The following is a 53,583-nucleotide window of genomic DNA, read 5'->3' on the forward strand; positions in this document are numbered from 1 at the left end:
AAATGGGAATAATACTAGAAACCTCATTGGACTGTCATGAAGTTCATATAAAATTAACATGCTTCACTGGGGCCAATAATTTGTTAACTTTTTTTGAGACATGGCCTGAAACTTCTGGGCTCAAATGATCCACTGTTTCAGTCTACCATGTAGTTGGGACTACTAGCATGGGCCACTTACTGGGCACCTGGCCCAATAAGTTTTTGATGATAGAGCATATTATGTACTCTATTTACTGTCAATGCTCCCCCCACCCCATAACTGGGGATTGAACCCATGGGAGCTTTACCACTAAGCTACATCCCCAGCCCTTTATATTTTTTGAGACAGTAGCCCGGGCTGGCTTAGAATTGTGATCTTCTGCCTCAGCCTCAGGAGTCAATGGGATTATAGTTATGGGCCAGCACATATGGCATCAATGCATTTTTTGAGATATAACTCACATATCTTAAGATTCACCATGTTAAACTGTACAAGTCACTAATTTTTAATATATTCACAAAGAATGTGCAACCATCACCACAGTCTGATTCCAGAGCATTTTCATCACCTCAATGGGTTTTCTTAATTGTCTGGTATAATTATTTAGAATGTAAGATTAAAGCCAATAAACACCTCCACCCAAGTACATTATATTGTAGTTTTCATCATCACTTATCCAGTGAATGCATTTACTGACACATAGCTTCCTATATTAGGTAAATTGCAGTACCTAAAATTTATGTGATATAAAACACCATCCAGGCTGGGTGGTGCATACCTGTAATCCCAGTGGCTTGGGAGGCTGAGGCAGGAGGATCACAAGTTCAAAGCCAGCCTCAGCAACTTTGCAAGGCTCTAGATAATTTAGGGAGACTCTGTCTCAAAATAAAAAAAATATATATATAAAGGGCTGGGGATGTGACTCAGTGGTAAAATGCCTTTGGGTTCAATCCCCAGTACAAAAAACAAAAACAAAAACAAAAAAGATATAAAATACTTATTAATCTTATATTTATTTGGGTATTCAATGTAGATAGCCTAAATTCTTATTCACCTCTTCTCACATTTTTTTCCTAGTTAGAAACGACCAACTGTTTATAAGACAATTCATATAGAAACGTAAGGAGAGATCCAAAAATCACTTCTTTTTAACACACTAAGGAAAAGGGCTTAAGGAAGTCTCAAAAATCTTTTAATTTAAAAATATCGATTTATCTATAATTCTTCCATTAGAGATGTGGGTTTTCTTGGCTCTGTTTTTAAAAAGACACACACCGTCTGGACAATCTCAAGACACCTAGCTTCTATGTGATGCTAAATTCACTGTGAACAGAGTCTGGCGTCACAAAGGACCGCCTCCGTGGCCCTTGAAACTGCTGCCTGGGAACAAGCTATTCGCTGCTGAGCCCTTCATAAAATCTTCGCATGAGGGCGCCTTCGCAGACGCAGGCCACGGACGGCGCGGCGACGTGAGCATGGCCAGCTCAGCACGAGGCGTCCTCCCTGCCAAGAGCCCCGTCATGGGCGGGGGAGGACCCGGAGCCGTTTTCATCTCATTAAAATATAGAAATGGTTAAAATAAACAAGCATATATACATATAACATGATATATATGTATGTATATGTATATGTATATATATGTATATGTGTTTGCAAGGCAATTTCTTTCTGGTCACACACCCCACGTAAGGTTCCCAGGCTCTGGGAACTCTTTCGGCACAACCCACGGGAAACGGAAATGACTTCTCCCACGCCAGCGCGCATGTCACATTGCATTGCCCGCCTCGCAGGGGTCCTCTTTTGGGGCTGCCCTCAGCGTTGCCTGTACGAATATCTAACATTGCTGCAAGGAATAGGTCCCGAATCTTTGCATCGTGTTTTAAAAATAAACCTTCTGTAGGCCAAATGCAATTACAGTCAAGAGACGTCTAGGCAGTGAGGCCACTCCTGTAACTGTTATCCTTTTTTTCTAAGTCGGGGCCCTAGTCGGCCTTCCCGCCTTCGCTTTCCTGCCCCGCCCCGCCCCGCCCTAGGGGACCTGCGTACTGTCAGGCGGCCGCCAGAGCAACTTCCTTCCTCTCCGGGCAAGATGGCGGGGGGAGAGGCTGGAGTGACTCTGGGGCAGCCGCACCTTTCTCGGCAGGATCTCGCCACCTTGGTGAGGTTTCGCTTAGGGAAGATGGAGAATGAGCTCGGGTGTGGGGATAACTGATCCTCCCGGCAGGCGTTGAAACAAGGCAGTGCCGGAGTGTCGGGAGCGTGAGTTTAGGAGGCAACCCCGAAGCCGGGCTCCCTAACCCGCGATCCCGCCTGCACTCTGTGGGTCCATGTGAGCTGGGAGTGGGCTGTGCGATCGTGGGACCTCGAGTTCCTTAAAGATTTGGCTAAGTCTTGGTATTGGATGTCACTAGGGTTCTCACCTGTGATGGTCTGGGTGTCTATATTGCCCTCACTACGCTGAGGACAAGCGAAGGCCCTAAGATTGGGGGCCTCCGGCCTTCAGACCCCCTGTAGTGAGGTTAGGAGGCTTGTGTTGTGAAATAATGAAGGGCTCTTAGGGCTTCCCAACTATTAGAATACAATATCACTTATACAAGAAAGGCGCTTTAAAGAAAAGAGTTCCAAAGATGGTAGTGAACTGTACTGTACGTAGGGAATGTAAAGTCAAAGGAACGATTCTGATTTGTCTTAGGTACTATGTTTTAAAATAAATGTATTTCATTGCAGGATGTTACCAAGTTGACGCCACTATCACATGAAGTTATCAGCAGACAAGCCACAATTAATATAGGTAAGATAAAAATGACTTCAAGTAATTTTGATATCTCCTTTTAATGTAATTATTTGAATAGTATGAGGATTTAAATATTTAAGAATAGATATTGAGGGCTGGGGTTGTGGCTCAGGGGTAGAGCGCTCACCTAGCACGTGGGAGGCCCTGGGTTTGATCCTCAGCACCACATAAAAATAAATAAATAAAGGTATCTTGTCCAACAACCACTAAACAATTAAAAAAAAAAAAAAGATTGAGCTGGGTGCAGTGGTACGCCTGTAATTCCAGCTACTTGAGAAGCTGAAGCAGGAGGATTGCTTAAACTCAGGAGTTTGAGGCCAGCCTGGGCAACTTAGTGAGACCTTGTCTCCAAAAGGGGAGGGAGGGAAGCCCCATTTGAGCATTTGTTAGATTTTGGTGTGGATGGTGGGGGTAAAGAATGCTGCTCATGTAAAGCTGGGATTGGTGGCACAGGCCAGTAATCCCAGGGACTCTACTTGTGAGGCTGAGGCAAGAGTTTGGCAAGTTTGAGGCCAGCCTGGACAATTCAGTGAGACTCTGTCTCAAAATTTTAAAATAATTTGGAATTTAGCTCAGTGATAGGATACCCCTGGGTTCACTCCCTGGTCCCAGTACTGGAAAAAATAAAATACAAAGAGAAAAGAAATGCCCATGTTGGGTGTACAGACTACTTGAGAAGAAAAAATATAGACATATGAAAGTTTAATAGCATGAGGCAATATGTAATCATATGTGGCAGAAATTAAAGAGATGAAAATACAGCTCTTCTTGCCACACAGGGTTATTGAAAGGACAGAATTTATGAAATATTTAGTTGATACATAAGCTATTATTAAGTAGACTATTTTTCCCCCTTAATTGGCACCTAGAACTTTAGAGGAGAAGTTACACTGACAATGTAAATTTTGGATATTTTGAGAGTCTGTACAAATAGCACAGTAAAACCTAAGACTCTACCATGAGGCTATGAAAAAGTTATAAAGAATGTACTGTCCTTAACAGCATTAATTAAACTTAGGTTGTTTTCTTATTTTCATGAATTCCTTTTTGTGATGTCTGGACTTGTTATACTTATTTACTTCATCAGTATGCTGGACTGTTTCTTCACAAAATATTAAGTATTTTTAATTAAGTATTGTTTTTTTATTTTTTTCAGTACTGGGATTGAACTCATGGTTCACACATGCTAGGCAAGCATTCTACCACTGAGCTAAGATTATTAGTTACATGGAAAGTTTTCAGTTCTATATCAGAACAAGTGTTTAGTAGGTAAGGATATGTAGTAAGAAAAATTGAAGTCGTTGGTTTTGCATTGACATTAATAGTGAATTGTGGGTTTGAGTTTTCTCCTCTTAACACTATTTGAAAGAAATACTTGGTATAATTGAATTCATTTGAGATAATTTTTGTTCTTTGTCTCTAGGTACAATTGGTCATGTAGCTCATGGGAAGTCCACAGTTGTAAAAGCCATTTCTGGAGTTCACACTGTCAGGTTCAAAAATGAACTAGAAAGAAACATTACAATCAAGCTTGGATATGCTAATGCTAAGGTGAGCTATATATTATGAAATTAGAAACTATTTGTTTTTAATTATTGTGCAGATAACAACTTGAAATCATTTTCTTTTTCCTCTCTTGAAACTTGTAGATTTATAAACTGGATGACCCAAGTTGTCCTCGGCCAGAATGTTATAGGTCATGTGGAAGTGGCACACCAGATGAATTTCCTACAGATATTCCAGGGACCAAAGGGAACTTCAAATTAGTCAGGTGACCACTTTTGTGTTAAAAAGTTTACACCTTTTATTCTGCTGTTGTGCTTTCTTTCTTTCTTTTTTTAAGAAAACATTTGACTTATTAAATAATGAACCTAACTGCTGAATGGTTTTCTTTTTCTTTTCTTTTTTTCTGGGGAGGAGGTACCGGGGATTGAACTCTAACCCTAACCTTAGCATTTCTGGCCAGGCACACAGTGGCACATGCCTATAATCCCAACTACTTGGGAGACGGAGGCAGGAGGATCACAAGTTTGATTCCAGCCTGGACAACTTACTAAGATCTTGTCCCAAATAATTTTTTTTTAAGTGGTACTAGGGATGGAACCTAGGGCCTCATTTGTGCTAGGCAAGCACTGTACCACTGAGCTACATCCCCAACCTTAAAATATAAAATTTTTTAAAAAGGGCTGGGTATTCACAAGGCACTAATTTAAAAACAGAAAATGAAAACAACTAAGTAAATAGCAGAAAGATCAGTAGAGGGAAGGTAATGGGGAGGGAGGGGAAGAAAGGGAGAAGTACTAGAGACTGAATTGGAACAAATTGTATTCCATGCTTTTATAATTATGTCAAGTGAATCCTAATGTTATACATAATTAAAAAGAACCAATATTTTAAAAGGGGCTAGGGGTGTAGCCCAGTTGTACAGTGCTTGCCTAGTATGCATGAAGCCCTGGATTCAATTGCTGATACTACCAAAAAAATAAATAAAATAAAAAAAATAATAATAATTAAAGGTTCTGTAAACTAAAAATATTACATAAGCAGAATGGAAGAAAAACAATTCTGGGCTTTCTAAATTTCTTTTAAACATTTTCTTTTTAAGATAGAGGAACAAAGCCATTCTTAGTACTACTCTACCACACATGTACTTATTCCTCATCTATTTTCTGAATGTTATTGCATATTCTAATTATCAGAGGACACTGATGTCTGTTTGGTAATGACTATGGGGGATGCAGATACCCCGCAAGGAGATTTTAGATCACGGCAGGGCTAAGATTAGGGAGAGGTGGATGAAGCCACTCTGGGCCCAAGATTTAGAAGTGGAGGGTAGGCTAAAAATCTCGGAAATCAGTGTAAATGCTTTAATGTGGTGTTTTGTTTTGTTTTTGTTTTTAGACCTAGGGGCACTTTACCGCTGAGCTATATTCCTAACCCTTTTATTTTGAGGCTAAACTGCTGAAGCTGTCCTCAAACTCGAGATCTTTCTCCCTCAAGCTTCTGAATAGCTGGGATTACAGGCATGTACCACCATGCCCAGCTCAAATTGTTCAGATAATAGTCTTTATTCTATTAACACCATTTTTATACATCATTCGGTTTTGGCTTTCAAATCAGTGAGTGACATTCCCAGTGTATACTTTATACCAGTATTCTATATCATATTCACTTTGGGTTTGGGATTTTTTGTCACTTCAGTTATTTCTGCATGTAGCTAATTTTATTTGCTTTGTAATGATCTGCAGTGATTTTATTCTCAGCAAGTAATCTTATTTCCAAGGTCTAGAAACACCAAGTTTTCTAACCATTTTTATAGCAATAAGAATTCTCTTTATTATTGTCATATATGTAAGAAAAAAAAAAAGAATTCTCTCCTAGGTCAGGTGTGGTGACACATAGCTTAAGAGGCTGAGGTAGGAGGATTACAGGTTTGCAGCCAGCCTCAGCAACTTAGTGATACCGTATCTTAAAACAAAACAAAACAAAAAAGAGCTGGGGGTGTAGTTCAGTGGTAGAGCACTCCAGGTTTAATTGCCAGTACCATCAAAAACAACAGCAAAAAATATTTCCTAAGTGATTTAACTTTAAAGAAATCTACAATTTGTATTTGTAAGTATTCATTGATCTGAAAACTGTCATTTCTCAATTGTTAGACATGTTTCCTTTGTTGACTGTCCTGGCCATGATATTTTGATGGCTACTATGCTGAATGGTGCAGCAGTGATGGATGCAGCTCTTCTTTTGATAGGTAAATACATCAGAATTTGTTTGCACTAGTCAATGTGGAACAAATCCAAGGTGGAATATTTAAAGAGGAACTAAAGCCTCTAAGGGCCATAGCCATTGCCTAAGGGTAATATGAATGAGAACTAACATCGTCCAGGATGACATTTCTACCTAGAAAGCTATTACAAAAGACTAATCAAAATAGACCTGGGGCTAATAGTTTCTGTGAATTCTTATCATAGTATCCAAAAGAATAAAGGTCAATAGTGTGTTTTCCCCATCTAGGTCACATAAGGTGGTTTATTATTTTAGCTTAAAATTTATGTTAGAAGTATATTGATACTTGGCAACAATATTCAGGACTTTTGCCTTGAGTAAGGCTAGAATATTCTAACGTTTCCTTTATTGGATGCCAGTGCTGCTTTTTTTCCCCGGTAGGTGGTGATAAAGTAATCACATAACAAAATTTATCATTTTAGCCATTTAAAGTATAAAATTAAATGGCATTAAGTACTTTTACAGTGTTGTATAATGTAGTGATTGTAGCAGTACTATTATCTAGTTCCAGAACATTTTCTCCACAAATGGAAACTCCATGCTCATTAAGCAGTCACTTCCCAATCCCCTTTCTCCCCAGCCCCTAGCAACCAATAATATGCATTCTATCTCTGAATTTGCCTGGTCTGGATGTTTCTAACTATACTTACACATCTTTTTTATTCTTCATCAACTAGCTGGTAATGAATCTTGTCCCCAGCCTCAGACTTCTGAACACCTAGCTGCTATAGAAATCATGAAACTGAAGCATATTTTGATTCTACAGAATAAAATTGATTTGGTAAAAGAAAGCCAGGCTAAAGAACAGTATGAACAAATCCTTGCATTTGTACAAGGTAAGAAGCCATAATATCTAATAAAACCAAGAATCATTTTGAGACATTTAATCCAGCCACTAGATATTAATTTTGAATAAAGGACACTTACCTAAAACAAGGTAAATTTCAGGGTCTGAAGCCTTAATTTCTGTACTAGTATTTGTTAGCAACTTGATGTAACTAGCAATGTATGTGTTTTTGAATTTGATATGCTAAAATATATTTTTGTTGGCTGAAAGTTAGAAATGAAGTTATATTCTAGAATCTTTCATCAGATTTTTAGAAAAAGTCCTCAAGGCTGAGGGTATAGTTCAGTGGTAGAGCGTGCATAAGGCCATGGATTTAATCCCTGGCATGGGCGGGGGCTTAGTGATAGTAGAATGAATAAAGTGTCCCTTTCTCTAGCAGCATAATGTTTTTTATTTCAAGGAAGACATGATGCATCTCATTGTTCACATTCGATTCTCTCTTAGAATCTTGGTTTTCTTATTAGAAAGATTAGCTTCCTACCAACCCCTGTTACCATGAAAAAGAAGTCATTTTGATTAAAATCTGATTATGTTTGGTCTATTTCTTTGACCAGTTTTTTAGACGTATAATTAATAAGGAGCAAATATTATATATGCCAGCAGTCTTTGATTAGCAGAGTCTGTAATTTTATCTTAACATTTATTAGGAAGTTAATAACATGTTATTAGAAATCTTTTCAACAAGTACTCTTTCCCAGGAGTGTTAGTAAAGGAAATAGTATTCCTTTTCAGTAGTTAAAACAATGGTGAAATATTTTAACATCTTTCCAAACAGAATTATTGCTTTCTACTTATTGCTGGCATTTGTGTGGGTTTGTTAGGCTTCTATTTTAATAATCTTGTTTTATGTAATAGATGCATAGAACAAGTTTATTAAAACTGAAGAATTTTGATCTTTCTTAATTTTGCCATGTAGGTACAGTAGCAGAAGGAGCTCCCATTATTCCAATTTCTGCTCAGCTGAAATACAATATTGAAGTCGTTTGTGAGTACATAGTAAAGAAAATACCAGTACCACCAAGAGACTTTACTTCAGAACCCCGACTTATTGGTAAGTGATAGGAGTCATCTTTAACTGTGTGTATATGTGTGTTTGTCTCTCTCTCTCACTGAGGATTCTACTCAGGGCCTGGAGCATGCTAGGTAAACCCTCTACTATTGAGCAACATCCTCAGCCCTTACTTTATTTTGAGACAGTCTCACTAAGTTTCCAAGGCTGGCTGCAAATTTGTGATCCTCCTGCCTCAGCCTGCCAAGTAGCTGAGACAACAGGCATGTTCCACTATGTCCAACCAATCTTTATCTCTTATTTTGGTCTTTTCCATTAGTGATTCACCTTTATAAGTGTTTATTAATATTTCCTCTTTGTACAGAGGGATAAAAGTTTTTTGAAATTGATTAATTCTGAGATAGTGTTGGCAATGTTAGATTGAATTACTGTATGAGGAACAGAATCCTGAGTGCTATAGAAACTGTTAACCTTTTTTTATTTATTTTTAAATATTTATTTTTCAGTTGTAGTTGGACACAATACCTACCTACCTTTCTTTCTTTCTTTCTTCATTCATTCATTCATTCATTCATGTAGTGCTGAGGATCAAACCCAGGGCCTTACCTATGCTAGGCGCATGCTCTACTGCTGAGCCACAACCCCAGCCCCCACAATAATTTATTTTTATGTGGTGCTGAGGATCGAACCCAGGGCCTCGCACGTGCTAGGTGAGCACTCTACTGCTGAGACACAACCCAACCACGCTGTTAACCTTTTTGATACTCAGTTTATGGTATGTTATGTGACCAACATGGAATTATAATGTTTTTATATTTTCCATACAAATGATGTCACTGTACCATTAACGAAAAACTAATCTTGGTGTAATTTGATCATCTAAGTTTGTGGTTCCTACGAAGAAATATAGGAGCTGTTTCAAAATAGACATTTGAGCCTCTTTAGGTCTTCATTTTGGGTTCCTGTGTTGTTTGGCAGGAAAAGTGCTCGAGTGACCGTATAGGTCATGTAGTCCTAGAGTTGTTTTGTAGTTTTGCAGAAGTCACATAATACAGAAATTCCTTATATAAAATGACATAGAATTTGCATATAATCCACCCACATTGTCCTCTATATTTTTTGTAGTGCTGGGATCAAACCTAGGGCTTCATATATGTTAGGCAAGCATTGTACCACTGAGCTGTAACCCTAACCCCTCCTGGATACTTAAAAGCATATCTAGGTTACTTGTAGTATCTAATATATTATAAATGAGGTATAAATAGTATTGTTCAGGGAATAATGACACCCTCCCCCCCCAAAAAAAAAACTGTATGTATTCATTACAGACTCTTGATATTTTTTTTTTTTTAAATCTGCCAAGCATGGTGGCATATACCTGAAATCCCAGCAACTCAGGAGGCTGAGGCAGGAGGATCAAAAGTTCAAGGTTTACTTTGGAAAAAATAAAAAGGGCTTGGGATATAATTCAGTGGTAAAAGCCCTAGGTTCAATCCCCAATACTCTCCCCACCCCAGTAAATAAATAAAAACAAAACATTTTTTGAACTGTAGATGGTTGAAATTCACAGACATGGAACTCTCAGATATGAAGAGCCAACTTATACCTCTTTTTTCTTTTCCCCCCCGATCTTTAATTTTTAAAAAATTTATTTTGATCTAAGAGAAATTAAAAGACTGGCCTTAGCTTCTATCTTCCTTTGTGAGAACAAATCATAATGATGGGCTGTTATACAAAATTCACATTGCTAGTCATAAAAATTATAGCATGAGGGTATATTAAAATTACACTTAGAAATTTCCTAGAAATGAAGACTAGTGTATCTACCTCTTATATAACACAAAATACAGATGATGATGCCCCCACAAAATAGCATCCAATACTTAGGTACTTCAGCAGAAGTACCCTTTTTCATTCAGTTATTAAAACATGAGCAACACACCTGAAAATTAGCCAGCTGAGTTTCACCTGGAATAGAAGATAGAGGAATTCAGAGCTAATAAGTATTCTCAGTGCAAGTAGACACAAGTTAAAAGTATGCATTTAGTCCAATACATTACTGGAGATATCCTTAGATTTTTTTTTTTTTTAACATTGAGTCAGGGTCTTGCTGAGTTGCTGAGGCTGGCCTTGAATTCAATATCCTCCTGCCTCAGCCTCCCAAGTTGCTGGAATTATAGGCATGTGCCGCCATGACCAGCCTCCAATATTCTTATTTATTTATTTAGTACCAGGGATTGAATCCAGGGGAGCCTAACCACTGCACCACATCCCCAGCCCCTGTTTTGTTATTTGAGACAGGACCACGCTAAGTTGTTGAGGCGGGCTTTGAACTTGGGATCCTCCTGCCTCATCCTCTGGAGCTGTTGGGACTACAGGCGTGCACCAACAAACTTTTTTTTTTTAATAGCTTAAATGGTATTCTATTTTTGAAAAGTTAACATGGAAAAGAATATTTCTTATAAAGTTTAAATTAATAGAAATAGCTTTAATTTGTTTTCTTTTAGTTATTAGGTCATTTGATGTCAACAAGCCTGGTTGTGAAGTTGATGACCTTAAGGGAGGTGTTGCTGGTGGAAGTATTCTGAAAGGAGTATTAAAGGTAAGGTAGGCTTGAGTTGTTATTGTTTTTGTTTCACCCTGTCTTAAGAAAAAGGATGAATAATCCAAGTTGAATAAAATGGTTTATGGTGTTCGTTATTTGATATAAATTTGTTTGCTTTTATGTCTTTGTAATGTGTCTTAACCTAAATTTATAGGCTTCTTGTAAGTATGAAGCACATTTTATGTGGTGATGGGTTTGTGTGGTAGGTAGTAACATGAGTGGTTCTGATTTTGAAGGTCTCTTTCACATTTATTTTTCCTTTTATTAAAATGGTGATCTTTGAAATAGAGGAAGGTTTGCCATTTTGGTTTCATGGTCTTACTGTTAGAACTTTAGATAGATAAATGATAATTGTGTTAATTCATAGTAATTTTCATTACTGATTATATATTTACAGGTGGGCCAGGAGATAGAAGTCAGACCTGGTATTGTTTCCAAAGACAGTGAAGGAAAACTCATGTGTAAACCAATCTTTTCCAAAATTGTATCACTTTTTGCCGAACATAATGATCTTCAGTATGCTGCTCCAGGGGGTCTTATTGGTAAGGATTTCAACCTCTCATCCCTTTTCTTTTAATTTGTAGATATTCATGATACTTTTCATGGGAAATGGATTACTCATAAAGCTATATTGTAGTGGTTTTTTGTTTGTTTTTTTATTGAACCTAGGGGCATTTTATCACTCACTGTCTATATCCCTGGCCTGTTGATTTTTTAATTTTTTGAGCACAGGACCTTGTTGTACTGCCCATGTTAACCTTGAACTGCTGGATTCAAGTAGTCCTCCTGCCTTAGCCTCATGAGTAGCTGGAACTGTAGGCACATGCCACAACAGTACCTAGCTTATACTTTTTTTGTAGGGGCATGATGAGAGAGAGTGGTTGGGTTTTATTTTTTTGTTTTTGGTGGTTTTATGTCTGTGTGCACACCTATGTGGGTTTGAGTTCAGCACTTTGCATTTGCTAGGTAAGTGCTCTCCCACTGAACTATATGCCCAGCCCTCTTCATATTTTATTTTGAGACAGGGTCTCACTAAGTTGTTGAGGCTGGCCTTGAACTTATGATCCTCCTGCCTTAGTCTCCTGAATAGCTGGAATTATAAACATGCCCATGCCCAACTTGAGAGTGGTTACTTTTTGTGTGTGTTTTGCAAATGGAAAGTTACTCAAAGATGTCAGTCAAATAATGTTTACACTGGGCTGGGGTTGTGGCTCAGTGGTAGAGTGCTCACCTGGCACATGTGAGGCTCTGGATTCTATTCTCAAAACCACATAAAAATAAATAAATAAAATAATAAAGGTATTTTGTCCAGCTACCAAAAAATAATAACAATATTTACATTGATGTGGGAATAAAAGAAGATAACCTCTAAGTGGGTGTGACTGCGTGCACCTGTAGTCCTAGGTACTTAGGTGACTGAAGTTGAATGATCACTTGAGCAAGGGGTTCAAGGCCAGGGTGGGCAATGTAGTGAGACCATGTCTTTTTTTTTTTTTTTTTTTTAAATAACTTTCCCTGTGTAGGAAATTACTCAAAGTTGTGGGGGTTTTGGAGTTTTTTTTTTTTTTTTTTTTTTAGTGGGGGGATAATGGGGATTGATCTCAGGGGAGCTTTACCACTGAACTACATTCTGTCCTTTTTTTTTTAATATTTTTTAGTTGTTAAATACAGTATCTTTATTTATTTTTATGTATTTCTGAAGATAGAACCCAGGGCCTCAAATGTGCTAAGCGAGCACTCTACCGCTGATCCACAACTACAGCCCCTTGTTTTTTGAGATAGGGTCTCACTTCTCACTAAGTTTGCTAGGTTGATGAGGCTGGCAAAGGTCTGATAGCTCAATGGTAGAGTGTCCCTGGGTTCCCTCCCCAGTGCCAGGGGAAAAAGTGAAGATTCAGCAAATATTAGGGCTATTATCATATCTTTGGATTAAAGAAGAAAACGTTGGGTGAAAAAGCAGTTTATTTTTCACCAAACAAATTGGTGCTCTGGTTTTTTACTATATAGTTCATTTTTCTATTATATCCTGTAATTGAGATTATTGCATAAAGTTTTACCTTTTGTGGAGAAGGAAATTCTGGAAACTTTTTTCAGATATGGTCTCACTGAGTTGCTTAGGACCTTGCCGAATTGCTGAGGCTGGCTTTGAACTTGAAATTCTCCTGCTTCAGCCTCCCAAGATGCTGGGATTATAGGCATGTGCCGCGGCGCCCAGCTTGGAAACATTTTTTTATAATGTAATTTATGGTACCAGGTGTGGTGGCATATGCCTGTAATCTCAGATATTAGGGAGGCTGAAGCAAGAGGATCACAAGTTCAACCAGTCTCAGCAATTTAGTGAGACCTTGTCTCAAAATAGAAGACTGAAAATGTACCTCAGTGGTAAAGTGCCCCTGTGTTTCAGTCCCTGGTTTAAAAGAGAAAAGAATGTAATTTATGGAACTCTTCAAACTTAACAATAGAAAGTAGAATATTGTAATGATAATCTTTATGTAGCAGCCATTCAGTTTATAGCCTCACTAAATTGCTGGAGCTGTCTTTGAACCTTCGATCCTCCTATCTCAGCCTCCTGAGCCTCTGTGATTACAGGCTTGGGCCACCGCACCTAACTAAGCTAGCTTTTTGATCAACCTTCCAGGAAATGGCATGCGAATATTCTGCAAATTACTGATTTTTTTCTTTTTTTTTTTTTCCCTAATCCTGGGGATTGAACCAAAGGGTATGTTCTACCTCTGAGGTATATCCCCATATATATCTTTTGATTTTTTATTTTGAGGCAGGGTCTCACTAAGTAGCTGAGGCTGGCCTTAAACTCAATATCTTTCTGCCTCAGTCTCCTGAGTTAACTGGAATTTCAGGCGTGTCACTGTGCCTGGCTCAATTTATATCTTTTCAAATTTCAGTAAGGATATTCAAACTCAATTTGTATCAGGTTATTATCTCTATTTGCCTTTTGTTTAGAATTTAACAAAGAGAATTTTTCTGTTCTCAGTTCCCCAAAGGACCTGTGGGTCAATTCTCTTTCCTCAGATGAAACAGGTATTTTGTTATTCCTATGTAGCTGTTATATGGGCATTAAAATACAAGTGTGTATTAATATGTGTAGAAGTACACCATGCTTAGCTGGGCGCGGTGATACGTGCCGGTAATCCCAGTGGCTTGTGAGGCTGAGACAGGAGGATTGCAAGTTCAAAGCCAACCTCAGCAACGGGGAGGTGCAAAGCAACTTAATCAGACCCTGTCTCTAAATAAAATACAAAATAGGGCTGGTAATGTGGCTCAGTAGTCAAGTGCCCCTGAATTCAGTCCCTGTTACCCCCCCCAAAAAAGAAATATACTACGCTTGTTTGACTAAGTTTTGGGCAAATAATTTACTTTATAAGTGTTTCAGGGTTATGTCCATATTTTTTTACATTAGGAGTTGGAACGAAAATCGACCCCACTTTGTGCCGTGCTGACAGAATGGTGGGGCAGGTACTTGGTGCTGTTGGAGCTTTACCTGAGATTTTCACAGAATTGGAAATTTCCTATTTCCTGCTTAGACGACTTCTAGGTGTACGCACTGAAGGAGACAAGAAAGCAGCAAAGGCAAGTGCTCTTTGTAATTTCTTTTTCCAAAAAAGTGGCCATGATGTTAAACCCAGTTTTTAGTTAACATAGAAATAAGGTAAATTATTTTGATTTCTTGAAAATCAAGAACAACTATATGGCAATCAGCCTAAGGTTAAAAAAAAGAGAGAGAAAGTAGGGAAAAGAATTTGTGTCATGTATGACATAGACATTATATTCCTAATATCCTTGTGTTTCAGTAAGAATTTGTAGAAAAAGGAAAAGAAAGGTTGAGGGGAGATCTCATGAAAATCGAAAGGAGATTAGTAGAATACAGGAAAGAGATGGGGGAGGGAGAAGAAGGGGCAGGAAAGGGGAGGTACTGGGGAAACAACCATGTGTGGTAGGTGGTAGCAAATTTTAAAGAGGCTCAGAGAGTTCAGTTGCTGGCTTAGATACATGAGTTGAATTGGATCTCCAGAATCATCTGATTAACTCTTCTTCTGGAATAATTTTTTATTGGTGCATTATAGTTGTACATAATAATTGGGTTTGTTACATACTCATACATGCACATGATATTAACTCTTACATAGCCATTTTCCTGCCTTGCCCCACTTAGGAAATTTTGTATCTCATCTCTACTATAGGTTGTTTATCCTTAATTTAAAAATCTGAGGTCCAAAGTCCAAAACTTTTTTAGGCACCAACATGATACCATAAGTGGAAGATGCCACAAGTGGAAAATTCCACACCTAACCTTATGTGATAAGTCATAGTCAGAACATAGGTGCACTAAAAATATTGTATAAAATTTCTTTTAAGCTGTGTGTATAAGGTTTATATAAAACAATTGAATTTTGTATTTAGACTTGTGTCCCATCCCCAAGATAAGCTTATTATGTGTAGGCAAATATTTTAGACTCCAAAAACATCCAGAACGCTTGTATTTCTAGGCATTCCCAGTAAAGGGTACACAATTTCATTCTGTATAGAAGTTCTTCAGAATTTTAGGAGGTTTTATGCTGTAGCTACTAGCTTATTTTTTTAAAGTAGATTTTGTGTGAAATCAGCATGTGCTAAATCAACTAGTTTGTTATCTTTAGAGTATATTTTAGTTCACATTTCATTATAATGAAATTTCTGTAGAATTTTTTTTTCTTTTATAATTGTCTTGCCCCACATGTTTTCCTGGTACACTGTAGTCATACATAATTGTGGGGTTATAATTATCTTAATTCCAAAAATATTTGGTAAGTCCCCACTCATTCTTGGAAAGCACGTTTTTGATTTTGGGATTTGTTCTTCCCTAATTTGTTTCCATAGGTCCAAAAACTGTCTAAGAATGAAGTGCTCATGGTGAACATAGGATCACTGTCAACAGGAGGGAGAGTTAGTGCTGTCAAGGCTGATTTGGGCAAAATTGTTTTGACTAATCCTGTGTGCACAGAAGTAGGAGAAAAGATTGCCCTTAGTCGAAGAGTTGAGAAACACTGGCGGTAAGTTTATTAGCCTTTGCCAATGTAAGGATCAGTTTCCTTAAGTTCATGGTGGTGTAAACACAGATGCACATTCTTTGAACACAATAGTTAGTGTAGCTTTAGCTCTCAACTATTTGTTTTGATGACTTTGAAAACTATTTGTAGCCTCCATTTGTAGTCCCATATTTTAGTCCAGATACTACAGTTGGCTTCCCTATGCAAACACCAGTGAATTTAGAGTCAATAATTCCATTGTTGTTTTTTATTATTATTGTTATTGTTATTATTTATTTTTGGTGCCAGAGAATGGACCCAGGGACTTGTGCATATTAAGCCTGCCTTCTACTGAGTTTTACCCCTAGTCTGTGGCTATTTATTTATTTATTGGTACCAGGGATTGAACCCAGGAGCACTTTACCACTGAGCCACATCCCCAGCCCTTTTCTATATTTTTATTTAGAGATAGGGTCTCTTTGAGTTTCTTAGGATCTCACTAATTGCTGAAGCTGGCTTTAAACGCGTGATCTGTGATCCTCTTGCCTCAGCCTCCTGAGCCACTGGAATTTCAGGCATATACCACTGTGCATGGCCTGTCTTTGCCTTTTTAAAAACTAAACAGGGAAATCACAAGAATTATACAGAAAATTCCTGTATACTCCTTTCTCAGACACAAGCACATACACATTTACATATATATACATGTGTATGTATATATATGTGTGTGTGTGTGTGTGTGTGTATGTGTATATAATAGTTGTCAATTAATTTTCTTTTTTTATTTATTTATATGCGGTGCTGAGAATCAAACCCAGTGTCTCACATGGTAGGCAAGTGCTCTATCACTGAGCCACAATTCCAGCCACAGTATATGTATAACTTTTTAGAGCTGTGGGAAGCTTGGTGGTAGAGTACTTGCCTAACATGTGAAAGGCACTGGGTTTGATCCCTGGTACCAAAAACAAAACAAAACAAAGCTGGGCATGGCTGTGCACATCTGTAATCCTAGCAGCTCCAGAGGCTGCGGCAGGAGGATCACGTATTCAAAGCCAGCCTCAGCAAAGATGAGGTGCTAAGCAACTCAGTGAGACCCTGTCTCTAAATAAAAATAGGGCTGGGGATGTGGTTCAGTGGTTGAGTGCCCCTGATTTCAATCCCTGGTACCCAAACAAACACCACCAAACAACAACAAAAATACAAGAATGTACATATTGGGGAAGTACGTTGTGTATGTCATTCTCCTTGATCTATTATATTAAACTTCATTTCTATTTCCAAAAAACAAAGATATTCTCTTTCATAACCACTTTAAGAAATTTAATATTGACAAAATACTAAAATCTATACCCCATATTCCAGTTTTATCACTTGTTCCAATAATAACCTTTATAGACCTCCAGTCTAGAATCTTGGGTTACATTTAGGTTTTGTGTGTCTTTGATCTCTGATCTGGAACTTCTTCAGCCTTTCTTTATCTCTCTCTCTTTTTAAAACCAGGCCACTTAACCGCTGAGACACATCCCCAGCCCTTTTTATATTTCATTTAGAGACAGGGTCTCACTAAGTTGCCTAGGGCCTCACTGAGTTGCTGAGGCTGGCTTTGAGCTCATGATCCTCCTGTCCTTAATCTCCCAAGCTTCTGGGATTACAGGTGTGGACCAACACGCTCAGCTCTGTCCCCATAATTTTGTTGTTCATATTTTTTTTAGTTGTCAATGGACCTTTTATTTATTTATATGTGTATTGAGAATTGAACCCAGTGCCTTATACATGCTAGGCAAGCGTTCTACCACTGAGCCACAACCTCAGCTCTCCCCATAATTATTCTAATCACCCTTGACTCTTTTCTATCCTCACCACCTACCTCCTCTGTGTGTGTGCAGGAGGGCAGGGGGTTACTGGGGATTGAATCCAGGTCCTTGCACATACTAGGAACACACTGTGCCACTGAGCTATATCCTCAGCCCATCTACCTCCTTTAATTAAGGCTTGATAGTAGGCCCTTGATGGTCTCTTATTACTTACTGTTCAGAAGTTTGACGAGTTAAAGTTTTTGTTGTATTTTAAGAAAATAATTCTGCTTTGTCATATTTTGTGTTTATTTGATTTTATTCTTTTGTGTGGTTATACTAATCAAACAAAAAACCTACATAAAATAAAAAGGGCTGCAGTTGTAGCTAAGTGATAGAGTGCTTGCCTGGCAAGCCCAAAGCCCTGGGTTTAATCCCTAGTACCACAAAAAAACTCAACATGGAACTGTGTTATTATCACTTGTTGAATGTTTCATTTCATAAACTTGAACATATTTTTATTTAAAGAGTATATTTGGGACTTTCTACTAATATTACAAGAGGATTCTATCCAAATAAAATTGGCAAGTATATTAAAATCCCAATAAGAAAAAAGAGAGCATCTGAATGATCCTTTATTTATTTTGATACTGGGGATTGAACCCAGAAGTGCTTTAACACTGAGCTACATCCCAGTCCTTTTTTTGAGACAGGGTCTCAAAGTCATCAAGGCTGGCTTTGAACTTGGATCCTCCTGCTTCAGCTTATAAGTCACTGGTATTACAAGCATGTGTCAGCACTCCAGGCTGATCCTTTTATTTTTAAGAATTGTGGGTTTATCCATGTTTAGGTGGACTTTGTTCAAGAAGCTGCAATTGAGGTGACAACCAGCCTGGTCATTGACTAGGACAGACATTGAAAGAGGATGTAGAAGTCCCTTTGCTATCAAGAGTAATCAGTTTACCAGTGTCTCCAAAGGTTGAGGCAGGAGGATCACAAATTTAAGGCTAACCTTAGCAACTTAGTGAGGCCCTAATCAACTGAATGAGACCCTGTCTCAAAATGAAAATAAAAAGGGCTGGAGATGTAGCTCAGTGGTTGGTAAAACACCTCTGGGTTTAATTCCCAGTACTGCCCCCCCCCAAAAAAACAAAACAAAACAAAACAAATCTGCTTATAGACTGAGTTCCTCTGGTTCTCTTAAATTTCCTTTACCATGTAGGGTCACACTAAATGCATTATGATCTGTTGAGGTGCTGAGTGATAGAAAAGCATTTTTCAAAGGGAACAGCATAGAATGAGGTTGTAAAAAATAATCAGACTGATGTGATTTATGTATTGGCTTGATTCCTTCAGTGGAATAAAGAGCTCTTAGTTGGATCTGAAGGGTTAGGTATATTTTGATAGAGTAAAGACAAGTATATTCATGGTAGCAATTTTTGTTTGCTTTTCCTATCATGCTAGCCAGATCTTACCTGATTCTAAGAAATTAGTGTGCCCTTTCTTTATGGAGGAGCAGGTTGTGGGAACAAATTTGAATTTAGAAGATAGGCAGGTCCAACCAGTTCTATCATATAATTGTGTGGTGATGCTAATGAAATGGATGTTAATATTCATGGTTTTTTTCTATTTTCATTTTTCAGTTTAATTGGTTGGGGTCAAATAAGAAGAGGAGTGACAATCAAGCCAACCGTAGATGATGACTAAAGAATCCCAGTTAAATAATGCATTTGGATGGAGCTGGAATTTCTCTTAACAACCTAGGGGTATATTTTCAGAGCAATACTATGGAATTAATTTCACAGCTCATTACCTTAGTAGGTAGCTGTAAGGTTATTCTCATTTTTTGATGATGAAAATTTAACCTCTAGCACTAATATAGTATCTACAATAAATGTAAAAATTGGTGTGATGTTGGATTGAATCTACATTTTAACAGAAGTTAAACATTCCTAAGTAATGTATAATTTATACATCCATGCAGGTTTAAAATGAAACTGTTTGCCACACATCCAGCCTTTGCTGTAACATGCATGCCATGGAATCTGTTTGAAATAAAATTTTTCCTTTTCTTTTTTATGATTCTTTTCTGTAGCACCAGGCTGAAGGACTGTTACACCAGTAAAAACTCAAAGACACCGACTCCCTTTGGCCCCATATTTTATGTTTTATCTTTGAAATTTTGAGAGAAAATGAAATCAATAAGTTCAGATAAAATTGCCTTTTTGAGCACACGTGCTCATTCCCATGACAAACGTTTCCTCTTATTATTTTCCTGGCCTGAAACATAGGAAACCAGAATCAGAAGTTCTCACCCTCTCACCATGGTGCCCTGATATTATTTCTGTGTTGGTTTATGCCTAAAACCTAACAGTCACTCATTGGAAATAATGTTAGGCCAAATGATTCTAGATAACTAACAAAGATCTTTCCAGTCTTTACATTTGGAGGGGGTTTGTTGGTTGATAGGTTGCACTGCTGGGGATCTAACCTAGGGTCTCATGAGGCAAGTGCTCTACCTCTGAGCTGTACCCCCTGCCCTGTTTGTTTCTTAACTACTTAATTGGTATGATTATGAAATAGATTCTAATCTTAGTAATCTTTGGACTTTGCAAGAGATTAAAAGGTAAAAAAGCAAAAGGTGAGTCCTTTTAATTTTTAACACATTTTCCACGTCCCTGTATTCTTCCTGGTACTGTGCTTTTAAATTTTTATTTATTTATGATTTTGCTTCATAAGAGATTCTGTTTTTTTAAAACTCCCCAGTGTTGAGAAGTAGGCATATTAAATAAAAGTACCTCGAGCTGGGGATGTGGTTCAGTGGTAAGAGTGCTTGCCTAGCATGTGCAGGGTCCTTGGTTCAATCCCCAGCACCACCAAAAAAAAAAAAAAAATTGGTAGTCTGATAATATGCTTTAGTTTGCTTTTCTTAAATCTACATTGAGATGAGATTTAATGCCACAGTCTGTCATATTGTGCTCTTTTGGACATTGAAGTTGCCTTGACGAATTTTTGAAGCTGTGGGGTAGTAGGCTGTGATTTGTTAATGAGTTTTGAAGAAACATTATTAATGTTACAATGCTTGATTGACTTTGAAAGGTTGTGCTGTATCATAAGGAACACATTTAAATAAAACAAGGTTTTAAATTTAGCAATTTTATATCTAATGTCCCCGTGTGTTTTTTGGGGGGAGGAGATTGGGGGGTAGCGTTGGTTTTACAGTACTGGGGATTGAACCCAGGGCCTCATGCATGTTGGGTAAGTGCTCTACCTCTGAGCTACATCTCCACCCCTTTTTATTTTGAGACAGGGTCTCACTGAGTTGCTGAGGCTGGCCTTGAACTTGTTATGTTCCTGCCTTAGCCTCCTAAGTAGCTGGGATTACAGGCATGCACCACTGTGTTGGGTCCTCTTGAATTTTGTAAACACTGTATATCAGAAATTCTGGAATAAGATAAGACCCAAAATAATTAATCTTGTGTCAGACTGAAACCAGAAATCTCTTGTAATTAATTTCAAACGTCCACATGAATTTTAACAACTTTGCAAAACACTGGGCTTAGCTTAATAAGTATATACAGATAGGAAAACAATGGACCTTATTGTCACAGAATTTGAAGTCAGTACAGTGATTCTCAGCAAAAGATGTACCTGGTCAAAAATCTACCTGTAAGGCAGTGTTCCTGATGAAGGTATGTTGCATATGTAAATCCTCTTGGCTCTACCTTCAGTATATTTTCAAATCTGACCAGTTCTCATCACTTCCATTGTTTACCACCATAGTAAAAACCACCAGTGACTTTCACCTGAACTACCCTGACTCCTCCCTGTTTCTGTGCTTGTCCCACTGCAGTCTGTGCTCAACACAGTAGTCAGTCATCCTTTTTGTAAGAGTGCTATGTACGACTCTAAAAATAAGTTGTACAGTTAGCCTACCAGAAATAAGGGCTGTGAAGACAGTTTAGCCTGTGATATTATCCATATGACTCCCAGGCTGACCTGGAAAACTCTTTTATTTTACTCCTATGTAACCTCCAGAGATAGTATATGTGTGCACACTTGTTTTTTGCAGAGAAAAAAATTTTTAATAAGTGTGCAAATAACTACTCAAAATTTATGGAGTCTTTTCTAGAAAAGCTTGAAATGATGATACTTCCAATTAAATGGATGCTTTTCTAGAATACATATTTATGTGTGTATGGTGCTGGGAATGGAGCTCAGGGCTTCATGCATGGTAGGCAGGTGTTTTTCATTGAACTACATGCCCTGTTATATTTTTTTAAAATTACCAAAGATAAAGCAGATATCCTTAACCAATTGGAACTCATGAGACAGGTTATTTTAAAATGACCACTCTACTGGGCATGGTGGTGCCCTTCTGTAATCCCAGCAATTCAGGAGGCTGAGGCAGGAGAATCATAAATTTAAGGTCGGCCTCAGCTAGCAAGGCCTTGTCTAAAAACAATTTTCTTAAAAGGTGGGAAATAGTCATTTTGATAATATTAATTCTGCCTATCCAAGAGCAAGGTAGATCTTTCCATCTTCTAAGGTCTTTGACTTCTTTAGGGTTCTGTAATGACCATACATCCAAAAGCATTATACAGATTTAATGGAATTCTGATCAAAATCCCAATGATATTACTCATAGAAATAGAAAAAGCAATCATGAAATTCATCTGGAAAAATAAGAGACCCAGAATAGCTAAAGCAATGCTTAGCAGGAAGAGTGAAGCAGGTGGCATCACTATACCAGACCTTAAACTATAGTACAGAGCAATAGTAACAAAAACAGCATGGGGTTGGCACCAAAACAGACTGGTAGACCAATGGTACAGAATAGAGGACACAGAGACTAACCCACAAAATTACAATTATTTTGTATTAGACAAAGGTGCCAAAAACATGAATTGGAGAAAAGATGGCCTCTTCAACAAATGGTGCTGAGAAAACTGGAAATCCATATGCAACAAAATGAAATTAAACCCCTACCTCTCACCATGCACAAAACTCAAAATGGATCAAGGATTTAGGAATAAAACCAGAGACCTGTGTCTAATAGAAGAAAAAGTAGGCCCTAATCTCCATCATGTGGGATTAGGCCCCGACTTCTTTAACAAGACTCCTTTGGCGCAAGAATTAAACTCAAGAATCAAAAAATGGGACAGAATCAAACTAAAAAGTTTCTTAGCAAAAGAAACAATCTGTGAGGTGAATAGAAAGCCTTCATCTTGGGAAAATCTTTATCCCTCACACATCAGATAAAGCACTAATCTCTAGGGTATATAAAGAACTCAAAAAGTTAAAACACCAAACACACACACACACACACACACACACAAATAACCCAATTAATAAGTGGGCTAAGGACCTGAATAGACACTTCTCAGAAGATGATATACAATCAGTCGACAAAATATGAAAAAACATTTATCATCACTAGCAATTAGAGAAATGCAAATCAAAACCACTCTAAGATTTCATCTTACTCCAGTGAGAATGGAAGCTATTATGAAGACAAACAACAATAAGTGTTGGTGAGGATGTGGGGGGAAAGGCACACTCATACATTGCTGGTGTAACTGCAAATTGGTGCAGCCAGTATGGAAAGCAGTATGGAGATTTCTTGGAAAATTGGGAATAAAACCACCATTTGACCCAGCTATCCCTCTCCTTGGTCTATACCCAAAGGACTTAAAAATAGCATACTACAGGGACACAGCCACATCAATGTTTATAGCAGCACAATTCAAAATAGCTAAACTGTGGAACCAACCTAGATGCCCTTCAGTAGATGAATGGATAAAAAAATGTGCCATATATACACAATGGGATATTACTCAGCAATAAAATAGAATAAAATCATGGCATTTGCAGGTAAATGGATGGTGTTGGAGAAGATAATGCTAAATGAAGTTAGCCTATCCCCCCCAAAAAATGCTGAATTTTTTCTCTGATTCATAGTGGGATAGGGAGAGGGAGCATGAGAGGAATAGATGAACTCCAGATAGGGCAGAGGGGTTGGAGGGGAAGGGAGGGGACATGGGGTTATAAATCATGGTGGAATGTGATGGACATCATTATCCAAAGTGCATGTATGAAGACACGAATTGGTGTGAATATACTTTTATACAACCAGAGATGAAAAATTGTGCTCTGTATGTGTAATAAGAATTGTAATGCATTCCACTGTCATAAATAGAAACAAAAAGATGGGAAATAACTAAGTGGTAGAGGCTTACTTAGCTCGTACAAGGCCCTGGGTTCAATCCTCAGTACTGATTTTTTTTTTATAAAAGAGGAGAATATGACTAATAAAGTAAACAGTATTGGATTGGGAATACTGAATATTGTACAGATGACTGTGCCTCCTATATTTTTCTACTAAAATTCTCAGTAGGGCTTTTTTGGGTGAGGGTGGGGTGCTGGGGATTGAACCCAGGGGCACTTTACCACTGAGCTACATCCTCAGCCCTTTTTAATTTTGACACAGGGTCTTGTTGAATTAGGGCCTTGCTAAATTGCCAAGGTTGGCCTCAAGCTTGCAATCCTCCTGTCTCAGCCTCCCAAGTCACTGGGATTACAGGTGTGTGTACCACACCCAGCTTACTATGGCTTTTTAAAAGAACTTGTCCAGCTGAATTGAAAGAGTTGGAAAAGTAAATTCACAAGAATAATAAACTTTAAAAACAATTATGATTGGAGGATAACCATATTTTAGAATATATAAAACTACAACATTTGCATTTATAAATATATTTATAAGTGCGGTATTGATGCAGGGATAGGGAAGTCGTTGAAACAAGCTTTACAACCAAATGTGAAATTACAGAAATAAATGCTATAGGCAGCATCCGTGTCAGGGAAAGGGTATACTTTTTTTTAATAGGGAAAAGAACAGAATTTACTACATTTCTAAGGCATGGGAGTATTAATCTCTGCAATAAGACTTTTTGTAATCAAAATAGCTAGTCATGCTAGGTGTGGTGTTGTACTCCAGCAACGTGGGAGGTTAAAGCAGGAGGATCAAAAATTTGAGGCCAGCCTCAGCAATTTGGCAAAGCTCTAAGCAACTTAGCAAGACCCTATTTCAAAATAAAAAAGGGCTTAGAATGTAGTTCTGTGGTAAAGTGCTCCTGGGTTCAATCCCCAGTACTCTCTGCCCCTCAAAAAAAGTCATTTAGGATTCAATTTTTATTGAGACAAGATTATGAACAAAGAAAATATGGATTATTTTAGTAATTGAAGTGAAGAAGGCAAAACAAGAAACTTAAGACCCTTAAGAAAAAAAGTTTAGTGGCTGGGGTTGTGGCTCAGCTGTAGAGGGCTTGCCTAGTATGTGTGAGGCATAGGGTTCGATTCTCAGCACCACATATAAGTAAATAAAATCCCTTCAAGAACTAAAAAAAATAAAATTAAATTAAAAAGCTGAGCTAGACACTGGTGCATACCTATAATCCTAGCGACTCAGTCTGAGGCAGGAGAATCGCAAGTTAGAGGCCAGCATCAGCAATTTAACCAAGACTCTGTCTAAGAATAAAAAATACAAAGTAGCTCAATTTTAACGCATTTGCCTAGCATGCACAATGCCCTGGGTTCAGTTCCCAGTATGACAAAAAGAAAGGGCCAGGGATGTAAGCTCAGTGGTGGAGTGCCCCTGGGTTTAATTCACAGTATTACAAAAGAAAAAAAGTGGTGTGTCAAGGGAATAAGTGCCACATCAATGTTAGCATAGAACCTGTTGGAATCAAGTTTATTTTCTCTAACAGCTTCATAGGAAGAAAGCCAAAACTAACAAGTGAATTCATGCCACTTGTGTATTAGTGAAATTATACATTAAAAGCCTCTATTGATGGGGTTGGGGCTGTAGCTCAGTGGTAAAGCATTTGCCTAGCACGTGTGAGGCACTGGGTTCGATCCCCAGCATCACAGAAAAATAAATAAATAAAATAAAGGCCCATCTACAACTAAAAAAAATTTTTTAAAAAAACCAACCAAAAAAAGCCTCTGTTGAGCTGATTTACAATCTATTTTCCTATAACAAATACTTTCTACCACACATAATTTCTTGTGACAACTTTATAGTGAATAAAATATTCTCCACAACAAACATATAAAAAGACAATAGAAGTCATAATGGTAAGTACTGTACTACAAAGAGGTAACAATAAATCTGTTTAAAATGATATTGCGTAAACTGGACATGGTAGCACGGCCTGTAACCCCAGGGACGTGGAAGGCTGACGAAGTATGAGGCCCGCCTTGGCAAGTTAGTGAGGCCCTAAGCAACTTTGTGACTGTCTCACAAAAAAAATAAAAGAACTGGGGATGTAGCTCAGTGGTAAAGCACCCCAGGATTTAATCCTCTGTGCTACCAAAAAAAAAAAAAAAGACATGTATATCATGAATGTCATAGTAGCCAGGCACCGTGGTGCATGCCTGTAATCTCAGTGGCTTGGGAGGATCGAAAGTTCAAAGCCAGCCTCAGCAACAGCAAGGCGCTAAGCAGTTCCGTGAGACCCTGTCTTTAAATAAAATACAAATTAGGACTAGGGATGTCGCTCAGTGGTCGAGTGCCCCTGAGTTCAATCTCCTGTACCAGCCCTCAAAAGAATGTCACAGTAGGAACTTCAACTAACTAGAAACGCATTTTAGTGATAGTAAAATAATATGAATACCTCAAACAAGACTTCTTTCTCTTGTGAATTCTCTTAAGTCTTAGAGACCTCGTGATTAATAATCATATTCAACCTTCTCCAAAGGGTATAAAAATACAACAAAACCCATTAGTCCAGTGGTTTGTATTCTCAAAAATACTAATCCCAGGGCTGGGGTTGTGACTCAGAGGAAGAGCACTTGCCTAGCACGTGTGAGGCATTGGGTTCGATCCTTAGCATCACATAAAAATAAAATAAAGGTATTGTGTCCACTTACAACTAAACAGTAAATATTTAAAAAAACACTAATCCCATAATCTTATCTCAGTTTCCTATCAAATACTATTATGATTCATGGCCTACTTTTCCAAAGATATATTAATCTTTTTTCACAAGGTCAATTTTCAACTTCATGAAATCTCTACTTTTTAAAAAATATTTAATTTTTTAGGTGTAGATGGACACAACACAATGCCTTTATTTTTATGTGGTGCTGAGGATGGAACCTGGGTCCGGCCCGTGCTAGGCAAGTGTCTACCTCTGAGCCACAATCCCAGCCCCAAAATCTCTAATTTTAATTTTTTATTTAATTTTTTTTTTCTTGTACAGAAACTAAGTTTATTATTTTTTCTTATTTAAAAAAAAAATCTTATTGTAGAGAAGTTCCTCCCCCTTCCCCCAAGCGTGTGGGGCTGTGAAGATAGCTGAGCAATCAAGTACAAGGAGGTTACATTTTTTTAATTTAAGGTTTTAAATAAATTGCCAAGTCTGGCCTCAAACTTTCAATCCTCCTGCTTCAGCCTCCCAAGTATTCAGGCTTACAGACATGTGCCACCACACCTGGCTAGTTTTTAAAATTTCAGTTCTGGGTTATTGATTGTATATAAACATTCAGTTGAAGCTGGGTGCAGTGGCACACGCCTGTAATCCTGGCTTCTCTGGAAGCTGAGATAGAGGAAGATCACAAATTCAAAGATTTCAGGACAACCTGGGCCATCTAGGGAGATCCTGTCTCAAAAAAAAAAAAAAAAAGGCTAGGCACAGTGGCACCCACCTGTAATCCCAGCAGTTTAGGAGGCTGAGGCAGGAGTATCATATGTTCAAAGCCAGCCTCAGCAAAAGTGAGGTGCTAAGCAACTCAGTGAGACCCTGTCTCTAAATTAAAAAAAAAAAATACAAAATAAGGCTGGGGATGTGAGTCAGTGGTCAAGAGCCCCTGAGTTCAATCCCCAGTACCCCCCCCAAAAAAAAAGGGCTGAGGGTGTAATGCAGTGGTTGTCTGTTTGCCTAGTATGGAGGCCCTGGGTTAAAAAAAAAAGTTAATTTTCATATATTGGTCATATATAGATCATATATATATATTTTGGTACCAGGGATTGAACTCAGGGGCACTCGACCACTGAGCCACATTCTCAGCCCTATTTTGTATTTTATTTATTTAGAGACAGGGTCTCACTGAATTGCTTAGTGCCTCACTTTTTGTTGAGGCTGGTTTTGAACTCACGATCCTCCTGTCTCAGCCTAGAGAGCCGCTGGAATTACAGGCATGCACCACCATGCCCGGCCACATATTGATTTTATATCAGTCTTGTATACCAAAGATAAATCCCACTTAAACATAGTGTATAATTGGGGTTTTTTTTTGGGGGGGGGGGTATACCGGGGATTGAACTCAAGGGCACTCGATTACTGAACCACCTTTCCAGCCTTATTTTGTATTTTATTTAGAGACTGGGTCTTACTGAGTTGTTTAGCACCTCACTGTTGCTAAGGCTGGCTTTGAACTCTCGATCCTTCTATCTCAGCCTCTTGAGCCACTGGGATTTCAGGTGTGCACCACTGTGCCCAGCTGTATAATTGTTTATCAATTCAATTGGTTAATATTTTGTTAAGGATTCTTGTTATTTATGTTAATATTTTGTTAAGGATTCTTGTTATTTATGTTAATAGGAATATCAATCTTCAGTTTTCTTGTGATTTTTTTTTCTGATATTGGTATGGTATGGAGTTATACTGATCTCAGAATTGGGAAATATTCTATCTCCCTCTATTTTCCTTATTTCCCTCCCTCCCCTCCCATCCCCTCCCATCCCCTCCCCTCCTTTTCCCTCCCTCCATCCCTCCCTCCATTCCTTCCTTCCTTCCTCACTTCCTCTCTTTCTCTCTTTCACTAGGGATTGATCTCAAGGGTGCTTTACCTCCTATATCCCAGTCCTTTTTATTTTTTTTTAGACAAGATCTCACCAAGTTGCTGAGGCTGGCCTCAAACTTGAAATTCTTCTGCTTTAGCCTCCTGAGTTGCTGGAATTACAGGCGTGTGCCACTGGACCCAATTCCCCCTCTTCTTTCTGAAAGTTTTTGAAGGATTGGTAATATTTCTTTTGTTTTGGTACTGGGGATTGAACCCAGGGGTGCTTAACCACTGAGCCACACCCCAGACTTTTTTTTTTATATTTTATTAGAGACAGGGTCTTCCTCAGTTGCTAAGTGCCTTGCTAAGTTGATGAGACTGGCTTTGAACTTGCAATCCTCTTGCCTCAGCCTCCCAAGCCACTGAGATTACAGGCATGTGCCACCATGCCTGGCTAGTAATATTTCTTTTAATATTTGATGGAATCTGAGTGTGGTGGCATATTCCTGTAATCCCAGACACTCAAGAGGTTGGGATAGAAGGATCTCAAATTCGAGGTCAGTCTGGGCAATTTAGTGAGACTTTAGTCTCAAAATAAAAAGTTAAAAGGGCTGGAGATGTACCTTAATGGTAGAGTACTTGTCTAACATGCTTGAAGCCTTGGGTTCAATTCCTAGTAAAATTTAAAAAAAAAGGAAAGGAAAAAAGAAAACGAAAAAAGAAAAAAAATTCAACAATGCTATTGGAACTGAGCTGTTCTTTTGGGGGCTATTTTAAATTACTAATTCAACTTCTCGTTATAGGAATATTTATATTTTTCACTGCTTATTGGGTTAATTTTGATAATCTGTATCTTTTTAGAAATTTATCCCTTTCATCTAAGTTTTCTAATGTGTGGGCATAAAATTGTCGATATAATCCCTTATTTTCTGTAGAGTAGGTAGTCATGTCCTCTTCCATTCCTGATTTGGGGGTTTCTTTTTTCTTTCTTTTATTCTTCTTGGTGCTAGGGACTGAACCCAGCAGGGCTCTACTGCTGAGCGGAATCCCCAGTCCTTTTTATTTTATTTTGAGACAGGGTCTCATTAAGTTTCCCAGGCTGGCCTTGAACCTGTGACCCTCCTGCTTCAGCCTCACAAGTAGCTGGGATTGCAGGTGAGGTAGGGGAAATAGGCAGTCAGAGCAGGAAAGAATGATGAGGGTTGATAAGGAGGACGGATGTGAGGATCATTGTTTGAGGTATGCTCTGCCATTTGATATGCTCCAGCATGTCAAACAACATCTGTTTCCCAAAAGGGACAAGACTCCTCACAAAAAGACAATTATACAATTTCGCCAGAGCCTGTGCTTGCAACAATTAAAATCTCAAGGATGGGTTATAAGTGGGTCAGTCAACTTCCCCTCATGTGCCTTTAGGAGAGGGAATGCAAGAGACCACAGCAGCACTCTTGCCCCTTCCATACTCTCCCTTGGGAGCTTTCTTAAACTTTTGAACCTTAACTTTCCCTAATAAATTTCTGCTTGCAGCTGGACGTGATTGTGCAAGCTTGTAATCCCAGCGGCTCAGGAGGCTGAGGCAGGAGGATTACAAGTTCAAGGATAGCCTCAGCAATTTAGTGAGGTCCTAAGTGACTCAGCGAGACCCTGTCTCTAAATAAAATATAAAAAAGGGGTAGGGATGTGGTAGGGATGTGGCTTAGTGGTCAAACGCTCCTAGGCTCAATCCCCAGTACCAAATAATAATAATAATAATAATAATAATAATAATAATAATAATAATAATAATAATAAATTTCTGCTCACTTTCTTATTTCAGTATTCCCAGTGTTCATTCCTCCACTCTGTAGAACACGGTCCAGATCCCAATTTCTACCAGAAATACAGGTGTGCACCACTGTGCCCAGCCTGATTTTGGTAATTTTATGTCTTCTCTCTCTCTCTTTTTTTTTTAATGTGGTCAATCTAGCTAAAGTTTTGTCAATTTTTTTTATTTTAGAGACAAGGTCTCACTGAGTTGTTTAGTGCTTCGCTGTTCCTAATGCTGGCTTTGAACTCATGATCCTCCTGCCTCAGCCTCCCAAACTGCTGGGATTACAGGTGTGTGCCACCACACCCGGCTAAGTTTTGTCAATTTTATAGATCTTTTCAAAGAACCCACTTTTAATTCCTTTGATTTTGCCTATTTTTTTTTTCTGTTTCATTGATTTCCGTTCTCATGTTTACTCTTTCTTACATTTGCTTTGAGTGTTTGCCCTTCTTTTTCTGGTTTCTTAAGACAGAAGCATAGGTTATTGGCTAGATCCCTCCTTTTCTGATACAGATATTTAAAGCTGTGAATTTCCCTCTAAGCATCACTTTCTCTGTATCCCATCCTATTTTACAAATTAAACTTTTTATTATGAGTTAACTATGGATTCACATGTAGTCCTAAGAAATCAGAGAGATCCCCTGTACAGTTTACCCAGTATTCCCTAATGGTAACATCTTACAAAACTGTAGTACCATATCACAACCAGGATACTGACATTGATAGTCGTACATGATTTTTTTCATCAACAAGGATGCCTCATATTACTCTCATGCAGGCACATCTGCTTTCCTCCTACCCTCCATCCTTAACTTTTGGTAACTACTAATCTGGTGTCCATTTCAATAATTTTGTTATCTCGAGAATGTTATATAAAGCTGGGCACAATGGTGCATGCCTGAAATCCCAGTGGCTGAAGTTAGAATCACAACTTCAAAGCCAGCCTTAGCAACTTAGCAAGACCCTGTCTCTAAATTAAAAATATGTATGTATGTATGTATGTATGTATGAGGCTGGGGATGTTGGCTTAGTGGTTGAGCGCCCCTGGGTTCCATCTCTGGTGCAAAAACAAAAGAATGTTATATAACTGGAATCATACATTTTAGGATTTGCTTTATTTATTTATTTATTTTGCACTTAGCAGAATTCTTTGAAGATTTACCCAAGTTGTTGTGTATATCAATAGTTAGTTCCAGGCAGGGTTGTAGCTCAGTGGTAGAGTGCTTGCCTAGCATGTGTGAGGCACTGGGTTCCATCCTCAGCACCACATAAAAATAAATAAATAAAGGTATTGTGTCCATCTACAACTAAAAAAAAACTTTTTACGGTGCTGGAGATTGAGCCCAGGGCCTTGTGCGTGTGAGGTAAGCACTCTACCAACTGAGCTATATCCCCAGCCTCCTAAAAAAATTCTTAAAAAATAGTTCCTTTTTGTTACCAAATAGTATTCTGTTTTATGGATATATCATAGATTGTTTTAACTTGTCACCTATTGAAGGACATCTCTGTTGTTTCCAGTTATTACCTGTTATAATTATAGCTGCTAGAAACATTCATGCACAGGCCTTTTTTTATTTTGTTCATCTGGTTGATGCTGGGGATATAACCCAAGGCCTCATGCATATAAAGCATGTACTCTACCACTATTACCAGCCCCTATATTGGTCTTTGTGTGAATTTAAGTTTGGTTTTCAGCCGGTGGCACATGCTTATAATCTCAGCAGCTTGGGAAGCTGAGGCAGGAGGGTCACAAAGTCAAAGTCAATCTCAGCAAAAAGCAAGACACTAAGCAACTTGGTGAGACCCTGTCTCTAAATAAAATACAAAATAGGGCTAGAAATGTGGCTCAGAGATTGAGTGCCCCTGAGTTCAATCCCTAGTACTCCCCCGCAAATAAGTTTTCAGTCCTCTAGGATAAATGCTTAGGAGTATAATTGCTGTGTTGCATGATAATTTCATATAAAAGTTACATGTTTCGTTTTTAATTGAATTCAGGGGCACTTGACCACTGAGCCACATCCTATCCCTATTTTGTGTTTTATTTTTAGAGACAGGGTCTCACTGAGTTGCCTAGCACCTTGCTTTTGCTGAGGCTGGCTTTGAACTCGTGATCCTCCTGTCTCAGCCTCTCGAGCCACTGGGAGGCTATGTTTAGTTTTCAAAACGGTCACAATTGTCAGGTGACCCAATGTGGTGGCTCATGCCTATAATCCCAGCAATCTGGGAGACTGAAGCAGAAGGATTGCAAGTTCAAAGCCAGCCTCAGCAATTTAGTGAGGCCCTAAACAACTTAGTGAGACTCTGTCTCAAAAAAAAAAAAAAAAAAAAAAGGCTGGGGAAGTGGCTCATTGGTTAAGCAGCCCTGGGTTCAATGCCTGGTACCCCCCACACAAAAAAATTGCCAAATGTGATGGTTCATGCCTGTAATCCCAGCTACTTGGGAGGCTGAGGTAGGAGGATTACAAGTTTGAAGCCAGCATTGGCAATTTAGTGAAACCCTGTCTCAAAATGAAAATTTACAAAAGGGGTGGAGGTATAACTCAGTGGTAGAGCACACCCCTGGGTTCAATCCTCAGGACCACACACACCAAAATAAAATGAAACCTGTCAAACTTTTTCTGAGTGGTTATACCATTTACCTTCCCACCAAAATTGTGTCCAGTTTTTCCACATCCTTATCAGGACTTGGTGTGACTATTTTTTATTGTAGCCACTCTGATAGGCATGTAGTAATATCTTTTTATAGTTTTAATTTGCATCTCTAGTAGCTAATGGTATTGAGTATCTTTTCATGGGCTTATTTATCTTCTGTATATCCTCTTTGGTAAAATGATTGTTCAATCTTTCCTCCTTTTCTAATTGAATTATTTGCTTTTTTCCTGTTGAATTTTGAGACAGTAATCCTTTGTCAAATATGTGGTTTGCAAATATTTTCTCCCAGTCTTTAGCCTGACTTTTTTCATAGTCTAAATAGGTTCTTTCACAGCAAATTTTTACATTTTGGTGAAATTCAACTTACCCATTTTGGGGTATTAAGTTTAAGAACACTTTGCCTGGCTCTAGATTCTGAGATATTTCTCATTTTTTCCCTAAAAGTTTTTATAGTTTTATGTCTTAAGACCAAGATCCATTTTGAGTTAATTTTTATGAGGTGTGAGTTTAAATTGAGTTTCATTATTTTGCCTATAAATGTATAATCGCTACAGCACCATTTATTGAAAAGTCTATCCTTCCTCCATTGAATTACTTTTGCACCTTTGTTAAAAAATCAGCTGGGCATATTCTTGTGGTACTGGGAATTGAGCCCAGAGACACTCCCCAGCTCTATTTTGTATTTTATTTAGAGACAGGTTCTCACTGAGTTGCTTAGTGCCTGGCTTTTTGCAGAGACTGGCTTTGAACTCGTGGTCCTCGTGCCTCAGCCTCCCTACCCGCTGGGATTACAGGCACGTGCCACTGCATCCAGCCCCTCCATCCCTTTTTCTTATTAGCATCTTTAGTTCAAGATAAGGTCTTGCAAAATTGCAGAGGCTGGCCTTGAACCTGAGATCCTCCTGACTCAGCCTCCCAAGTCGCTGGAATTATAGGCATGTGCCACCATGCCAGGCAGTTGAGCATATGCATGTGGATCTGTTTCCTAGGTTCTCCATCTATTTCATTGATTTATGTCTATCTCTGTACCAGTGTCACACAATCTGGATTACTACTATAATAAATCATGAAATCAGTTGCCTGAGTCCTTACACTTTATTCTTGTTCTTCAAGATTATTTTAGATAAATTACATTAGTTAATTTAATCCCTTTTCCTTGCATATACGTTTTAGAATAAGCTTGTCTGTTTCAATAGAAAAAAAAAATATTGCCGCCTGGTGTGGTGACACACACAACCAGGAGGTGGCTCAGGAAGCTGAGGCAGGAGGATCATAAGTTCAAAGTCGCCTCAGCAAATTTAGCATACCTGGGTTCAACCCTGTTACCCCCTCACCAACAACAACAACAAAAAAACGTGTGTGTGTGTGTGTGTGTGTGTATCTCCAGGATTTTGATAGGAATTGTACTAAGCCTATATGTCAATTTGTAGAGAATTGGCACCTTTTTCTGTGTTAAGTCTTTCAATCAATGGTCACAGACTGTCTCTCCATTTATTTAAATCTTTTAAATTTTTTATCAATGTTTTATAATGTTCAACATAAAAGTCCTATGTATGTTCTGCCAGATTTACACCTTCTTATTTCATTTTTTTTCTGAGCAATTGTAAATCCTATGTGTATTTTAGTACAATCAAAAACAATCCTTTGGGCTGGGATTGTGGCTCAGTGGTAGAGTGCTCACCTAGCAAGTGTGAGGCCCTGGGTTCGATCCTTAGCACCACACAAAGATAAATAAATAAAATAAAGGTATTGTGTTTAACTTCAACCAAAAAATAAATATTAAAAAAAAACTCTTGGGCTGGGATTGTGGCTCAGTAGTAGAGTGCTTGCCTAGCATGTGTGAGGCACTGGGTTTGATTCTCAGCACTGCATATAAATAAATGAACAAAATAAAGGTTCATCAACATCTAAAAAAATTAAAACAAAAACCAACCCTTTAAAAAGAATCATGCACCATGATGAAGTGAGGTTTGTTCCATGGATGAAAATCTGGTTCAATATTCAAAATCATTCAATGTAATCTACCACATTATATTTTAAAGTCTGGTATCCATGTGTTAATTGCTGATACATGAAAACACAATTGATTTAGTATTTATTATGTTTATCCTGAAGATTCTATTGTAATTGGATTATTTGCTGTGACTTTATTGAACTCACTTGTTAATTCTAGGAATTCTTTTATAGATTTTCTATATAGACAATCATGTCATCTGAAAATAAGAACACTTTCATTTATTTCCAATCAAGATATCTTTTATTTCCTTGATGCACTGGCTATAAATACACCCAGTATTTAAAAAATATTTTTTAGTCATAGATGGACACAATACCTTTTATTTATTTATTTATTTTTATGTGGTGCTGAAAATCAAACCCAGTGCCTCATGTGCTAGGCAAGCTCTCCACCACTGAGATATAACCCCACCTCACTAAGCTACAACCCCAGCCCAAACATCCAGTATTATGTTGAATATAATGAGAAGAGTCATCTCTGCCTTGTTCCTGTTTTTAAGGAGAGAACGTTTAGTGTTTCACCAGTAAGTATAATGTTAGCTGTAAGATTTTTTGTAGGTTTTTTAAATCAAATTAAAGAAATTACCTTCTATTCCTAGTTTTCTGTAAATGTTTATCAGGATTGATTGTTGAATTTTGTCAAATCTTTTTCTGTATCAATTGATATGATTCTGTGATTCTTCTTTTTTAACTTTTTAATGTGATGGATTACATTGATTGATTTTGAATATTGAACCAGATATGCATCCATGGAACATGATCATGGTGTATGATTCTTTTGAAAAAGTTGTTTCTTTAGTGTAGTAAAATACACATAGCATCAATTTTCCCATTTAGCCATTTTAAAGTGTACAATTGACATTAAGTAATTTCATGATGTTGTGCAATCATTACCACTATCTAATTCCAGAACATTTTCATCACCCCAAAAGTGAAACCCTAAGCAGTTGAAATACATTAAGCAGTTGTTCCCCATTCCCATTCTCCCCAGCCCTTGGCAACCACTAATATACTTTCTGTTTATATGGATTTGCCAACTCTGGATAATTCATATAAATGGAATTGTATAATATATGGTCTTTTGTATCTGGTTTCTTTCACTTAGTATAATGTTTTCAAAGTTCATCCATGTTGCAGCATATGTCAGTACTTCATTTCTTTTTATAACAGAATAATATGCCATATTTTGTTTATCTATTCATCTGTTGATGGACATTTGGGTTGTTTCCATGTTTGGGCTATTACGAATAGTGGTGCAATATTCGCATACAAGTTTTCATCTAAACACCTGTTTTCAATTCTTTTGTGAACGTACCTAGAAGTGGAATTGATGGGTCATAGTAATTATATGTTTTAACTTCTTGAGAAACTGCCAAACTATTTTCCAAAGTGGCTACACCATTTTACGTGGGATTTTGAAGATTAAGAACTCAATTTCTTTAAGAAATATAGGACTATTTAAGTTTTGTATTTTTATATTGCATGCATCGTAGTAGTTTGTATTTCTAGAAGTATTGGTGCATTTCATCTTAGTTGGTAAGTTTTCATGTAAAATGGTTTGTGGTATTCCTTATTGTCCTTTGATGTCCACAGGGACTGTGATGATATCCCTTGTTTCTTTTTATTTATTTATTTTTGTACAGGGACTGAACCCAGGGACGCTTTACCACTGAGCCACAACTCCAGCTCTTTTTATTTTTTAGAGAGGGTCTGGCTAAATTGCTTAAGACCTTGTTAAATTGCTGAGACTGGACTTGAACTTGCTATCCTCCTGCCTCAGCCTTCCCAGTTGCTGGAATTACAGGTGTGTGTGCACTATCAGCCCAGCACTCTGTTTCGTTCTCAATATTCATAATTTGTGTCTACATTCCTCCCCCCTCTCATCTTGCTAGAGGGTTGTCAATTTTATTGGTGTTATTCAAAGAACCAACTTTTGTTTCTTTGATTTTTTTCTCTGTTGTTCTTCTGTTTTCACATTGATTTCTGATCTTTGTCATTTCCCTCCTCTGCTTGCTGTCTTTGGGTTTATTTTACTCTTCTTTTTTTCTTTCTTTTCTTTTCATTTTTTGTACTGGAGATTGAACCCAAGCATGCTCTACCATTGAACTACACTCCCAGCCCCTTTTATTTTTATTTTGAGACAGGGTGTCACTAAATTGCTGAGGCTGGCCTCTAAATTGCAATCCTCCTGACTCAGCCTCCTTAGTAGCTGGCATAACAGGCATGCACCATCACACCTGGCTCTTGGTCTTCTTTTTCTAAATTCTTCTATTGGAAATTTAATGTTGTGAGATTTTTCCTTTCAGCACTGCTTTATCTATGTCTTGTAAATATTGATATGTTGTCTTTTCGGTTTCATTCAGTTTGCTCATGGCCCTCCTTTGTCTTCAAAGTCAGCAAAGAAGTCAGGTGTGGTGGTGCACACTGTAATCTCAGCTACTACAGAGGCTAAGAAGGAGGATCACAAGTTACAGGCCATCCTTGGCAATTGAGCAAGAACCTGTCTCAAAATAAAAAAATTTAAAAAGGCTGGAGATATAGCTCAGCGGTAGAGCAACTCTGGGTCAAATCCCTAGTACCCTCCACCCCCCAAAAAATCCTCAGCAATGAGCTGGTGGTGTCTTTCTTGCATGTATCACTCTTATACTCTCCTGCCTCCTTTTCACTTATGAGGACCCTTGTAATTACATTGAGCCCACCCAGATAATCCAGGATATTTTCCAAATCTTAAGATATTTAATTTAATCACGGCGACTGAATCTCATTTGTCATGTTAAGTAACATATTTCTAGGTACTGGGGATTAAGAGTTTGTTTGGAGGTTCTAGCAGGGGAGTGTAGCTGCTCATACATCCTTGACCAAAGAACAGTCTTTCTCTACCAGGAAAGGTCATCCTCTTCCACTGAGGGTTCAGCTTTAGGAGGGATGCACATTGCACATGAAGTGGTGAAGGAGGAAGTCCATACCTGCCTAACCAGCCAGATCAGCTGATTCAACCCTGGCCATCAGTGGTGGGGTGACAGATGTCACAGCTAGATGGCCCTTACATCCAGTGCTGGAGATTAAGATGTGGACATCATTGGGGGCTTTATTTTGCCAACACTACAATAGTGTAGTTCAAGTCTTTTCTCTAGTTGGTCTGTCAATTCTTGAGATTAGGGGACCTTTGCCTACATCAAGGTGCAGTGACCCATACCTGTAATCCCAGCTACTCAGAAGGCTGAGACAGGAGGTTTTCAAGTTTAAGGCCAGATTGGGCAATTTAGTGAGAACCTGCCTCAAAAATTTAAAAAAAAAAAAATGAAAAGGGGCTGGGAACCAGGTGTGGTGGTGTAAACCTGTAATCCTAGTGACTAGGGAGGCTGAGGCAGGAGGATCATGAGTTCAAGACTGGCTTCAACAATTTAGCAAGACTTTGTCTCAAACTTTAAAAAAAGGTATGGGGATGTGGCTTAGTGGCAAAGCAGTCCCCGGTTCAATCCCCAGTATCAGAAAAAAAAAATGAAGAAAGAAAAGAGAAAGAGAAAGGAAGGAAGGAAGGAAAGAAGGAAGGGGGAAAAGGTGGGGGAGGGAAAAATAAAAAGAAAATTTTGCCTATTATTGCTGAATTATTTCCCTTTTGACTTCTTTCATGTTTTTCTTCATATGTTTTGAGGCTCTTATTAAGTATATATGTAATTTATCATTGTTATATATATATATATTTTAAACTCAGAGGCATTCAACCACTGAGCCATATCCCCAATCCTATTTTTTTTTTTTAATTTAGAGACAGGGTCTCACTGAGTTGCTTAGCACCTCACTTTTGCTGAGTTTGGCTTTGAATTCACGATCTTCCTGTCTCAGCCTCCTGAGCCACTAGGATTATAGGTGTGTGCAGCTATGTCTTCTTAATGTACTGATGCTAGTGTCATCATGAAATGTACCTCTTTGTCTTTAGTAATATTTCTTGTCTTAAAATCTCTTCTGTCTGATACAACCTCAGTCAGGAATGTGCTTGCCCCAACCACTATGGTGGCCTCAGGTTAGGAGAGATGCTTATCCTTCTCTCTCAAATTGTCACTTCCTCTGATAGTGCTGCTATGCATTTACATCACCCACTGAGACTACTTTATGGCAGAAAAGCTGCCCCTTTTCAAGATCAACCCAGCCTTAGCAGAACTTCTATGTTTCATTTCTGTTCAGAGTATATCAAAGAGTGAAATGGCTGGGTTATATAATTCTATACTTAATCATTTCGAGGAACTACCACACTGTGTTTCAAAGCAGCCGCACTATTTTATATTCGCACCAACAGTATATGAGAGTGACAATTTCTCTGCATTCTTACCAACACTTGTTATTAAGACTTTCTTTTCCTTTTTTTTTTTGGGGGGGGGAGTACTGGGGATTGAATCCAGGACTTCATGCATGCCAGGCAAGAGCTGTACCACTGAGCTACATCCCAGCCCCTGCTATTATGACTTCTATGGCTGCATTATTTTTATTTTGCATTGTTTATCCTTCAGCAGATTCTTTTTCCTTTGAAGTCCACAGTTTACATTAAAAAAGGTTCATTCTTTGTGTGTTGTGTATTCTAGGGTTTCTTTTCTTTTTTTCAGTGTTAGGGTCTCTGCATGCTAAGCACTCTGCCACTAAACTACACACCCAGCTCCCATTCTAAGGAGTTTTGACGAATGTCTAATGAATAGATTCACTGTCCTAAAAATCACCTGTGCTCTACCTACTTATCCCTTCCTCCCTTCAAGTACCTGGCAACCACTGATCTTTTTACTGTATTCATAGTTTGGCTTTCCCAGAATGTAATATAGTTAGAATCAAATAGTATGTAGCCTTTCAAATTGGCTTTTTAAAATTTAACAATATGCATTGAAGTTTCCTCCATGTATTTTTTTTTCTGACTTGATAGCTTATTTCTTTTTATCACTGAATAACAGTCCTTTGTATGAATGTACCACAGTTTGTTTATTCATTCATCAATTTTCAGTCATCTTGGTTATTTCCATAGTTTGGCAATTATGAATGAAGCTGCTATAAACATTCACATGCAGGTTTATATGTTGACATAAGTTTTTAATTCATTTAGGTAAATACCAAGGAGTGGGATTGCTGGATCATATGTGAAGAGTCTGTTTAATTTTGTAAGAAATTGCCAAACTGGCTTCCAAAGTGGCTGTATCATTTTGCATTATCACCCACAAAAAAAAAAAAAATGAGAGTTCCTATCGGTTATTATGACGTTCTACTGACATCAAAATATCCTACTGATTATCATGACATCCTACTGACTATGAAGTTGTATCTCACTGTCATTTGATTTTCATTCTTCTAATGCCTAATGATGTTGAGTGTCTTTTCATATGCTTATTGGCCATTTGTATGTTCTTTGGAGAAATTCAGATCCTTTTCCATTTTTTACTTTTTAAAAAAATTATTGAGACTTTAAGAGTTCTATATTTATTCTAAGTACAAATTTCTTGTCAGATTTATGATTTGCAAACATGACGTTCCATTCTGTGGGTTTTCTGTCCACCTTTTTTGGGAGAGTGGGGGAGGGGATTGAATCCAGTGGCACTTTACAACTGAATTACATTTCCAGCCCTTTTTAGATTTTATTTTGAGATAGGGTCTCCCTAAGTCATCAACGCTGAACTTGAACTTGAGATTCTCCTGCTTCAGCCTCCTGAGTCATTGAGATTACAGGGGTGCAACACACCCTGCTTCTGAGCATCTTCTTGTTAGTGTTCTTTAAAACAGAAAAAAAATTTCATTTTAATGGAGACCAGTTTATCTAAGCTTTCTTTTATTGCCTGTGGTTTTGTCATATATAAGATTCCTTTGCCAAATCATGATTTACTCTTGAACCCATGAATTATTTGGTAGCATTTTAGTGTTCTAAATAGTTATTTAAAAAAAAAAACTTTTATTGTTCCTTTCTATTAGAGAGTGAAGTCTGTTTAACTTCCTTCTTTGAAATTTGTTGAGATTTCCTTTGTCATTTATATCTGTTTGTTTGTTTGGTTCCAAAGATTAAACCCAGGGGTACTTAACCACTGAGCAACATCCCCAACCCTGTTTTATTTTTTATTCTGAGACAGGGTCTTGCTAAACTGCTGAGGCTGGCTTTGAATTTGTGATCCTCCTGTCTCAGCCTCCCAAGTCATTGGGATTACAGGTGTGCACTCACACCTGGCTTCAATGCATTATTAATCTAGGATAAGCAGTTTCATGATATAGAACAGAGTTTTAAGGAACATGGGAAACTGTGCTGGAAAAATCTTTGATTTAAATTAATCTCTTACATAATTTGTATTTGTTCAGAGAACTAACCCATTATTCCTTAAGGTTCTATAAAACCAGTCCAGTCTCTTTCTATATGATGCATTACAGGAATATTTATTACCCTGTATAGGGTGGGTGTGAGATATTTCACTATATTTGCTGTCAAGTAGTCACTAGATAAGTTGTTACTGGAAATATTACTTTTGGGAAATGCTATTTTTGTCAGGCTGAAATATTTTTCTCTAATATATCATGTTAATGATGTACCTGAAAGTAATAAAAGGATATTCAAAATGAATCTGAGCAATTTTTCTCTTCTCTATGATGGGTCTTGCTAAGTTTCTGAGGCTGGTCTCAAACTTGAGATCCTCCTCCCTCAGCCTCCCAAGTAGCTGGAATTACAGGTTTGAGCCACCATGATAAGCTTTGAGTAAATTTTCTTTTATCAATATTAATAAAAATTATTTCAAGTGAATATTTTAAAACACCTTGTTTTTGAGCAGGAAGACTAAAATTATAAATTTATATAATTTTTTAAATCCTGAACTATTTTTTAAAATAAGTGGTTGGTTTATTTACTAAAGTGATGTCATCATGTATGACTTTTAATAGGTGTTTAAATAAGGAAAAAAAAGAAATGATTGCTTTAGATTACAGACATTTTTGTTCACCATAAGTGGTGAACAAAAGTGGCACACACCTGTAATCCCAGTGACTCAGGAAACTGAGGCAAAAGGATCACAAGTTCAAGGCCATTTTTAGCAACCAAGTGAGACTCTGCCTCAAAAACAGCTGAGGAGGAAGGCAGGCTGGGGATATAGCTCAGTTGATAGAGTGCTTGCCTCACATGCACAAGGCCCTGGGTTCAATCCCCAGCACCACATACACAAAAAAGGCCTGAAGAGCCAGCATGGTGGCGCATGCCTATAATCCCAGTGGTTCCGGAGGCTGAGACAGGAGGATCACAATTGCAAAGCCAGCCTCTGCAACAGCAAGGTGCGAATCAACTAAGAACTTGTCTCTAAATAAAATACAGAAAGTGTATTTTTTATTGTCTCTAAATAAAATACAAGAAGTGGTCAAGTGCCCCTGAGTTCAATCCCTGGTACCAAAAAAAAAAAAAAAAATGCTGAGGATAAAGCCCCCTAGGTACAGTCCTCAGTAACACAAAAAAGATAAATAAATAAAGAACATTTAAAGAGCATAGAGGAAGCTCATTTGGAGGAATAGATACTGTTAGTGTAAAGCAAATAATCTATAATTTTGCCTAAATCACATTTCTGTGAATTAAATGCTATTCTAAAATTTATTAGAAAAACTTACACATGAAAAAAAAACATCTTTTTAAACCATATAGTACTATATTTTTTAAAATATTTTTTAGTTGTCAATGGATCTTTATTTTATTTATTTATATGTGGTACTGAGAATCGAACCTAGGGCCTCACACATGCTAGGCAAATACTCTACCACTGAGCCACAAACCCAGCCCAGTACTATATTAAACAAAATTGTAGTTGTAGATGGACATAATGCCTTTATTTAATTTATTTATTTTTATGAGGTGCTGAGGACCAAACCCAGTGCCTCACGCATGCTAGGCAAGCACTCTGCCACTGAGCTACAGTTCTAGCCCCCAAACAGTACTATATTAACAGGGAATATTACAATTTTCAATAACAATTTAAAGGAATTCTAAGGCTAAAATTATGGAGTGCTTTCATAGATATAGTTTATTTAAATGAGCAAGGCTATAAGATAAATATGAATGAATAAATGTTCTCATTCAAAGGAGGAAGAATGGAAAATACAAGGGGAGATCATCCATTTTCAGGGTTTTGTTGTTCTTGTTTATAATTTGGTATATGGTCTTCCAGGGGAGAGTCCCAGTAGTTCCATTATTTATAAAAAATATTAGATAAAATCCAATAAACTAAGTAAAAGACCATAATATAAAAATTGATTTGAAATTTTTATATAAGCCCATAACTAAGAATTACATTTGATATCTATTCCTACATAATAGTATTACCACGAACTTAGGGGTTTAAAACAAGACATGTTATTGTCTCACACTTTCTGTGGGTCAGGAGTCTGAACATGGTTTAACTAGATGCTCTGCTTTTAGGTCTCACAAAGTTTTAATCAAAGCGCAGGTCAGGGGCTGAGAGTTGTAACAGTAGCAGAGCTCTTGCCTAGCATGGGTGAGACCCTGGGCTCCATCTGCAGTACCTTGGCCCAGCCTGCAGTTTCCTCTGCTTCCAAGACCATGTGGCTGCTGGCAACCTTTAATTCCTTGCAGCCTGCAACACTGAGGGCCTCCTTTCTAGCAGGCTGTCAGCCAGAGGCTGCTCTCAGTTCCTTGCCTTGTGACCTTCTCCATAGCAGCTGGCTTCTGCAAAGTCAGCAAGGGAGAGAGTCTCCTTGTAAGAGGGGTATTACAATCATAATATAGTCATTATATATATGATATAATCATGTACATGTAATCATGTACATCTGTCACCTTTGCCATATACTATTGATTAGAAGGAAGTCACAGTTCTTCCCACGTTCAAGAGGAGGGGCTCACAGAGGAACATGATACACCAAGAGGCAGGGATCATGAGGAGGCCACCTTAGAATCTATCTGCTACAAACATGTATGTTTTTTTCCTAGCTCTGTCTATTGAAGTGCCCTAAAAGCAACATTACTTCATAATAATTAACACCACTAGTGGCCAGGTTGTTGTCTCTAAAAACCATTTCTCATAAAAGAGAACAGGGGCTTTCTGAAGGAGTGATTTGTTTCAGGTCTGGGTCAGGGAAAGTACAAGGAGAGCCAGAGATATCTTATTGTGCTAGAAGTCAGTAAATTTCTCAAGGATCAATGCAGTCATGTTCCATCGGATATAGTCATGACATTTAGAACATTACAAATGCTAATAATAGCAATGAAGAGAAACAGATGGAATTTATGAAAATGCATGATTTAATAATGATGCTCAAAATAGGGAAGGTCTGAAAATTTTTGTCACTATTTGACAAAGATATTAAATCAACTACTTATCATGAATAGTGGTAGTAGTAAAAAAGTAAGCATTTTATTTAGTATTTCCAGTAAAATCTGTATTTCAAGTAACCAAATATCCTCAATAGATGAAGGAAAGTTGTACTTTACAGACAAATACAATTAATAAATGCAGAAGGGATGATTTTAGTGAAATTACCATGATAATGATAGGATCCTTGTGATCCCACTGGGCCCACCTGGACAATCCAAGATCCTTAATTTAATCACATCTGCAAAGTCCCTTTAGTCATTTAAAAAATCATGATAATTATTTTCAGATTTTCATGCTAATCATCATTATCATATTAAAGCATGATTATATACTGATATTAAAATGGTTGATTAGAACTGGATTTAACAAATAATAATGATAATAATAATTATTATTATTATTATTATCATTATTATTTGGGTCCTAGGGATTGAACCCAGAAGTGATTTACCACCAAATCACATCCTCAGTTCTTTTTAATTTTTTTTTTTTAGTTTGAGACAGGGTCTTACTTAATTGCTAATGGCCTTGCTAAATCACTGAGACTGTCCTCAAACTTGCAATCCTCCTGCCTCAGCCTCCCAAATTACTGGGATTACAGGCATGTGCCACCATGCCCAGCAAGGACTGGATATTTTTTTTTTTTGGTGCTGGGGTTTAGAACCCAGGGCCTCCTGCATGTAAGGCAAGCACTCTACTAACTGAGCTATATCCCTAGCCCTGGATATTTTTTAAAATATTTTTTTAGTTATACATGAACACAATATCTTTATTTTTATGTGGTGCTGAGGATTGAACCCATTGCCTCACATGTGGGAGGCAAGTGCTCTGCCACTGAGCCACAACTCCAGCCCAAGACTGGATATTTTTTAAATGCAAAGGATGTGTTACTTAGTTTTAGGGCAAAAAATATAACTGTAAATGGAGAGATTAAGCAGTCATCTTCATTTTTTTTTGGTACTGAGGATGGAACCCTGGGGCTCTTAACCACAGAGCTACATTTTCAGCCCTTCTTTTTTAAAATATTTTTTTAGATGTTGATGGACTTTTATTTTAATCATTTATTTATATGTGGTGCTGAATATCGAACCCAGGGCCTCACACATGCTAGGCAAGTGCTCTACCACTGAGCCACAACTCCAGCCCTTCTTTTTTTATATTTTAATTTGAGATAGGGTCTGAATAAATTGCTTAGGGCCTTGCTAAATTGCTGAGGCTGGCTTTGAGCTTGGAATCCTCCTTAGGCAGTCATCTTCTTAATCTAGCACTCAATCTTAAAATCATTAATGGATTAAACTATATTACCTCTCTTCTGATGTGATTATATGTGAGTACCCATCACTCTAGAACATTCTAGCAAAAAATATGTTTAATAAAAAAATGCTACAGGATGCTGGGCATAATAGCACATACCTATAATCCCAGTGACTCGGAAGGCAAAAGCAGGAGGATTGCAAGGTCAAGGCCAGCCTCAGCAACTTAGTGAGACCCTCAGCAACTTAGCAAGACCCTGTTTCAAAATAAGACATAAAGAGTGCTGGGAATGTAGCACAGTGATACAGAACCCCTGAGTTCAAACCCTAGTACTGCAAAAAATAAATAAATAAAATAAATAAATAAAGTTACAGAAAATACTAAGCATAGAGGAGTCAACTTATATCCAAGAGGTAGCAACTCAACAAACCCAAAATGTGGCACATTTCTCAGAACAATTGTAGACAATCTCTTCCATGGTCAATCAACATCACAACAAAAGGGACCTAAATTATCAAATGCTATTGTGGTACTTGAACAGATCCAAGTTTGGGCCAAATTAGTGTGAAGGGCAGTTTTGTTTCATCTGGAAAATGTTTTATAGTCTTAAGTATTTAATCAAATGAACAGATGGAGTTTCTTGACTAAAAATAGTAGGTTATAAGATAGTATGCACATTGCAATCCATTTTTGCAAAAACTACACACATGCACACAAGAATGTAGGCAGAGATCTAGAAGTGCAGGTACTTAAATGTTAGCAATGGTGACTCTCTGGGGGTGGGATTGCTACTGCAGCAAATGACCACCAATATAGTGGAAGAAACACAATTTTATTTTCTTACAATTCTGGAAGTCAGGAGTCTGAAATGAGTTTTATGGGTCTAAAATCAAGGTATCTGCAGGTCTGGTTCCCTTTGGAGGCTCCAGGGGAAAATATATTCCTTGTCTCTTCCAGCTTCCTAGGGGCTTCCTGTGTTCTTTGCTTCTATTATCACATCATCTTTGCTTTCTGACCTTTCTCCTTCCCTTTAGTAAGGATCTTTGTGATTACACTGGGGCCACCTGGATAATCCAACATAATATCCTCATTTTGAGAACCTTAATTTAGTCACATCTGTGAAGTACCTTTTGTCATGTAAAAGATTCCAAAGATTAGGTTGTAGACATCTTTAGGGGACTATTATTCTGTCTACCACAAAATGTGATTTTACTTTTTATTTTCTATCTGCATCTTCTAATTTTATGTAATGTACATGAATTGCTTGAAATGTGTAAGTTAAATATAGAGAATATTAAACTGGGCATGGTGGCATACTCTGTAATTCCAGCGATTCAGGAGGCTAAGGCAGGAGGATCACAAGCTTTATTCTACTCTGGGAATTTAGCTAGACCCTGTCTCAGAAAAAAAAGGAAAAAAAAGGATAGGGAATATTAAAGTTTAATATCAAGTGACATAACTTTTATCTAGATTAATGTGCAGCTTAAGTATCATATCCCGTCACTTATTTTCTTACCTTTTTGTTATACTAAATCAGAAATTCTATTTCACCTTATATCTTGCCAGAAATGGTCACAACTTTTTGGTCAGAGACTTCTGTAAGTTTGATCAAATGGGGACCCATAAGTTGAGAACTAATTCCTAAAATCAGCATTGTCCCAGACACTAGATGAAATATCATATTCAAATCATGCAAATTTCAATGTTGTACCTTAGGAGAGTGGTTGTCACTGGGGGGCAGCACCAGCCAGGGGTGTGCTTTGAGAACATGGGAGCTATTTTGGTCATTACAGATCTCCTAGCAGGGATCTCCTGGCATTTACAAGGCAGAAGTCAAGAATGTCGTGTGTCCTTCAATGCACACAACATTCCTGCAAGGAAAACTTTTCCTACATTTTACATAATTTTCAAATATCCCTAGACATTTATATATATGAAAAACCTATTTGTGATTATCTGAACTTAAACCTAACCTCATTTTACATGTAAACCCAAAGTCCTTGTTTTCTTTATATAAAATTTATTTTTTAAAATATGGAGTGCTGCTGGATGGGATGGCACACGCCTATAATCCCAGTGGTTTGGGAGGCTAAGGCAAGAGGATCGTGAGTTCAAAGTCAGCCTTAGCAACTTAGTGAAACCCTGTCTCAAAATAAAAAAGATACAGTGGGCTGGGGATGTGGCTAAGCACTCCTGGGTTCAATCCCTGGTACCAATAAAAAAGTAAACAAACAAATTAATTAATTAATTAAGTAAAATATGGAGTGCTTTCACAAATTTCATGCCATTCTAGTGTAGGGGCCACACTTAGCTTTTTGGATAATTCCAGTTTTAGTATATTGCTGCTGAAGCAAGCATAACTTAAAATATTTTTTGCATGGTTTTAATATACATGGAATTTTCCAGGAACAGAACTACTATGTAAATCGAAAGGAGTGTATGTTTTATTTGGAACCCTCCCAAGAATGGCTTAATGTTTTAGAAAACCACACCAATGACGTCCATGCCATTTATGGGTTATATTGGATATCTTCCATTCGCCCTTCCAACTCTCTCTACCCTTCTTTACCTGCTGTGTGCCCCAGGGAGGGGCTGTATCAGCAAGTTTCCTTGCCCCCAGCTTTTGAGAGGGGCCCCCTTAATGAGAAGCCTGGGCAGGAGATTTGGAATATAGGAGAGTAAGGTATGCCACTTGAAATGACCATCAGGAGCTAGGCTGAATGTGCATGGCAGTATTCGATTAGAAAATAATAATGAAGGGCTGGGGTGAAGCTCAGTGGTAGAGCGCTTGCCTAGCACACAGTGAGGCACTGGGTTTGATCCTCAGCACCACATAAAACGAAACAAACAAACAAAAAAAACAAAAACAAAAACAAGGGCTGGGGTTTTAGCTCAGTGGTAGAGCATTTGCCTATCATATGTGAGGCGCTGGGTTCAGTTATCAGCACCACATATAAATAAATAAAAGTCCATTGACGACTAAAAAATATTTAATAAAATAAAGTTATTGTGCCCATACACAACTGAAAATATTTTTAATATTCATTTTTTAGTTTTCGGTGGACACAACATCTTTATTTTTTAATTTTTTTTTTTTTTGTGGTGCTGAGGATTGAACCCAGCGCCCCGCGCATGCCAGGCGAGTGCACTGCTGCTTGAGCCACATCCCCAGCCCATACAACAAAAATATTTTTAAAAGAAAATAAGAATAAGACAGATAAGTTTGGGTGTAAGCTGGTTGGAAGGCACAAGTAAACTGTGAAAATGTGGTTCAGATTCTCATTATACTTGCTCATATTGGTTTACTTCTTTAACTCACATTATGGCTTCCTGGAGAGCTCTCTTTGACTGGGCAATGGAGAAAAGGTACAGGCCTGGTTTATGCAGTTTTTTGGTACCATCTGAAAGTGCATAGTAGCCAGGCATGATGGCTTATACCAGTTATACCAGCAACTCTAGAGGCTGAAGCAGGAGGATCACAAATTCAACGCCAGGCTCAGCAATGTAGTGAGGCCCTAAGCAACTTAGTGAGACCCCGTCTCAAAATAAAAATAAAAAGGGCTGGGGGTGGGGATATAGCTCAGTTGGTAGAGTGCTTGCCTTGTATGCAAAAGGCCCTGGGTTCGATCACCCCCCCCCCCACACACACACACTAATTCCTTTTATTCACACACACACACAAAGGGCTGGGGATATAGCTTAGAGAAAAAGAAAAAAACAATAAAATTTCATGGTAGCTGCTTTCTAGCCTCTGAAAGGCAGTGGTGAAGGAAAATATTCATAGGGGTAAAACTTTAGACAGTGTATCTTGTTCACTTTATGTGGAAAAAAAAGATCTATTTTGTCTCTGGGCATAATATTGTTGGGGGATGGAATCCCCATGGTCTGGAGTGTCCCTGCTTGTTTTTGTTGTATATGCCAAGAACACAAGTCCCTAACTACTTTTTACCGGGCCATTTCTCAGGGTTGCATTGCAAGGAGCTTCCTTGAGGGATGAGGCTATAACTCCTTTTGGGACAAAAAGCAAATTTGCTAAAAATGATGTGAATTCCTCAAGGCCAAATATTCCTTGTCTGTGATGAAAATGTGCACTAAGCTCATAGCATGTACAACTGAGCCTGTTGGCATGGCCCTGTGGAACTTGGAGTTAGGGAAATGAGGAAAATACAATGATAAATCAGGCTGGCTTGCTATGCTGCTACAATCCATGAAATAAATAGATCCATAAAGGCTAACTTGTAAGTAGAGGGAAATCCCAGACCCCCCAAAATAATCATTATAAACTTCACAGTTGATTTTGCAAGTCTTTAGACATTATGTGACTTGTACATGATTTCTCACCGAAGGGTGCAATTCTTAATTTTTCCTCTGTAGTTTTTATCCTTTAGGGAAAAATTTTGCCAATTTTTTGTTTGAGTGACTTTTTCCCCACCTTTGTTCAGGCAAAACTCACTAGCGGAGGCATCACTGAGCATCTTTTTTTTTTTCTACTGGGGATTGAACTCAGGGGCACTCAGCCACTGAGCCACATTCCCAGCCCTATTTTGTATTTTATTTAAAGACTGGATCTCACTGAGTTGCTTAGTGCCTCACCTTTGCTGAGGCTGGCTTTGAACTAACTCTCAATCCTCCTGCCTCAGCCTCCCGAGCTGCTGGGATTACAGGCATGTGCCATCACACCCGGCTGTTCCCAACCTTTTTAAATTTTTTATTTTGAGTCAGGGCCTCATAAGTTGGCCGAGGCTGGCCCCAGCCTTGAACTTGTGATCCTCCTGAGTAGTTGGAATGACAGGCGTGTACCTCTGCACCTGGGGATGTCTCCATATTCTAAAAGCGTATGAGTTTTCTTTAGTAGCCAAGTGAATTGAAAATTTATGTGCTCACAAAAACTTGTATGCAAATGTTTGTAGCAGCCTTATTCATCAAAAACTAGCAACAAGGCTGGCTGCGGTGATGCATTCCTGTAATCCCAGTGGCTCCAGAGGCTGAAACAGGAGGATCAAGAGTTCAAAGCCAGCCTCAGCAAGGGTGAGGCACTAAGCAACTCAGTGAGACCCTGTCTCTAAATAAAACACAAAATAGGGCTAGGGATGTGGCTCAGTGGTCGAGTGCCCCTGAGTTCAATCCTTGGTACTAAAAACAACAACAACAACAAAAAAAAAAACTAGCAACAACCAAGATGTCCTTCAATAAGTGAACGGATAAATAATTTGTGGTACTGTATATGATGGAAAATTACAGGTTCGCAATAAGAAAGAAAGGTCTGGGGGCTGGGATTGTGGCTCAGTAGTAGAATGCTCACCTAGCATGCATGAGGCAGTGGGTTTGAGCCTCAGCACAACATAAAAATTAAATAAAGATATTGTGTCCACCTAAAACTAAAAAATAAATATGAAAAAAAGAAAGAAAGGTATATTGGTTCTCTCAACAGTTAGGGCAAATCTTTTATTATTATTATTATTTTATATTTTTAGTTATAGATAGACACAATATCTTTATTTTGTTTATTTATTTTTTATGTGGTGTTGAGTATCGAACCCAGTTCCTCACACATGTGAGGCAAGCGCTTTATTGCTGAGCCACAACCCCAGCCCCAAGGCAAATATTTTCTATTTTCAATTGTAAAATATGTATAACTATTGGGTTCTGTGACCTACACCTATAATTCCAGCTAGTTGGGAGGCTGAAGTAGGAGGATCACAAATTTGAGGCCAGCCTCAGCAATTTATCGAGAGCCTGTCTCAAAAAATAGAAAGGGCTTGCAACGAAGCACCTATGGATTCAATCCCCAGTACCGCAAAAAATAAATAAAATCAAATATGTATAACATAAATGTGGATGAACTTTAAATGCATTTTGCCAAGTGAAAGAAGCCAGAACCCAAAGTTCCAAAAATATTGTATGATTCCTTGAATATGATATCTTGAAAAAGGTAAGACTATAGGGATGTGCTTTAGTTTCCTATTGCTGCAGTAACAAATTAGCACAAATTTAGTGGCTTACATCAACACAAATTTATTCCCTTATTGTTCTGGAGGCCAGAAGTCCAAGATTAGTTTCACTAGGCTAAAATCAAGGTGTTGGCAGAGCTGGCTCTTTCTGGAGGCTGGGGGGGGGGTGTCTTTTCTTTGCCTTTTTAGTTTTTGGAGGTCATGTGCATTCCTTAGTTTTTGACTCCTTCCTCACATCACTCCAACTTCTTGTTTTTACTCTCACATCTCCTACTACTTTCTTTGATCTTCTTGCTGCCCTCTTTTAAGGATCCTTGTTCTTACATTTAGGGGGTCACCTTAATAATCCAGGATAACATCTTCTCAAGATTCTTAATATAATCACATCTGTAAACTCCCTTTACCATATAGGGTAGCATTCACTGGTTTCTGAGAGTTGAACATGGATATCTTTTGTGGAGTTATTTTTCATTCTAGAATAGGACTGAAAACAGAACAATGGTTACAAGGGGTTGGGGGAGAAAAGGGAGGTTGAGGACATAATGGACCGCACAAGGTTATGGTGTATACATTACTCTAAGATTGTCAAAATCCATAGAAGTATACATTAGCAAGAGTGAATATTATTGTATGAAATTGAAAAACAAATCAACCTGGATGCCAGTGATCAGAGGATGGAATGCAAGTGGTAACAAAAGAACTTAATTGTACCTGGAAGACATTATGTTACATGAAATAAACCAGGCACAGAAAGACAAATACCTCATGATCTCACTTACATGTGGAATCTAAAAACATTGAACTGGTAGAAGCAGAGGCTAGAATGGTGGTTACCAGAGGCTGGGGGTAGAGTAGGGGCGATATTGGTCAAAGGATACAGAATCTGTTAAATTGAAGGAACAAATTCAAAAGATTTATTGTACAATACGGAAATTATAGTGAATAACAATATATTATACCCTTGAAAATTATTGAGAGTAGATTTTGAGTGTTTTCACTATAAAAAACATAAGAATGTGAGATTAGGATACTTGTTAATTTGCATATGTTAATCATCTCCACTTAACTATTCCACAATGTCTATATATTTCTATTTATTTATTTGTTTATTTTTGTTTGTTTTTCTTTCTCTCTCTTTATTTTTTTGGGGGTACTGGGGATTGAACTCAGGGGCACTTGACCACTGAGCCACATCCCCAGCCCTATTTTGTGTTTTATTTAGAGACAGGGTCTCACTGAGTTGCTTAGTGCCTTACCATTGCTGAGGCTGGCTTTGAACTTGTGATCCTCCTGTCTCAGCCTCCCAGCCTCTGGGATTACAGGCATGTGTTGCTGTGCTCGGCTTTTTGTTTTTCTTATTTGTTTCTCTCTTTAATGTATACATTTTGTTTCTTCTTCTTCTTCTTCTTCTTCTTCTTCTTCTGTACTGGGGATTGAATCCAGGGGCACTTAATCACTGAACCACATACCTAGTCCCTTTTATTTTTTATTTATTTATTTTAAAATATGTTTTTTAGTTGTTGATAGACCTTTATTTTATTTATGTATTTATATGTGGTGCTAAGAATCAAACCCAATGCTTCACAGAAGCCAGGCAAGTGCACTATCGCTGAGCCCCAGCCCCAGCCTCCTAGCCCCTTTTATTTTGAGACAGGTTCTCTCTAAACTGCTTTGGACCTCACTAAATGGCTGAGGCTGGCCTTGAACTTGTGATCTTCCTGTTTCAGCCTCCCGAGTATCTGGGATTACAAGTGTGTGCCACTGTGCCTGGCTTAATGTATGCATATTTCAAAACAACATGTTGTATGTAACATATGCAATTTTCATTTGTCAATTAAATAATAGAATTATTATTTTTTATTTGAATTTATTAAAATGTATGATATAACTATTGAAGAGGGTGGGAGAAGAGTTGTGGATTAAATAACTTTGAAAAAAGCGTTCTTCCTAGA

General features: G+C 37.9%; 1 protein-coding gene across 1 annotated transcript; it reads left to right on the forward strand.

The window, feature by feature from the left end:
• Window positions 1–2,034: 2,034 nt before the first annotated feature.
• On the forward strand, window positions 2,035–21,000 carry Eif2s3 (eukaryotic translation initiation factor 2 subunit gamma). The gene is made up of 12 exons (XM_027927354.2): window positions 2,035–2,140; window positions 2,710–2,773; window positions 4,200–4,327; window positions 4,426–4,547; window positions 6,433–6,527; window positions 7,240–7,398; window positions 8,326–8,460; window positions 10,926–11,020; window positions 11,421–11,565; window positions 14,442–14,611; window positions 15,899–16,071; window positions 19,484–21,000. The coding sequence occupies exons 1-12, from the start codon at window positions 2,072–2,074 to the stop codon at window positions 19,545–19,547; spliced, it is 1,419 nt and encodes a 472-aa protein (XP_027783155.1). The 5' UTR covers window positions 2,035–2,071; the 3' UTR covers window positions 19,548–21,000.
• The last annotated feature ends 32,583 nt before the right edge of the window (window positions 21,001–53,583 follow it).

The sequence above is a fragment of the Marmota flaviventris genome, chromosome X, assembly GCF_047511675.1.
Source record: "Marmota flaviventris isolate mMarFla1 chromosome X, mMarFla1.hap1, whole genome shotgun sequence".
Classification (NCBI taxonomy): Eukaryota; Metazoa; Chordata; class Mammalia; order Rodentia; family Sciuridae; genus Marmota; species Marmota flaviventris.

Excerpts from the sequence above, each read along its gene's own strand:
- Eif2s3 (XM_027927354.2), top strand. The coding sequence starts at position 2,072 with ATGGCGGGGGGAGAGGCTGGAGTGACTCTGGGGCAGCCGCACCTTTCT. Across the intron at positions 4,328-4,425 it reads TTGGATATGCTAATGCTAAG|ATTTATAAACTGGATGACCC; the intron begins GTGAGCTATATA and ends TGAAACTTGTAG. Across the intron at positions 6,528-7,239 it reads TGCAGCTCTTCTTTTGATAG|CTGGTAATGAATCTTGTCCC; the intron begins GTAAATACATCA and ends TTCATCAACTAG.